General features: G+C 40.7%; 2 protein-coding genes across 10 annotated transcripts; both read left to right on the plus strand.

Moving 5' to 3' along the window:
* Positions 1 to 2,047: 2,047 nt before the first annotated feature.
* Positions 2,048 to 45,678, plus strand: GPCPD1 (glycerophosphocholine phosphodiesterase 1). 9 transcript variants are annotated; one of them, XM_027906881.1, is made up of 21 exons: positions 3,215 to 3,311; positions 10,852 to 10,937; positions 15,391 to 15,475; positions 16,379 to 16,463; positions 22,844 to 22,919; positions 24,729 to 24,770; positions 25,980 to 26,103; positions 26,981 to 27,227; positions 28,290 to 28,452; positions 28,544 to 28,676; positions 28,904 to 28,958; positions 30,815 to 30,907; positions 32,211 to 32,288; positions 33,265 to 33,304; positions 34,066 to 34,127; positions 35,003 to 35,068; positions 35,542 to 35,678; positions 36,856 to 36,991; positions 37,325 to 37,485; positions 40,325 to 40,427; positions 43,860 to 43,960. In XM_027906881.1, exons 2-20 carry the CDS (start codon positions 10,889 to 10,891, stop codon positions 40,377 to 40,379), a joined length of 1,887 nt encoding a protein of 628 aa, XP_027762682.1. In that variant the 5' UTR covers positions 3,215 to 3,311; positions 10,852 to 10,888; the 3' UTR covers positions 40,380 to 40,427; positions 43,860 to 43,960. The 9 variants fall into 9 exon arrangements, with proteins under 9 accessions (XP_027762678.1, XP_027762679.1, XP_027762674.1 ...); XM_027906880.1 differs by having other exon boundaries at positions 40,325 to 40,420; positions 43,854 to 43,956; XM_027906877.1 differs by lacking the exons at positions 3,215 to 3,311; positions 40,325 to 40,427 and adding an exon at positions 2,048 to 2,066 and having other exon boundaries at positions 43,860 to 45,678.
* A 10,921-nt stretch (positions 45,679 to 56,599) lies between these two features.
* On the plus strand, positions 56,600 to 61,773 carry MAL (mal, T cell differentiation protein). The gene is made up of 4 exons (XM_027906870.1): positions 56,600 to 56,972; positions 60,749 to 60,916; positions 61,100 to 61,225; positions 61,458 to 61,773. The coding sequence occupies exons 1-4, from the start codon at positions 56,886 to 56,888 to the stop codon at positions 61,530 to 61,532; spliced, it is 456 nt and encodes a 151-aa protein (XP_027762671.1). The 5' UTR covers positions 56,600 to 56,885; the 3' UTR covers positions 61,533 to 61,773.
* Positions 61,774 to 62,406: the final 633 nt, after the last annotated feature.

Consider the following 62,406-nt stretch of genomic DNA (forward strand, 5'->3'; position numbering starts at 1 on the left):
ATATGTCTGGCATGATATCACAGACCCATTTTTGAAAAATTTAACATGCCAAAACATGTTTGAAAGTGTTCCATTCTATGCCAGCTTTACAACAAATTTCTTGAACTAAAAATATCTTAAAAACAGGGAAGAGAAAATAAGCAGCCAACTGCTTTTCTAAATACTAATGCTTTTCTCTAAAGTTTCTTCATCCCCTTTCTTCAACTCATGGCTGAATACACCAGTGGAAATGATAGCTCATAATGTTTACTTAAATACTAAGGTTTGTAACTAGAGTAATTCACATCCGTGTTTACCCAGAGGAACTCCTCTTATATTTTTCACTTCAAAATTAACTGCTTTCAGCTATCACCATTTCCTTTTACTGCATAACTTCCCCTACCTTTCTTTCCTTTAAGCAGAGTACTCTGATCTTGCAATACTCACATACAGACCTCAGCAATTCAGAAGCACTGAACGCTTTTCTGATATAGAACACCTGACATTAACACCCCTTTTCGCTGCAACACCTAGGGCTGTGTCACAAATTACTTATAAACATGGCTAGACTTGTAGGGGATGAATGAATGGAAAATAGCCCTCTCTTTAAATGAGAGGTAGAAGGACAACATAGAGGAGCATTCTTATAATGGCACTAACTTCCAGTGCAAAAGAAGACAAATGGTTTCTCTGCATACTCAAAAGACAGTTTCTTTGTCAGAAGACAGAAGTTGTATAAAGCAGAAGCAAGTTACTTATCAAGCTATTTATGCAAGCTTATTATTAGAGTGAGAAGAATAGTGAAATCATCTCAACTTCACAGCTCAGCTACAAAACAGAGCCCAAGATCCTCCCTAAAGGGAAATTGTTTTCCTCTGCCTTTATCTGCTAAGACTTTTTTGGCTGAACTCCAATGGGCTACCCTTGTCAGAAAATTAGGTCTCAGGAAGGCTACAGGGTTGTAACCCCAAACACAATACTACCTCTTAGTGCAGCAAGTCTCCCCAGGGTCTTCACTGGACAGTCTCATCTACCCTGAAAACAAATATAAGTATCACACTTGAACTTTGCCTGGAGCTTCTTCCAAACTCCAGCATGGGCATTCCCACATTGGCCTGCCTTGGTACCATTGCTGTGAAGGCATGCTTTTAGCATGACCATGAATGACAGCCCTTCCGTTTGTGTGGATGGGCATGTGGGCAGCCAGATGTGTGCAGAGAACGAGACAAGAGCCTGCCCAGCAGCAGGGGTGCCGGGAGGACAGGTACGTGATCCCGAGATTAGCTGGTTAAGAATCGGAGCTAATAACACCAAAGTCACAATTCAATCCCATGTACAGGCCATTCACTTAAAGAGTTGGACTCAATGATCCTTGTGGGTCTCTTCCAACTCAGAATATTTTGTGATTCTGTGTGGGGCAGGGGACACTGGCTGCTGACATCCCACATTTCAGTGGGTAATGGAGCGTGCAACCTGCTGGCAGGGCTGAGACACCTGCACAGGTGAAAAACACATGCAGACATAGAGGGCCACCATTAAACCCACAGAGACCAAAAACCCCTCACGAAAGGCTGCCTGCCTCTCTGATACCTCAAGGGAGCGAAGGCTGCCTGTCCTCAGGGCAGCCCTCCCGCTCCCAGGCTGGGAACTGAGGACAGAGACTGAGGTAACGTGTCCTCACAGGGCTTAAAAATGGTAGCGGAGCCCTCCCTCGCCTGAGCGGGGCCACTGCCTAGCTCCCAGCCCTCTGCTCTCCCCTGCCTCACACAATCCCCGTTCCCTGCTTTCTCCACTCCCTCACCGCCAAAGCTTTCCAGCGAATAGCGCGGCCCATTCCCGCCCCACCCGCTCGCTCCCCATTGGCTGGCGGGAAAAGGGGCGGGAGCGGGATCACGGACAGTGACGTGTCGTCCGGGGCAGGCCACGTGGATCACCGCCCGCCCCGCCCCATCCCATCCCCCGGCTTGCCCGGGGCAGCTGGAAGCGGTCATAAGGCCACGCCGCCCGCGCTGTCACCGGGCCCGGGCGGCGGCACTGGGAGCCCGGGCAGCGCTGCTACTGCAGCCCCGCAGCGAGCGCTCGGCCAGGTCAGTCCGCGGCGACGGCAGGGGTGAGGGTGGGGCTGTGTGGTGGTGGCAAGGGGGCGGTCGGTGCGCGCCGCTGTGGAAAGTCTGGAGGCTGAAGGAGGTCGGTGCGCGCAACGGTGTCGGGAGAGCTGGTAGGGGGAGCGGTGCCGCTTGCTCTTGAGAAGGGGTACCGGGGGGATAGTCCTTGGCCCTGGGGGAAGGTGGGTAGGGCAGAGATCTGTCCCCCCCACCCCGTACGGAGGCGGCCTCAGCCGCCTCCTTCATCCCCCGCTGCCCCGCGGAGCCGCCACTGCCCCGGCTCCGCGCACTCCCCGCGCCGCCCTGGCCGCGCCCCTTGGACACGCCCCGCCCCCTCACCCCCCCGGCCGCGCTGTCGAGGAACAGGCGCGGTCTCAACCCCGCGCTCCCATTGGCTGGGGCCGGGGAAGGCGGGGCCGAAGCTTCGGCGTGTGACGCGCTCGCGGCCGGTCGGTCACGTGGCCTCTCGCGCTGTGGCTCCGCCCCTCGTGGTCGGAGCCGGGGGCGGCTGGAACCGGTTGGGGCCGTGCCGCCCCCTCCGCTCCTCTCCCCTGCCCTGCCCTGCCCGGCCCGGCCCGGCCCTCCCTGCCCCGCGCCCTCAGGCGGCCCCGGGAGGAGGGGCGGGGGGACAAAGGGATCGGGGGAGCCCGGGCCGGCACCGCCCGCAGCCTCGCACAAAGGCACCGAGGGCCCAGGTCAGTCGGCACCGCTGGGCGGGTACCGCAGTGGGCGGTCGGCGCGACCGGAGAGCCCCGGTGCCAGAAGGGCGCGGGGAAAGGTGGTCCCGCGGGCTGTCAGGCCGGTGTGATGCGACCTGAGGGGACCTGGGGGGGAGGAGCGCGTGGCTTGGGAAGCGGGACATCGGCCGCAGGTTCTTCAAGGCAGATCGGCCGTGTGCCGGGGAGGCGGGAAGAGGGGCGGCCGCGGTGCTTCGGGGCGGGGGTGCCGTGCCTGGGGAAGGCAGCAAGCGGTGGCCGGGCCGGGCTGTTCCCGGCGGCAGCGGCTTGGCCCGCGGCTCTGTTTATTTACGTCCCAGCCCAAAGCGCTGGCCTGGGGCGGCCCCGCGGGTTCCGCATTATGTAAGGACCGGGACGGGGCGGGCCCGGGGCGCGGCGCTGCCTCCTCCCTCCCGCGGGGGGCGGGGAGCCCCCGGTCACTTTCCATCTGTCCGTCCGTGCGGGCAGCGAGGTACGACGGGCTGGGCGCACTGCGGCGCCGGAGCTGGGGGTGTGTTGCTCAGTGCTGCTCTTTGTCTCTTCTTCGGACTAAAGTAACGCACCGATGACGCTTGTGGTTTGATTATTATCGTAGGCATTAGTGAGGCGGTTCTAGGTTAATCTAGACTTTAAAAGTTAATCTGAACTTAAGTTACTTGCATCCTACCGAGGCATGGATTCGTTCTTCTATTTTTCTTTTTTTCCCTTTTCAGTCAATACGTTCTTTTGTAGGGTGCTAGTGTTAATTGATTAAAACATGCAGTGTTAGATAGAGATTAATCTCCAAGATATTTTGTGTGTTAATAGTAGAGTGAAATAGTCAATAAGTGAAATTATTTTTTATTATATGTATTTCTGTTCTCACACTGCTTCCTGTAAAATAACTATAGAAGATATTTAAAACAACCCATAATGCTGTTGGTCTTGAATAGATACTATTATTTTGAACTGCCACATAATTAATCTTTCAGCAGGACGTGTTCTTCCTCAATAAAATGGATACAGGGTTTGGAAACCTGTTTAAAAAAGTGGTTTGTTGAGAGCAGTGGGGAGCATTATACATGTTATTTGTCCATGTCATTCCTAAGTGAGGAATGTTAGCAGATCACAAGGAGCTAAATTGCTACCTTCCTAAGATCCTGTCAGCCATACGTTAATAATAAACAGCACTTCAACAAAGACAAATCAAACTGATGCTGTTCTGCTCTAGTTGCAAGTATGCCCCAGCTGTTTCCTGTCTGTCTCAAGAAGTTAGTTCGCAAAACTGCTGTGACATAACTAAGAGGGAAGAGTCTGATACATGGATAGGTATTTGCAAAATGCTGAAAATAATTAACTTATTGTTACTTAAAATAAAGTGGATGCATTATAACTGAACATCGTGTGTCAGAGAGGAGTCTTGTGTTTGATTACCAGGGCTGACATGGTCCTGCACATGGGTAGTTAAATTGATACTGAAAAGGTATCTTTCTCTATTGTTCAATGTTAACGTGTTATTTCAGAAGCAGCACATGGGCTTTGTTGCTTTCTAAATGTCAATATAAGCCTGTTGGTAAAATTTCAGCCTTTAAATCAGAACAGCATGTCCAGATCTTCTGTGCAAGTTTTTTTTCTGTCCAGCATTAATACTGCAATGCAGAATGACAGAGCTGCTGACTTTCTGGTTGTCCTTTCTCATGCAGTCAAAGTGCGAGGGAGCGGGGAAGGAGGAGGGAAGGAGGAGGGCAGGAAGAACCTTCTAGTTGTTTGGGTGAAAATGAAGGAGTTGATACTGTAATGCTGTTTCTAAAAATTCTCCTCCAGTTGTTACAGTGAATACCCTGACAAGCATATCCTCTGACCTTGTACTAAAATGCAGGTGTTGTCAACTATTGTTACATAATTTTCTTACATACCTAATTTGTTACTTTAGATGTATTCTATGATATTCTGATACTGTGTTAGGACGAACCAGAAGCAGAAAAATCTGTTCTTCATACTACAGGATTAATCAGATTTCACTTGTTATCATTGAAATGTTATAGTCTGAAGTTGCACGAGTTGATATTTTTCTGCTCAAGAGTCCAAGACTGTGAGTAAAAACGACAAGAACTGTGTCTTAGACTTGTATCCCTTCTTTGTTGAGCACAGCAGCATATCTGGTGCACGGTGGATATTCTGTTGCTGTGTGTGGCACAGCTTTTAAGGTGAAATGTAAGTGCAGTACCTTTGTCCAGCAGCGCTTGGCAGTATTCAGATTCGTGGTTCATCAGCGAGGCTGCACAGGGCTCTGGTGCCCTGTATCAGTGTGTGCTCCCATCTGTCAAATGACTTGGCTGGGACTGTGGCACCTTTCCCCTGCCTCTGGCTGGAGTTGGACCTCTCCTGGGTGTTGATAAGTCTTGTCAGTCTATTCCTTTAAGGTGGAGAAGGTCTGCTTAAAGTTAAAGAAGTAAGAACAAAAATACTGCAGCCTTCTTGTTATTGCCCTTTTGATCTTTATTTGCAGAAAAGTGGAGTGATATTTTGAAATAATTCAGCATGTTTACTTTTTTGCAGTGCTAGGATTGTACACTGTGGTCCGTGATGAAATGTGTGTTAACATTATGAAAGAGCCTGTTTGTGCATAGATGGAGGGTGGTGGTGGGTTTGACCTTGGCTGGAATCCAGTTGCCCACCAAGCAATTCATCTCCTCAGTGGGTTGGCCAAGGGAGGGAGAAAATAAGATGGATAAAGCCTCATGGGTGAAGGTAAGAGGCAGTTTAATAAAGCAAAAGCAAAGGTCATGCACATGGAAGCAAGGGAGAACAGAAGATTTTATTCTCTACTTCCCATCAGCAAGTGATGTCCCAGCTGCTTGCTTCCTGGGAAACGGGTCTTCAGAATTTTTTATTATTATTATTTTTTTTTTTAATCCCTGAACAGACATCATATGATGTGGAACATCCCTTTGGTCAGTTTGGGTCATCTGTCCTGGCTGTGTCTCCTCCCAAAATCCTGCCCACCCCCAGTTTACTGGTGATAGTGAGGAATGTTGGAGAGACAGCATTGATGCTATGTGAGCGCTCTTCACCTGTAGACAAAACTCTGCTGTGTTATCAACACCTTTCTAGCTACCAGTACAAAGCACAGCACTGTGGAGGCTGCTATTGGGAAAATTAACTCTGTCTCTGCCAGACCTGATACAATGGTTGTAATTTTTCTACAGCTAACTAAGCAAATTCAGCAATTCAGTGGTTAAAAATATTCTTACATTAAAAATCAGGTGTTTGAAAGTATTAAAATGCATTCCAGGAATTTCCTGGCACCTCTGTACCTAGCTGTCTCATTTTAATTGTCTAATTGCCTGTGAAAAATTCCATTAAGTACCTATAAAATTTATTTACCCAGATATCTTTAAAAAAACAATCACTCATTAATAAGATACTTTGTCAGCTGTATTTTTTTATCTCGATGTTTCAAACATTGCCGTTAGACCACTGGAATCACAGCCTCACAAACCTGTTTGAGTTGCTGTTAAAAATATCAGTTGTACTGAAAGAGAGCCTGTAATCTGGTTTCATGACTGCTATGATTTTTTATGACACTAAAATTTGTTCAATGTAAGCGAGGCTGTTATGGTCCAGGATTGTCCCAGATTACTTGGGTGTATTTAGCTGACCCTGAGAAACTCCATATAAGATATGGGACAGCAAACAGCCAATACCACTTAGAAGATGTTGCAAAGGTTAAGGAAGTTAAGGGTGAGGCAGAATAATCCACTGAAGCTGAAGGATTGTAAATTGTTTTAATGTATCACCAGACCTGTTAGCCAGAGGATTAAAGCTTTGAGTTAATAAATTAGGTCCATGTCCTGGTATATTTTTGACTATAACCGAAAAATATCTTGGTTTTCCCCATCCATGATGACCTCATTTTAGAGGAAATCTATGATACTTTGTGACACATTAATAGTTGATTGTGTTATGTCATCTTTTTTCTTCTGCCTTACCTACATTTTCTAATTCCCTTCTAGAATCAAGGGGCAGAGCTTGGGTTCCTTATTATTTAGGGAAGTACATTTGCTCGTGTCACTCTTGTACTCCTTCAGGAGCCTGTGAGGAGAAGGAAGGCAATATTAGAACAGAGAGTACTTTTTTCCCCCCCTCTGCTATTTACCCTGCAGGATACTACACTTAAAATCTATATTGCTTTTCTTTTGGGTATGTGAAGGCAAGTGAAAATTGAAAATGAAATAGCAAGATTACCAGTTGCTTTATTTCCTGTCTTAAGGCCATGAGGAGAGCTTTATATTGTGGCAGAGGAACCAAGATTGCATGTGATCCTGCCTACTGGGCTGTTGATCTTCCCCCCTGCCCTGGAAGTCTTGCAGAGGTCTCAAAGCCTTGCAGACAGCCTGTTTTATACAGCGAGGTTGGTTGAGGGCAGGGTTACCTGAGCCAAGCTTTTGAAGGCAGATCAGTTCCCCCCTCCCTTCCCCTCAGCCTCAGGATGCTGCTGCTGTGCAGTCACAGTCTTCATGGGGAAACCTTTAGAGATTGGGAAAGGTAGAGTTTGCTTTGCAAAAAGAGGAGAGTGTGAAACTGTGGAACTGTGCCATGCTGGGGGAAATAACATGTTTCTGTCATAAAAGCAAGGATCTGTAGGTAGAGAAACAATTTTAATTTTTTTTTTTTTTTTTTTTTTAGTGAAGATCTGATAAATATCTATGTGTCCCAGGTTGTTTGGCTCCCAGCCAATTGCCCGGACCACAGGGACAAAGCCTTCCCTCTCCCTCTCTCACAGCAGATCGAAAAGATCATGAAAAAATCAAAAGAACCCAAACCAAACTGAATTTCAAGTGAGGTACATTTATATATATAAATAGAATTATATACAATATAACGCCCCCAGGGAATCCCCCAAAAGGGAAAAGGAAAGGGAAAGGGAAAAAAGGATAAATAGGGTTAAAAAGCAAATACTTCCCTGAGGAGAGCAGCGAACCACACCAAACAACCGCTGGCACTATCTGCTTCTCAAGGCCAAGTAGGTGCACTAGGCCTCACTCCTTCGCCTGGGCAGAGCGACAGCAAAGAACTTTCGCCTTTGGTCCGCCAGAAGAAAGAGAGCGAGAGCTTCCTCTCTCTTCTTATTTATACTCTTGCTTACGTAAAAATCACATGTAATGCTGGGAACGTGGACTTGGTTCCTTGGTTCCAACCTGGTCACCAAGGAAGGCCTAGACTCAAACCCACTACAATGTGGGTGATCTCAGTCTGCTCACTGCTTATTACTTTTTAATGTAACTATCATGATTTGCTTCAGTTCCCCTAAGCAGACAGTTATGTCATGACCCCTTTGAGCTGAGGATTCTTTGCATTCTCCTAAAAATCCATCTTTACAGATGTGGGGAACAGAGAGGATTTGTTCTACTTTGTCAGCGTCTTTGGTTAGGCAGTGCTGAAAATCTGAAGGAAGAAGCATCAGGTTTAAAAGGTGCCTGACACCACTTACATGGTCAGAGGTTTTGACTGTCTTAAGGTTTCTTGCCATTCCCTCTTGGGAATTAAATGACTTCCTTTTCTCAGGAACTATCAGCAACTAGACAGCTGAACTTATACTTTTTTCCCTTTAAGTAAAATATTTTCATATCATGTCTTGAAATGAATGCTGTTATAAGTGCATGATAATATACAATATAGGCATGATTCCTCAACAAAAAGCAGATGTTTGTTCTTTGCTCTGTGTTTACATACAGTGCTCTGCTGGAAAAGATGTTTTTACAGAATGAGAGGTAGTGATTTGACCCTAAATGTGAATGTAAGTGCAATACCTGCAGCTGCTGTTCTGCTAGAAAAATCATACCATGCTTGGTGATTTAGAATTTTTCTTCTCTTGGTATGCATCCCTTGGGTAGGTTGAGTAGGTATTTGAGAAAATGCCTTTTGAGTAGAATTTTGACCATTTTACAAAGTGAATTTATAAAAATCTCCTTGCGATTGACTACTGCTGTATAGAAAAGTGATATTATGTTGCTAAGTAGTTTAGAAAAGTCCATAACTGCCTTCCATGTAGGTGCATAGAATTTTTACAAGACCAGCTGAAGGCTTTGTGGGCTTTAGAGGATTTTAGATTTTTCTCTAGGAATGGAAGGGTAGTTAGTTAATTTGCAGCAGGACAGACATGCTGGTTTTTGTGAAGTTTAATTTTGAATCCTGTTGCATCGGCTTTGGAGACAGCAGGTTTTTTTACAAGGCAAAAGCATGTTCTTGTTTTGAAGAACTGGGTGCAGGCTTCAGCTTTCACCTACCTGCTTTGCAGACTTTTGAAAGGCATTTTTGCCTACTTCATCTCCCCTTTGGTTCCTCTGCCTTTGTAGTTAAACATTGTCCAAGCAAGGACAGCCTGTGGACACAGCAAAGGCTGTAACTGTTCATTGTCCTCATAAATGCACACTAGTCATTCATATTCTCTACATTAAGCCGAGATTTTTGTCATACCAGTTTCATGAGTTCAGTCTTAGTTTCAGCACTGAAACATGCGATGCTTCTCTCTCTAGAAATAACTGCTAAAAATAAGTGCTAGAATGTGTCACTTAACGTACAGACCACCTAATGACACACATGTGACAGAGTTCCTGGAGGGTGTCCCCTTCATGGTATTCTTGCTTATCAAGTGTGCTTATTTCTAGCTTCAGTAGTCTGGGATTTTAGCATTTACAGCAATGTTACTTGTAAAAGACTACATCCAGAATTGGAATATGTGACTAGGAATATGTATGTTACTACTATTTGCTCGCTCTCATTTTACCACTGAAAAGCCATCTTTCTTGACATGGAGAGGGAAATAAGGGAGGAGAAAAAAAGGAATATGAAGTAAAGGCAGCCATAGTTAGAGGAGGAGTAGGGAAAGATCCAGAAGCAACAGTTCGGGGCTGAAGTTTAAACCTCTGCAATAACTTTCAGATTGTCCGCAAGGAATGAGGTTTGATTATGAGCTTTTTTTTTTCTTTTTTTTTCAGTATTTTGTATCTCACTTCCTTTATCTTTTCTTGCTTTGAAGGCATCTGTTAAGCTGTCCTGTGCCCTTTGAAGGCAAGGGCTTATATTAGAGCTGATAAAAGGCAGATTTTTCTCTAGTGTCGTTAGTTCTTCTCGATGTTATTATTAAAGCTGTGACTAAAGAATTGCTGGCCAACGTTGTACTGAAATTAAGTGCTTTGTATCCTGTTCAAAAATGGCAATAAAAACATTCTACTTGGTTTGTTTAAAAAACCCAACAAACCAAAAACCAAACAAAAGCCCCCACAGTGATATAAGGAAATGAATTAGTTGAGACATTGCAAAGATTAATTCTGCATGTAATTAGTATAATTGAGTTGTTGTGTATTGGAGAAGAAAACTGAAGCAGGGTCAATCCTCCAGCTGCTGTCCTGGCTTCAGAGGCTGTAGGCCTAAGGTGCTGTTTTGAAGACTGTTTGGTGCGTCTGGTTGTAGGGTGATTCACTGGAAGTAGGGGAGCAGAGTCCATGATGATGAACAAGTAACTGTAGTGCTTCTCTGTGAAAACTTGGAGAGGATGCTGAAGAATAGCATAGACGAGACAGAAGTTACCGTGTGCCGAAGGTCATGATATTAAATGTCTTATAACTTCCAGTGGCCTCTTTGGGAGCAAAATTAGTCAAAAAGGGTTTTGAAAAATCTGGGCTGAATACTGATGAGTGCTGCATGATACTGATACCTGCATATGGTATTTGATTTAGTAGTCTTTCTTTTTTTTTTTTTTTTTTTTTTTTTTTTTTTTTTTTTTTTTTTTTTTTTTTTTTTTTTTTTTTTTTTTTTTTTTTTTTTTTTTTTTTTTTTTTTTTTTGGTACCAGTGTTGCAACAGTGTCTTCTGCAGCTGGATGCTGTTTCCTGGGTCTGCTGCTGGTTTTAAAGAACTTTGTATTTATTTTGACTGCTCATTCAAACAGTAATATCACTAGTGGCTTTCTTCCCTATAAGTGGTGGGATTAATGTTTCCTCTTACTTAGGAGAGTAATAGATGTAGTGATTGTTCCTGAAATGTAGTATCTTTTTCCTCCCACTATAGGAGATTTCAGCTATCCTAAGACAAAAGTTCTGCAGATATGACCTCTTCTCAAGTGACTTTTGAAGTAAAAGGAACAGCAGAACCAGGTACCCAAATCGTGCTTTCTTTTATGTATGGTTTACCTAGAAGAAAACTTAATAGTAGAGTGTTCAAAGGCTGTTGTGTCTGTTTTCCTCAGAGGTAAAAGAACATGTCAGTTCAAATATCTAAAAAAGTCATTGTAAAATAAAGTAATTAAGAAATTTCACATAGGAATTTGAAAATGAGAGCTGGGAAATAATTTTTACCTCTTCCTCCCAAAAATTTCATACTGTGCTAGAGATTTTGATGCTCACTGAAATGGTTATGACTGGTTTAAAATCTTCTGTCTGTAGTACTTTTTTATTCCATGGAAATGAATATTTGTATTCTGAACCATGACAGGCAAGTGTTGATGTGTTTGTTCTGTTTTTTATTCTCTCTACAACCCCATTGAAAGTTCTCACAAGATGTGAACTCTACTAGGAGTTAAGGACAGAAAGAATATGCAGCTTAATTCGGTATTCTATCTATGCAAACGTGTAAAATAACTTCTGTAATTGAAATGAGGAACACAAGGTATCAGATCAAGAGATTTAGTGTTTATAGATTGTGCTAATATACACTGACCTTCATCTTTGGAACTCTGAAGAAAGGTGTTGTGGTTTAACCACAGCTGGTAACTAAGCTCCATACAGCTGCTTGCTGTGGGATGGGGGAGAGAATCGGAAGAGTGAAAGTGAAAATTCATGGGTTGAGATAAAGGCAGTTTATAAGGAAAGCAAAAGCTGTGTATGCAAGCAAGATAAAACAGGGAATGCACTTGCTGCTTCCCATGGGCAGGGAAGTGTTCAGCCATCCCCAGGGAAGTTACTTGAGAAGGCAAATCCTGTAACTCCAGATGTCCCCCCCCTTTCCTCCTTTTTCCCCCCAGCTTTTATTGCTGAGCATGGTGTTGTACGGTCTGGAATATCCCTGGGGTCACTGGGGTCAGCTGACCCAGCTGTGTTCCTTCCCAGCTTCTTGTGTGCCACCAGCTTCCTCTCTGGTGGGGTGGAGTGAGAAACAGAAAAGGCCTTGGTGCTCTGAGCACTGCTCAGCACTAACGAAAATATCCCTCTGTTATCAACACTGTTCCCAGGACAAATTCAAAACATAGTCTGTACTAGCTACTAGCTGCCAAACCCAGCACAGAAGTTCACCAAAAAGTCACTGATGGTTGCCTCCCAGAAGTCGATGAATATGGGAGCATGTACAGATTGACAAAATTCCTGAGACAGGCAAATATCAGATGGCATAAATGTCTACTCTAATTGGTGAGGAAGAAAATGATAAAAACATTTTACAAGTTTTGACATCTACCCGGTGTTTCTCCCTTGTGATTCAGCATTTGGGAACAGAAAACTGACACACGATGTGGACATTAAGCCTTTAGTACAGAGTAGTGTTTTTATAGCATTCTGGAAAAAACTTTAAAATTAAAGAGTATATTGACCTTAGATCGAATGCAATTATAAAGCAGTGGTTTGACTATACAGTGGAGTGTTGCAAGCCATCCTGTTTACACTGTTGCTTCCACAGTTGTGATGGCACTGTCACTAATAAAGTTGACTTTGAATGGGTAACTTTTCTCTTGTACTTAGAATATCTACAAGAAAAAGTAGGGTCAGTGAGAACTAGATCCCACCTCAGCAGCTGTTTACGAAGAATTATCTGGAAATACTTATCACATGTATAGCATAAAGAATTGACACAGAAGGTTGCTTCTCCTTATGACAGTATTGATATTGTTGGTTTTGACCTGGGAGAAGAGCTCTGAGATGCAGCAGTGTCAAGATGCAGTCTCATGAAAGAAGAGAGGTAAGTTTCAGAGCTATCAGCAGTTCTACAAGCAGCAGAGTTTCCAGTTTGTTTAGAAATGTCAGGTGCTGATTTTGTCAGATCGGTATGGTGAGTAGTCAGTTGGTGAGATAAAGAGCGTCACTTTGAGCACTGACATGCTCCCTGTGTCCTGATCACTGTCTCTCATTGTTGATGTCAAAACCCATGATTCCAGGGCTAGTAGAACAGAAAGGCATCACCAGCACAGGAATGATGCTCTCACTGCTGCTTCTTCCAGCCAAACCACCTCTGGAGTCAACATTGGTGATGAAACCCAACACATTGGTGTGCAGGCTTTTGTATATTTGTGTCATGGAGTGCTTCTTTTTGCCTCATTTTAGCAGAAGGAAGAGGGTCACTGGTTACTGGCTTATGACTCCTTTAGCTCTTCATCAGGACACAGTCCCATATCAAGAAACTGCTTGGTGGGAGATTAGGTGTTATGAAATAAATAAGGGAGCTTCTAGCTCCCAGCCGAACACAGAAGTTCTGCCCCCACACAGCTGGCCCAAACAGGCAGATTGCAACATCAGTAGAGCTTGTTGCAAGCTTTGGGACTGGACAGAAGGTTTAGAGAAGCTTCCCTTGCTGCTGCTGAAGGAGCTCTGCCAGTAGCAGCCTTGGATTCCCTGACAAGGGGTAGGGAGAAGTTTAGAACCCCTGATCTTAAAACACAAAAACCAAAGCAAACCCCACGGTGTTAAGAATTGCCTGTGGAAAGGCAGTTTATCATGCGTTTCACTTGTGCCTTTACTGAGGTAATTTAAGCAGTGTTTTACAAATCCTGATTCAGCCTCACTGTTGAAGGGAGTTTAGGAGTGACTGCATCATACTCAAATATTGCCTTGTGTATTGAGTGAGCAGTAGTTACTGAATGTTTAAAACAGAAGGCTGGAAAACTATTCTAACTGGCTCCTGTTAAGAGGAATATAATTTTGATGACGCGTCGAAGTTGTCTGCTGTTTACACTAGGATGGATTAAGTACTGCTGTTTTAAAGGGATATTAAAAGAATTTTTACTTCTTTTTAATATCTGCAGTCAGAAATTCTACCTGTGAGGTATTCAGGTGGTCTTCCTCCTTTATCTCCTCCCTGCAAAAGCAAACCATCATGTGGCTCAGTACAGGGTGGAAAAGGGAAAGCACCTGACATTGGCAATTGTGTGCAGTGAATTGCATAGTAAGTATACTCGTAATGCAGATTTTTGTCTGCATTTGTATGCCTACAGTGAGCATCCAGAAAGCTTGGGCTTTTTTTTCTAATGAATTGCAACAGAAGATTTTTTTTTTTTTTTTTTTTGTTAAAGGATTGGAATTCAAGATGTCATCTAAAATTACTTCAGTAAGCTGCTTTTAGGAACAAATTACTTGATTTCTGGCTTTTGTAGATTTTTTTTTTTCCCAACCCCTGGATCTGCAGAGGTTTCTTTCATAAACAGTCCTGGTGGTATCTCTTATTAGTTTAATTGGAAAGAATGGACACAATTTTAGGGGCATAAGGGCTTCCTCCAGACTTATTTTGGACTTTACCCTTCCAGCTGTGATATGTGGCTTAGTAAAAGGTAGTGCACAAATGTTGCATATAGCTTGTCTACTTTGTATCTATGGATTTTTGTGGTTCCAACACAATGGATTATTTGTGGTTCCAAAGTGCTATACTGCTTTCCCCTCTTTAAGAACAGGAAATAACCATCATAGATACTTGTATCATTCTTTTGTGATGCCTGAATATACTTTAAAACTTAACATTTGCTCATTCTGCCACGGCTTTTTTTTTTTTTTTTCTTGTGTCTAAAAATCTTGTTGAAACCGTGTAAGAGCAAAATACTAATCTGTCCTTTCCATTAGTTTCTGTCATTGTTGTTATTCTTACAGTCTGATACAGGCAGGTTTTATATTAAAAACAAGGGTAAGTTACAGTGGTAACTTAAATTCTGGGATATGCCAGAGTGAAAAATATACTATTACAATCTTTTGGATTCTGTATGTGTATATATATACATGCACTAAGACACACACAGTGTGATAATTTCATGTGAGTTTTTTTGTGTAACAGTGTTAACCTTTTTATATTCAATAAAAGCTGAAAGCAGAGCAGCAAAATTAACTTTATTTCTCTTGGGAATCAAATTAATTGGATGTGTTGCCTTGGGAATAATGCTAGCAACATCCTAGTTTGTGCTTTCTAAATTGTTGGTGTGAATTTGAGAGAATTGCACTTTTGAACATGTAGGTTACTTAGTACTGTGTGTGTATCTGTACATGGGTTAAAAAAATGCAGAATATCTAGGAAAAAAATGCATTATCTTGACATTAAACATTTTACAGTGAAAATCTGCCTGCTGCATTTCCAGTATTAGTTCAGAACAATTTTGGAAGCCAACCCTTTTAAGGGGTGGGGTTCTCAGTAGTCCCTCTCTCAGTGAGGTCCTTACGGTAGTGAAGAAAAAGCTATTGTAGCTTTGGGTAGGGGAAAATTCCTTTCTGAAATGAAAAAAAGGAATTTTAGATGGGTGATTCTGGCGTGTACATTTAAAATATCTGAAGGTTTGACTGTGTAGGCTGTACTTATTAATGCCACAGATACTGGAGTAATGATAATTGTGAGTTATTGTCTGTTTGTTTGTTTGTTTTTCTTCAGGAGAGGTTTTTGCAATATGCGGGAGCTGCAGTGCTTTGGGAAATTGGAATCCACAAGTTGCTGTGGTCCTCCAGACTATTGATCAGTAAGTTGGGTGTGGGGTTTCCTGGTCTTGTTTTGTGTTTTTTCCTAGTCTTTATTGACTTTTTTTTATTTGTTCCATCTGAAGTAGCTCGAGTTCTGGAGCAGCATATTTATTCTGAGTTTGTGTTTATAAACATGTACTGTTAGTAAAATTCCAGAACTTCATGTGTTGTCCTTGAGCATTTTGGATGCTTAAGAATGTGTTTAAGAAAACTTTTAGCTTGTGTGGGTTTTTCTGGTTACGGATGTTGCTTCTACTGTTGTGGCTGGCATTTCACTAGTTTACCTATAGGTATTTTGAATGAGAAACTACTTTGGGGTAGTTCTCAGTCCCATAACTACACAGCAAATTGTAGGAGATATACAGGTTAAAAAGAAAGTAAACACTATAAACGAGTTATTGTTATGGCTATTAAGTGATGGGGAGAAGATTGAAGATTGTTTAAAATGAGAGTTTGCATAAAAACTTTTAGAAGATGTGTCTATAAGCATGAGTGTATATGAAGAAAGTTGAAATGCAGTGGAGAAATTCAGTATTTTCTTGCAATGGTGTTACCTTATTGCAGTTTGTATGATTCAGGAAAATAGGGCTTGCAGGATGTATTTATAATTCTGTTAGTGACTTGCTGTGTGATCTTGGATGAGTCTCTGAATTATTTCATTGTGTTTTCCCCATCTGTTAAATAAGGATGAAAATTATCACTGTTAGCACACTTCAGATCTGTAGTTTCAATTCTAAGTTTTACTCGTGTTTGGCTAAGTTACCTTGTAATAACTTTCCTTCAGCAAGACACTAGATTTTATTTTAGAATATCACTTAGACATACGTCTGAGGTGGCTTTTAGACTGTATTTTTAAACTTTTTTTGTTTGTTGTTTTTTTTTGTTTATTCTTTTCTCCACAGTCAGTCATGGAAAGTTGCTGTAGAGCTTCCTAGAGGAGTTCCTGTTCAGTATCGATATTTTAAAGGATACTTCCTAGAACCTAAGGTATGTACAACATTTTCTGGTTTAAGTTGGTTCATCCCTAGTAAAAATTCCCTTATTTGAAATAAAAAGGATTTCCTCAGTTAAACATGAGATTTTTTTAGAAATAAATCTTAAATTGCAACATATGAAATGTTAAAACAGTTGTGGAAATACAGGCAGTTCAATTCTGGAAATACATAACCATGTGCTGTTAACTTCAGTTATTTTTGTTAAATTGACTTCTCTCTTTCACCAGTGTTAGTGTATTAAAGTCAGTCCAAACGATATACCTGATATTATTAAAGCTTAAATGATACGGTGAGATTTTCATAGTTAGAATTGAATATGGAATTCAGCAGGGCAAGGATCTCTAGTGTGGAAGCAAGTGGTAGCAGGAGAGAAATGGTTGGTGTAGGAGGTGTATTTAAGTTTGCCTAATTACTACAGTTTTTAAAATCAGTGCAGCTTTTTTTTGGTGAAGCACGAGAAATATTAACTAGCTTTTGTACTGCATAGTTAACAGGTTAATCTCCTGGAATGAAAAGATGAAACAACGAGCAGGGCATCCCAGTGTTTTCTAGGTGTTTGTATATAGGTATTTGCATGACTTGGAGGGGAAAAAAAAAACCTATGAGACAAACACAGATGTGTTTTTTCAGGTATTGATGTAAAAGTTGCATATGACTTGAATGTGTGTGAATTAGAGTTGAATGTATGTGGCAGTATACTGGTCTGTAAAGATCACACTAGGGTAGGGGGAAGTTCTTCAGAAGGGATGAGGCTGCATCCAGAAAAATGTTGGACTAAATTGGGAAAATAAGCAGCTACTGTTTTTCTTAATAACAAGTAGTAACTTAAGCAGCTACCTTTGCTGTCTTTCTTATTCTATTAATATCCTGTAGCTGTGTACCCTGGGCTGTAGTTCTTCATGGAAATTTGGATTATGAGGGCTGTAACTAAATGTGCAAAGGAGTTATAGAATCATCTCATCTATATCTTTAAAGTATTTTGAATTACTGTCAAGAGCATGTAATTTTTTCTCAGCTGTACTAGCCTGGTTTTCCCTGAAAAAATATTTAACAGAAGTATCATTTCAGTGAAGGACACTAATTTCAAATGAAACACAGTTCTATTTTTTTTTTTCATTACAACATGTGAAATAATCTAGTCTGAAACTGATATTTAAATTGGCTCTTTGAGGCAAAATAAAGGAATGCTGGTAATAGATTCTCTTTTCCTGAGGTCAGTATAAGGCCAAAGTAGATTAATTCTTACAGCCTAGCAGCTCTGATGGGACTTTTATATATATATTTTTTTTTTTGCAAATGTCCATAACTTAAAAATATAAGCACTAACACACTAGAAAAAAAGCGCAGTTAGTGAGAAATCGGCAGAAAAATGTGCTCATAGACAATACAATTTTCTGTTTTACCATTTGAAAAAGTTTACAATATGTATTGGTGAGTGTGTTTCTTTAAGTAGGTGCTCTGTATCGTGCACACTTTATGTACCGTGTGATGCAGAGTCTGCCAAGGTAAGTATGAATTTTATGGAATACCAGCATAAAGAGCTACTATATATAAAAAGCAGGAAAAAAAAAAACACCAAAAAAACCAAACCACCCTCCAAAGCACTGTGTGGGAATTGCCAGGGTACAGAGTTATCCATTTAGCTTGTACCTCTTAAGTGCATAAGGGCTTTATTTCGTGTATCATAAAGTCTTTTGAAGAAAAGAAGTCCAGATAGAATGTTTTCTTCCACTTTCTGTAAAGTTTTGAAGAACAATGAAAAAGTAGGATTTGCTTTTAACAAGAATATCATGTGCGGTATAGTGCAAATGAGACAGTATATGGAGAACGTTACCAGATCTGATAAGGAAAAGATATTTCTAAGTTAAATTAATCAGAATATTTTTATTTCACTAATTTTTTTTACTAGGCATTGCATGTGATTAATCTCCTAAATTTGACAGGCTTGCAATATATGATCTCTCAAACACTGTTAACTTTTTATATCTGCAATTTTTGTGTGCCACGGTCTGTAATAGAATAACAGGTACATGTGTAATCTTTAACATATACCGAAGTCTGAGTATTATGATTTTTACATCACATAACTGAATAAATCATGCTGAAGACAGATCTAGCTGAAATTAGTGTTCCCTTCTATAGCTACTGCATCTGTGAAGGTGCTTGAGTTGGAAGGTGCTTTGAGTGGCAAAGATGAGGGTGATACATGTTTACACAGGGAAATGATAGTTCCCATATGATCCATAATATTGCTACAGACTAGATGTGAAAATAGGCAGAATAATTGACATTTTATTAAAAAGACACACAGGAAAGTATTTTTCTCACCAGCATTTGAAAAAGCCATTATTTGATCTCTGTATATTTTTATACTTGAAGGATAGTATGATGTAATGGGAAGTTTAGTTAGTTTGCATTGAAGCATGTTGGTGTTAATGTAATTGTGGTTATGTAAATGGAGCAGTTTTTAAAAAAAGTATTAAAATTAATAGGATTTTTGCATGAGTACAAATAATATATGTGCAAAGAACATTTTATCATAAAATTGTGCCAGATCTTGGCTCCTGCATGTTGGGAGATACCACTATTTTGTAAATATTGTGATGATAAGAATCACCTTAAGCATTTAAAAAGAAAAATAAATGCATACACTTGATGGAATAAGACTGTAACTATTTTGCTTGAAGTTTGTTCTTTCCTTAAACGTAGTCTGGTACCAGTTAACTCACTGTGAGCATCTTCCTATGTTTTATTCTACACCTACCTTCTGTTTGTTGTGGAGGCAGAAATGGAGGGGTGTGAGTGAGACCCCCTCAAAACACCCTTGTTTGGAATTTGTCTTCTTTATATCTGATGTTTTAGGAGAATAATTTTACGTGCATCATTTACATGGGACATATTTGAAAACCTTAGTAAGGAACATACCTTGTTAAACTGTTCTGTATTTGTTCTTCCAACAGTAAATAAGCATGCGAGGTTAGGGTTATTTCTTTCAAGGCAAGTATGAAATATCTCTGCATGTAGATGGACTTTAAAAACGGGATTGGGGAATATTTTTCACGCTTGTGAGAATGCTACTTAATTATAGATGTTTCAAATGAGAGTTAAATTTGCTTTTTTTAATGTAAGTAAATAAATCTGTTTAGTGCCTGGACTGTAGTAACAAAGGCGAAACTTAGACCTAGACTCAGTAATTTTCTTAATATAAAAATGCTTTTCCTGGAATAATAACCCGTAATTATCCTGATAATAACAAAGGAACACCTCTGCCATGACTGTGCTTAGACAGCAGATTGTGTGTTAAACTGTTACAAAATACTAGAGTTATAAAATCTCTAGCTCAGGACTTCCTGGCAGGTGACAGATGTGTTGTGTTGCCTTGCACCTCAGTTATGATGGCTGAATGGCTTTGTTAATTGTTTAGTTCTTTGCTTAATTATTGTCTCTTACATGGTACAGAAATCCAAAGAGATTTTTGTCATAAATGTAACATCAGCAGTTAAGTCTAATTTAGCTGTTTCATACTCTTGAAGTAGAATATTATTTTAATCAGTGAAGTGCAGTTGGATAAATGCATTTGGGTGACGGTTTTAAGATTTTTTTGTTTGGTTGGTTGTTCTTTTTTTCCTTGATGCCTACTGTGTTGTGTTGCCTTGAATCAGGAACTTTGGAACTGAACTCCCAAATTATCATTTAAATTATCATTTAAACATTCATGGGAGTATTTTCATTTTTTTAATCACACCGATCACCCAAGCACTTCATGCAGATTGTGCATCAGGTTGCTTTGAACCTCTGGAACATTATGCCAGATAAGCATTTTACCCTTAATTTCAGAAGTCTCTAATGACTACCGGGGAAGCCCTGGCTTCTCATAATGTAAGAGGGCTGGATTTTTAAAGAAAACTCTTGAGTGTCCTTTCAAAGCTTTAAAATTGCACCAGATGTTCAGATAATAAAAATCAAGTAACATAATCTTTGTGTTTGCTTTCAAAAAAAAAAAAATGTCTGTATTAGTAGAAAAAGATCCATGCCACACAATGCCACTTACTATAATCTCAGTATACTGCCCACTGAGATGCTTGACATGACATTTGGGTAGATGCCGTTGTAAGGCTGTCCCAGCAGAGAATCTCTTTTTGGGTAACATTACCATGCTGTGAATATTGATGACGCATCATTTACTCCTGCTGCTGAACTGGGCTGCCTTTCAAATGTGGTCAGTATATGCCGCTGAAATTACATCAGTATTTTAACCTCATTTTAACAATGGCTTCTGTTATGTGTAATTAAAACATTATTTAAATGCCTATAAATTCAGAGATAATCTGAGCAGGGATTGAGAGGGTTCTTGGTCATGTTGTGCCTGTTCTCTAATCCATTGCCCTTTTTTTCCAGGTAGCTTTGCTTGGCTCTTCTTAGTATGGAAAGTGTTGAGGGTTCCTGGGATTAAATGCACAATCAGTCCACTGTATTCCTTTCAGGAGATGAAATTTTGCTGAATGTGTCCAACATGGTGTGCTTATTGTTGGGGATAATATTATTTGAATTCTCATTCATCGTTTTAGAACCTGAAATTAAAGTGGACAATTACAGTAGTGTAAGAAATAAACTGATATTTTCATACAGTATGTTGGGGGTTTTTACAAGGAAAAAACCTTTTGAAGAAAACAATCCATGTTAGGACTGACTTGCATTCCCCGGGTTCACAAACTACAAGTTCTGTGTGTGTTCATGGGAGTTGCTGTTGGAGAGCTTGCATGCCTGCATGGTGTAAGTAAAAGGCAGCCTCCCTGCTGGCAAACATGGTTTTCAGCTTTAGAAACTATGATTGCAAAATGCAAATGTGAAGGTGCTGTGAAAGAAAGGGAAAGAAACCTCTCATCATTTACTTTTCTAGATATCCTAAGGGTGATCACTGTGGCCGCTATGAGAAAATGCGAATTAAAACTGCCCTATAACAGGAATAAACTGAAAGCAATAGTATAATTTATTTATATTTACATGCATTCTGTCTTTAAAACATAACTTTAAGCATATGTATTTTATTCGGACATGACCCGTAAGTATGGATGCCTCTGAACTCATTAGGAAAATTGCTTTAGCTAAGACTCACAGTAAACCTGTCTTACTGAGCACTTTTTAGATATTTGGTGTTTGTTAACTCATCCAAAACCATGGCAGATTAAATGTGTTTAATATATGTCAAGAAATCCCATCTGCTTGTAAAGGATTTATTAGGTGAGCTGTAATATAACAAAGCATTATGGTACTTTGTAATTACACTGCTGCGTTTGAAGCTTGTCTGGATGTCCCTGTGGATCTGAAATGTGTTTAAACAAGAACCTGAAGTACTGGGGCAAGTTGGAATTTGAAGCTTGCAAAACTTTGGCAATAGAAGCAAGTCTTTTTGGAAATCAAGAGTTACTTAGGCCCAAACACCAAAATGACAAACTGCAGCTATTTGACAGTGTTTTTTGCGTCTGAGACTAACAACCACACCCTGCTAAGGGAAACTTCTTAGGGTGACTGAGCTGGGAATCAGGCATGTTCTTTCTGTTAAGTGTTTGTTACTTGAAAGCTTTAACCTAGAAAGCTTTTTCAAACTTAAATTGTTCTGAAAGAAGAGATTGAGTTACTGTTCTGATTATCTCTCTGAGTCTTGGCTATGTTTGTCAACAAATGTACTCTTCTGGTGGAAAGTAATTTTTTTTTTTTTTTGAATGAAAGAGTTTGATTTATCTTGCTCCAACTGGAATAGACTGCAGGGGCTTCATTGCTATCTGATTGGATCAAATATTTGTGTTTTGATTAGATGCTAAATAATTTGCTCTTCTGTACCACAACTGAAATAACCGTGTTTTACAGACTTTGAATTAGGCAGGCAAATTTTGAAGGAGAACCCACCTCTGCAACTGCTACCTGCATGAGTAGATGCTGAATGCTGTTTGAAATTAGGGATGTGGAGTATGTTTTTTCATAAACTGTTGCTGTAGTATCTTGAGAAAAAAGCAAGCTCCCTTAATGAGTTCAGAGACACTAAGGTAGTCCAGTGGAATAGCTGTAAGCAGTAAAGATTTAATAATTCTGTGTAACTTCTCCACCATGTCACACTGTCACAAGTTTTCTCATATGTAAATGCAACACATCAGGTAGTGTCATCAGCAGTTGCAGGGTTAAGAAGCCTGATCTGTTTTCTTTCTTTCTCTTTCGTTCTCTGTCTCTGTTCCCCCCCCTTTCTTCTCCTACTTTTTCTTCCTTAAATCTCTAAGCTGAGTTCATGACCATCCCAAACAGGTTCATGGGTAGAAAATCAGATATAACCAAAAAAAAAAAAAAAATTATTGCAGACATTTAACTTTTAAATTACAGACTATCGATGGTCCCTGCGAAGTCATAGTTCACACGTGGGAGACTCATCTGCAACCACGATCAATTACCCCTTTAGGTATGGGCATCAACTGCATCTGTTTGAGGCATATGCATAAGATTACTAATATGCTGCACACTGGTTTAGAGGGATTGATAAGTATAGTTTTAAAATATTTAAATTTATTAATGTGTGGGAGGTATAGACTTTTTCTTTGCACAACATGGGCCTTACTCTCAAAATGTAAGTATACGTAAGTGGCTTAAAAATGGAGTGCATTTGAAATTCTTTGCTTTCATCCTTAAGATTATGTGAGTTGTTTTTTTTTTATTGATTTGGAATTGTAATAATTTTCTGTAAGTAAATTCTTTGAGACTAAGGATCCATATTATGTTTTTAGAGAAAATGGGGGGGGGAGGGTGTGAAGCTGGTTTTGTTTAAGTACTATTTAATTATTAGTAAAACTTTAAACCGAAAATTTTTAATAAGGCTTCCTGAAGTAAATGGATTGATGTAAATAGAAACGTGAATGGACTTATTTACCTGGCAATTTAGTAGAAATGTATTTTGCTGGAAGAAAAGGCGGCATGCAGACTTGAAGTTACTAATGCTTTTCTGAACAGGGGAAAAGCTGGAGTTGTGAGAGAGACTGAAATAACCTTTGAAAGCAGCTTGTAGTTTAGGTCTCTTGTGGTGCTATGGGATGGCATGTTTTATGCAATGTGTTTGCTAGGATATGAAAAGTATTTCCTCCACGTTTAGTTCACATCTGTTAAAAACTTACTGATTTGAAATACGGTCTTTTAGAAAGAAGGTGGTATTAAATAAACTGTTTTTTAATCATGTATAGTACCATGATCATGTTCCTGCCCCTGCCCCTTTTTTTTTGCTTTTTATTTCAGTTGAATTAGTTGTGTGTTTCTATTCCTGCAAGATTGTTTCTATATTTGCCAGTAACTGACAAGGGAAGCAGCCTATCCTGTGCTAGAGTCTAGACTTTCTCTAAATTTAGATAATCTTATTCCAAATAGTCAGGAGTATTTTTTTTTTCCCACAAGTAGTACTCAATGCTTCATCTTTAAGAAAATGCAACAAACCCAGTATGTTAGTACTAGGTCATTATGATCCTGAATTTTGGCTGTGGTTATTAAAAAATGAGGTCAGGCCCATGATTCTTCTTAGGGAAAAAAAAAAAAAAGGATTAATTGCTGTAGAGGCAAAAATCTGTGAAGATTTACGTTTTGAGAAATGTGTGGTTTGTTTAGACTACTGCAGTTCTGTTAATGCTGGTGAATTTACTTAGTGCCTTAAGATTTCAGTTATTAAAACTTTGGATAGGGTAAGGGTAAAAGTGAGTGTGACCTGAGTGTTTTGAATATTTCATGCTAGGCTGGTTTCTGTCATGTGGGCAGAATAAGCATTTTAATCGTGACTCACTTGATTTAACAGCTTGAACTATAAATGTGCAGGAGGATAACTTTCTTGTATGTTAGCAAGAAACTTTAATGTCCTTGGCATTACCTTGGCAAGTAAAGCATCTTAGATACTAGTAGGATGTAAATATCAGTAAAATACTGCAGCAAACCAGAAAGTTATGCAACCTTCTCGCTCTTCTCAGTTCAGATTACTTTAGGTAAAACATGGCCTTCTGTATGTTGACTGTTTTTTCTTGCAGAAACTAAGAAAAAGCCTAAGTTGGGATAAACCTTTGTAGAAGGTTGCAAAAAACATGCTTCTTTGTCTGTTTCAGTTTTCTTGCCTTTTTTAGATACACTTTTTAGAAGTGCGGTGGAAAAGTAGAATTAATTTAACTTGGCAATGATTTTTTAAAATGTGAATACTAATTAGATTTTTTTTTTTATTCTTTCCCCCTCCTTTTAATTCTAGAAGATGAAATTACTGTTGACGATGGTTTCTTTGGAATCCATAGTAAGTGAGACATATTGACCTTTACTCTTAACCATAAATTTAATTCAAACGAGATTAAGTCGTGTAATTGAAAAATATTTGAAATCATAAGTTTTAAGATTTGCCTGTGATTGTTTTCTCTGCTTATACAGTTACTTTTGTGTCCAGCATTTGTGAATTCACATGCAGGCTTTAATCCCTTCTACTGTTAATACAAGACTTCTGAGAAGAGTTGAAATGTTGTCACTCTGATGCGGTTAAAGGTTGAAATTGGCAAATTTTAAGTCATGAGCATATACAAAATAGACTTAGCTTTCTCTTAATACCTAGCTTAGAAAAACTCTTCATGTCCAGAAGGACGTTATCACTTGCACTAAATGTACACAGTCTGCCTCCTCAGTTAGACATGTAACTGCTAAAAGGCTCTTATCAGCCCAGACCTTGTGTGCATATGTGTCTCATTTCTGGCACTTCTGACCCCTCCTCTCTCTCAATCCTGTGACACTTAAGGTAACTCATTATCTTATACATCTTGTCTTAAAGCCCTTCCTTTTCTCCTCATATCCTCATCAAACCAGAGGTTTAGCTAGGAACTCTTCATAACTGTGGGATCTGCTTCAGCACCTGGTTTGGTGGCTTTGTGCTTGCTGGTCATGCTGCTTGTAGGCTTTCCTTGTCCTGATGGTGAGGTTGAGGATTCTCCTCCATGCTTTGTTTCCCCACCGAAACTGTTGCTATTCCCTGTCCTGCAGACTTACACAGCTTTACTGGCATTGATTTTGGTGAGCTCATTTAACACCTGTATCTCAAGAGAAACAGGGAACCTCTAATTGCTTATGAGTCTTCAGAGTTCCCAGTGTTATTCCACGTATTGAGAGATCCCAGGACAAAGGAATGTTATGTTTGCCTTTGGAGGCTTAATTTAGCCCTTGATAGCATGTTTAAAATTAACAGTGCTCTCCTGCAGACAGTGTACACATAATCATTGTTCCTGTTTAATACCCTTAGAAGTGCAGTATCTGTTTTCTGTTCTAGGTGGTTCAGTAACACTGGTGAAAGGATGCACTCAACAATTGCTCTTGAAATATTGTAGGATAAGCTAGTGATAAGGAGGATTGTCTGGAAGGTGATATTAGAGGAACTGTATTTCTATGTTTGTATATTCAACCGTCTAGATCTCCCTAAAATAAGTTACTAAAGTGTCTACTACTTTTGTTTGATTTTTGATAGATGGTATTGAAACTGTGGATGCTGGGTGGCTGACATGTCAAACAGAAATAAGATTACGTCTGCATTATTCTGAGAAACCACCTGTACTGATATCTAAGAAGAAATTTAAAACATCAAGGTTTAGGTAAGAGCCTGCTCATCTCAGTGTGCAATTTACCTGATGTTAATTGTCAATACTACTGTTTCATCTTTACTTAACTAATGTAGCCTTTAAATTAATTCTGGGTTGCTAATAGGAGTGTACTATTAGGCTACTTTCGAAGTATCTAAGCACAAATACTTACTCCATGCTTGTTTTTTTGTTTCTTGCTTTTTGGATGGAACTTAATAATTCTCTGCTGTTAATTTCAGCCTTGTCAAGTGGGAACTGTTTAACTATCTTTCGTAAGGAAGGTGTCCCTGCCTATGGCAGCGGATTGGAACTGGATGATCTTTAAGGTCCTTTCCAACCCAAACCATTCGATGATTCTGTGATACTTGATTTCTTAATGTTCGTTTTACAATTTTGATACTCCCTCCCACCAATTCCAGCTTCTGATGAATGGAAACTTTAATTAAGAATTAATACTTACAGTGCGCTCTCCCGAGCTTTGTCTTTTTTCCTTGCTTGTTATAGCTTAAGTCACTGAGATAATTCTCTTTGTGTGGAAGGTTTGCTCTGTGTAATAATTCTGAATCTCATAGGGAGGTTCATTCCTCTCAGTTCAGAATTTTTCAGAAATTGTATTCAGTTTAAATGATCATTTAGGATTTCTCAGGGGACTTAATTACTTCAGACTTTATTACTTATGTCTAATAGAGTGTACTTATCTGCCTTATCACTGTTCATAGAGACGTAAAATTCTGTGTGTGTTTAGCAGCAGCCACCAATGTTCAAGTCTTGATGTTGAGATGAATTCTTGTATTGTATGACCTTCTGCTCAAGCTTCTTTCTAATTCTTTATAATTTTCAAGGAAACTTCTGTGACTTAACCATTTGTTTCATATTTCTGGTTGAACAGGGTTAAATTGACCCTAGAAGGCCTAGAGGAAGATGAGGATGATGAAGAGGGCCAAGAGAAAACATCCCCTACTGTACCTCACAAAATGGCAAACACTGTGGAGTTCTCCTTAATAAGTAATAATGACTATAAGTGTCGACACACTCAACCAGACTGTGGTTATGCTTTGCAGCCAGACCGATGGATAGAATACACAATACAAACCATGGAGCCTGATAACTTGGAATTAATCTTTGATTTTTTTGAGGTACATCTATTTACCCCTAAGAAGCAGTTCCAGTCTGCCTTTGAGAATTAAACTGAATAATTGTGATGATTTCACTGTTGAAACAGGGCCACTGCCTGATATTATTGGATCTGCTGGATTTGTTTACACAAGTATGAGACTATTGGTTCCCAGCCCATTTTGCAGAAAGGTTTTGTCAGTCTCCTTAATGTAGCACAGAAAGTCTTTCAGTTCTCCTTATTTAGATGTCAGTACAAATTAGACTCAAATCTCTGTGTGTGGTATTGTAGTTAGGTTGGTTTGATATTTATCCTTTACCAGAGCTAAGTTTTGCAGCTCCTGCTTGATCCTGAACAATGTGTATATGAACTAGTTATATCACAATTATTTAATCTAAATTTTTATGTTATAAGCAGAAGAGATTTCTCTGAACTAACCAGTGCGAATTCAGACTGGATTCTCATTGCTCTACCTGTTATTTTGGACTGTATTCCCCCCCCCCCCCAAAAGATCCTAATATTCAGAGTCCATTTTAAAAGAAAACATCTTTTTATCTCTTTGTACTGTGTATGCAGAAGAAGGTTTTAAGCATTCTCTCTTTGGTCTGAAAATCACTTACACTTATAACTGTAAAGTGTCTGCATAGTTCCTCGACTATGGTCAAGTGCATGTTCTGCATATCAGTTGCCTTCCCCTTCCCTGGAAATGAATACCAAGTTATTTTAAGCATGTATGTTATTCCAGTTAATTTTTGTTCTAAATATGACATGGGCTTTTTAGAAGACAGACTATTTCACGCATGCAGTTTTGACCTGAAAAGCTTGTCAAATCTAAGTTTCAAAGACAACTGTGAGTTTTTTACATTTCCATCAAGATTTTCATATTACTGATAGTAATTTGCAACACACTTGTGTTAAACAATTTCAGTCTGAAAGTAGCGTTTTCTGAATGCATAAGAGACTTGTTACATCAGTGCCTGTTTGTATCTTCCTGAGGAGCAAGGAAGAAGAGTTTGTTTAGAATTCTCAACTATATATAACAGTAAGTGTTTTGATTTGGTTTTTTTTTTTTTTTCATTTTTAGGAAAATTTAGGTGAGAAGGTAGTACAAGGTGATGCGCTCCCAGGCCATGTAGGTTCTGCCTGCCTCCTGTCATCAACAATTGAAGAACTTGGGAAGAGTGCTGGAATTATTACACTTGCTATTATGAGCAGAAACCCAAGGAAAACAATTGGAAAAGTTAGAGGTACAGCTGACACAAACAACAGATGTAGATAACTTTACTTGAAGTGATCCATTATCTGTTAACATGGGAAATGTTGGTGTTTTTCTTGTAGTGGACTACATAGTTATTAAACCGATCCAGGGATACACTTGTGATATGAAGGCTTCATATGCAAAATATTGGAAACCAAGAACAACTCTAGATGTTGGACACAGGGGAGCAGGAAACTCTACAACAACAGCTAAGTAAGTTTGTTTCTATTTTGATCTGGGGAGATTATGTTTCATTTCACTGACATCAGTTCAGGAAGCGGACATTTTAAAAAGCTGCAGCCCATGGTTATTCAAGTCACTTCAATATGAAATGTGAGTGGTCTCCAAAACAAAACCTTCTGATTTGTATTTCTGTTGTTTCAGTGGACTTCTGTGCTGTGCTGCATCTAACAACATCTTTTTCTTTGCTGTTATTTCAGACTTGCTAAAGTTCAAGAGAACACCATTGCCTCTCTGAGGAATGCTGCTAGTCATGTATGTACACACATTTTCACACATTGCAGTACCTGTAGTTTAAACTAGGTTGGCTTGTATGCTTTATTTCCATGATTCAGTATAGTGAGTGGTAATTCCACTGATGTTAAATTACATCAAATCACTGTGGAAGTTCCCTGAGTAGTGGGAAGTAATAGCTAGATTAGACTCTTATTTTCAAGTTCTTAAAAAAAAAAAAAAAGCGAAACTTCTTCCATTTAATATGTTCTACTACAGAGAGAATTTTAATCTCAACCCTGTAGAGACATAAGGTTGGAATAAATTTGAACAAATGAATAAAATTTTGGCACTGCTAGAGTCTGTCAGCGTAACTCGCAGGTGCCAAACTCTCTCGCTGAGACACTCTCAAACACTCTCTCAGAGACTGCTGTGTAGCAAAACTTGGTGTCTGAAAGTGTGACCTGGGAGCTGAGCTGATAGAATAAAACAGTCCTTTGTTTTGGTGCTTGCTACAGCTCCACGTGCCTAAACTCTGTGATTGAGGTGGTCACTTTTATTCCTTCCAATAATCTTGATCACTGAAGTGCTCCTGGTGAGATTGATCTAGACAGTCTAGTGCAGCAGAGTAACTGGAGGCCGAAGTACATTCAGAGGTTCTTTGGCTCTCGTTTTCACAGTCACGTGGTGCTGTGAGATCACCTGCTGTTTAACTCATCTTTTCTAAGCCTTTATACCTTAGTGGTATTAATACAGGTTCTTGCAAAATGTCTTTTGAGGTTTGTTTAAAGGCATGGGAGCAGAATTGGCTGCTGATTCTGGAGTACTCCCCTAGAGTCATAGCTGAAAGCTTTCTCTTCTTTTGAAGGCAGAGTATAATTTGAACACAGTGACTGGAACATGCACTGGCTGCAAACCAAAAGCAGACTGAGCTTCTAAATTGTTTTGAACAGTGGTTCTTAATCTCTGGGTGCGACATGCAGGTTTATAGGCAGGTTTTAAAAAGCCCACAAGAAATGTGCATTGAGGCAGAGATTTACTAGGAAGTCAGTAGCAGCATCACCAGAAAAGAGCTTTCAACTATTTGCAGATTGAGAGGGCTGAAAACCACCGCTCTAAAAATATTTCTGCTGAGAAAAGTGCTGAAAAAAGCCTGTCCTGTTTTCTCTCTGCACTGATTAGAAAAGTGTGAGTCAGGATGGTATTCTTGGAGGCCTTTCAAAGGAATGATTTGCAGACAGTCAAAATAAGTAAAAACCCCAAGCCTCTTATTGTGTGTTTCTCTTTCTTTCCGGCCCTCCCTCTTTTCAAAAAGATTGTACTTAGAACTCTTGGATCTTTCTTCCCTTTTTTTTTAAGCTCATAACATACAGCTGAAAAGGACAGGAGAATACTGGATGCAGCTATTTCTGCGCTTGCACATATAACGCACTTCTGCTGTGTTACTCACTAGTGACTCCAGAAGCTCGTTGCTGTATGCAATGTCTCCCTAAAGCTTTGCAATATGTAGCCATCCCTTGTCTCTTGGTGGGGTGGTGGAGAGGAGGGAGGAAGGACACCGCAGAGGCATGTATGTTTTAAACATCTGTATTTAAAAATATCATCTTAGCCTTTCTCTGAAACCAGGTTTACAATACTTGAGTCTTACTAGAGGGTTTACAAGATTAAGCAAGATATACATACATATATATATATAAAATACCTTCCCCTATGAACTCTTTTTCATTATTAATCTGTTGCTGAGCATAACTTAACTGGTAACAACCAGATGAATTCAACTTCTGTGTGATGTCCAGTATTTACAGGTCCTGGATAACTTGTGTGCAGTTCTGTAGTCCTTGTAGATAAGTAGTAATGCTTTTTTTGTTTTGTTCTATGTGTTTTTCAATTTTCTATAGGGAGCAGCATATGTGGAATTTGATGTACATCTTTCTAAAGACCATGTGCCTATTGTATACCATGATCTCACATGTTGCATGGCCATGAAAAAGGTAAAGGAGATGACATTTGTATTTTATTTATAAGTATGACCATTCCAGAAACTGAAATGCCAAGCTGTCATGGAAATAATTCTGGGGACTCAAAGGATGGAATGGGAAGAAATATGCAGCATTACTCTGTGCATGAAGTAGAGCAGGGAAGTTGAGTTCTTCCTTTTGATGTTGTAGCAAGAGCTTTTGAGATGCACTGGTTTTTTGGCACTCCTCAAGCCAACATTATATTTATCATTTAACTTTCTTATAAATTTAGGATATGGAAGAAAAAAAGCAGGCAACTCTACTATGTTCAGTAGTGCCTGGGGGGCTGTTTGAGACTGCCAGAGCAGTCTAAAACAACTTCTTCTCTCTCCTACTGACACTTAAATGTTTACTTGTCTGAAGTAGTTGTGTACTCATAACTCTTTAGGTCAAACCAAAGTCTGCTTTGTTTGGATCCCAGTAGATGGACAGCAGAAAAATGGAAGAAACAAGGATCTCCTTCATTTAGGGAGTTTGATTAGCCAAAAATGGCCTGGCTTTTTTTTTTTTTTTTAAACTTTTTCTTTAACCCTTTTTAATTTAAGCATTTTGCTCTGTTCCTTAACTGTGAGGTAAACAATATGCTTCATGTCTCATGTGTAAGTGAGGCTGAAGAACTCTTGGATTGCTCAGTGGGTCAAAAGAAAAGGAGCTAGAACAGAGGTTCTACGAGCAGATTGTCCTGTCTTCTTGGCACTAAGTCTTGTGTCATCAAAGTCTCACACCCTTTGCAATATTGCAGTTTATAAAAAGCTTGGTTTTGAACAGTTGTGGAAATGGAACTTTACTAAGGGAAGTAGATATTCAGTGTGAGAAATGGACAAAATTTTTTTGACACCAGATCTTTATTTTGGCAGCAGGGTGTGAGTGTCTCAATTTTATCCCAGGACATTTGTCTTTTTATATTAGTTTCTGTGACATTGGATAGACAGTAGTAAACTGCCTTGGAGTATTTTTTACTGCATTTCTTTACTTGCAAACCTTTTTTCTGATTAACCAATCAAGTTTTTATAGAATAAATATACTAACTTTTTGTGAAGAAAGAACTTTAAAGCCTCTGACTTGTGTGAAACAAATCCTTTTTTTTCAAAGGGACACCTGTTCTATGCTTTTAAGTGACTGTTGTCTCCTGAAAACAGATCATCTTAAGATATAACTTGTATCTTTGTCGATAAAAGAGAAAAAAATAGCTACCTTTAATGTCATGGTATTAAAAGCATGTAGGCTTTTTTGTAGTTTTCAGTTATGCTTAATTATGTATTGTTTCTCTTCAAAGAAACTGGATACAGAGCCTCTGGAACTGTTTGAGATTGCAGTCAAAGAACTTACATTTGATCAGCTGCAGTTATTGAAGGTATTGTTACTTTGGCTAGTACAATATGCTGTGTGTAGAATTTCAAATTGTGTATGAAACTTAGAGTTTTTGGGAGTAACTAAAGACAGTTTGGGAGCACAGTTCTAAAAATCGTGTGAATAGAACAATTAGCTAATTTCAAGAAAAATACTTCTACAGCACAGTTACAACTTGAATAAATTCCATTACTTACATCTTCTAGAAAGGTGGTCTGACAGCTTGTGTAGATCCATATCATTATGCTAACAATGTTAATTTTTAAAAAATAAGGAAGGTTGAAATTGAAGGTGAGGTTCTTTGAAAGCCGGTGCTTTGAAGTCTTTGAAGAAAAACGTCTGTCACGAAGTCTGTCTGATTTTAAAATGTTAGAGGGATTGTGTTGAACTACTCTACCTTCTGGACAGAAGTGCCCTGTCTAACTAAAAGGGGATCAAGGGATGAGGCTGGGCCACTAAAGACCCCACTGAGATACCTGTCCTCAGTCAAGGAAGCATCTAGCTGATCCAAGAACTATATGATCATTTTTACTTAATGTTACTTGGTCTGCTCTTTTTTGTGGAGGGGGGATTTGAATAGAGCGAGGAAGTTGGCCCTGTGTCTGGCCTGATTCTGTCTCAGTATGTGACTGTGTTATAAAACTGGTCAGCCCTCTGCACTGGATTAAACACAGAGGAGAGATTAATGCTCAGACTTCTTCCCATCTTGCTGTTGAATTATACTCTGTGTGCTTTTACCCTTGAACATGTTTTTTCAATTTTCAGTAAGCATATTTTCCTTGAAATCTTTAAAACAAACTTTGAAAGAAAATTGTGATGGGTACTAGGATGTCCTTTGTTCTTTTACAGATTACTAAAACTGTGTCTATAATGGACACTATAAACTTAAAAACTAGTTTATAAGGAAATTTAGTTACATTTTGCATGTAGGAAGATCTCTGTGGGTAGAGTGTTTGCTAATGTTACTCTTATTTCTTCAGCTGGCTCACGTGACTGCCCTGAAAGTAAAAGATCAGAATGGTACGTAGTAGTTTGGAAGAGTCTTGAGATTGATTGACTGATTCATTACCGTGTATTTATATATATTCTGTGGCTACAGCTGCTTGTTCTAATCACATTTGTCATCCTCCTGAACACTTCTAAATGCTTATTTAGTTAATTCTGTGTGTGCTATAGAGTTCTTTGCTGGGAAGTAAATAGCTGAACAGAAGTTACTCCCTTGAGAAGAGGGGACAAGGATTGTGGAAGGTGCATGTATAGATCAATATATATTTACAAAGTTGCTAATAACGTTTCCATCTTAGACTTCACTAACTTCAGCTCTTCGGAATTGCCAGCAAGAATTTTGGTAACTGCTGTAGGGTGTCTTAGAGGTGCTGTAACTTTTTTGGCTTAATATAGGGACAGCAGATTGTCAAAGTACCTTGCACATCCTCCCAGTCTAGGAAAAGATAAAATAAATAATCCTTGATAGGCAAGGCTGCTTCTACTGGGTGTAATTCAGTGAGTGAAGTGGTGAGGGATGGGAGAAGCCATTTCTGATCAGTATTATGGCAAGTTTTAAATGATTGTAAAAAAATTTTTCCCGTGGGCAAAGCAGGAATTGCCAACACCATCTTTGGAGTATGTCAGTGTTGGAGGGAAGGTGTAGGTAATCAAAAGGTAGACCTGATTCGTTCTTCAGTCCTAAGGGCCTTATGAGTTTGAGACAGTTTTCTTGCTGGGATTACTGGGATTATGTTGCTATTTGCTTTGATTCAGTATTTTATATTTCTTTCCAGCATCTTTTAAAGAAGAAGAAAACTCTGCTTTTGAGACCCAGCCATTTCCTTCACTGCAAAGAGTAAGCAAACCTTATAAATGATATAAGGTTTATATACAGGGAATATAGATGATAATGATGATTGTGGAACTTGAAAGTATGTGCTTTATTTTCAGCTTTGCACACAAGGGATATTAATTTTTGGCTTTAGGTCTCCGATATCAGTGTCGAAACTGAGAATATGGGCTTCATTGCTGGCCACTGGAGGCTTTTCAGTACTTAAAAGTAATAGTTTGCAGATATTTCAAGCTTCTTAATTCATGAACTCAAGTGGCATAGCTCAGGGTACACAGGGGCATTGCATTTTAATGCACTGATAATTGTTTCTAATGTTGAAAAAACCAACCACGTGGCCTTAGGCAGTTCATCACATAGTATTGGCCATCTAGCAGAGCCAGTCACAGAGAAATACGTCCTCATTCATGACTGTTTGTGTGACCTTCCCCTTTGAGTTGGAGTCACCTTAAAGATAATTCTTCACAAGAACTTCACACGGAAGAACTTTTTTTCTCATCATCATAATGGCAAGCTCATGGATTTCATACTTAGGACTACGTGTTTATGTATCTTTCTGGAGAAATAAACCCCATTTTTTCTTTAGGAGTACAAATGGGGCATTTCTTACATGTGTTAAAGTGAATTGACTTGCATTTGTGCCTTGTCAGAATTTTGTCCTTAAGATTTTATAAATTTATATACATTTTTTAAGTTGGAATTAGAGTAAAAAAGGGTGTATATGTTTCTTATGTTAAATGTTAAAAACTTGAGGGGCTTCATTTTACTGTTAGACACCATTGGCATTAAATTCCAATGTATTCTCCCAAAAATTATATTCACAGTGCTTTGTTGTGTCCTTTACTGTGGGACCTTTTCATAATGATTTTTTTTTTTTTCAGGTCCTGGAGTCTGTTTCTGAAGATGTTGGGTTTAACATAGAAATAAAATGGATCTCCCAGCAAAGGGTAAATAAATGTTCTTGTGATTTACTTTAATTCTTTGACAGCTAAAGCTTGTAATTTGACATGGTGCAGTAACACAAGCAACTGTTTCCTGGTCGCAGGGTCGTGTTTATTTAGAAATAACAATAGAGAATATCTGCTATAGGTTTTGGTGGTCTTTCAAGAAATTCCTTTATGTTTCAGAGAAATCCTTTGCATTTTAAAAATTAGCATAGACTTCCTAGAAATGTTTTCCTTGGACAGGTAGACAATGAATTTTTCACTGAATCTTCTTGCTGTGAGAATTCAGCTGCCCCTCAGACTGTCAGGCCTGTAGGGCTGTAACTAACATTCAGCAGACTGAAGGGTTGGTTTCTGTATTTGAACTGGCGAACTGAATTTTCATTTTGCTCAGGTAGAATGAAAAACATTGCTGGTTAAAATAATTTCAGGAACCACTAATTTAAATGTCTGAAGCTTGTTCTTTCTTTTTCTAGGATGGACAGTGGGATGGCAACTTGTCAACTTACTTTGATATGAACCTTTTTCTAGATATTATTCTAAAAACTGTTTTGCTGAATGCTGGAAGAAGAAGAATTGTATTTTCTTCTTTTCATGCAGATGTTTGTACAATGTAAGTTAAGAAGATAAATTACGTGTTTTCTTTTTTTTTTTTTGGTAAAATTTACTTTATGCATAAGAATACCCAACAGGAAAAAAATAACAATTTGTTTTGCTTAGACATAAACTTTGGGTGCCAAAATAGTTAGGAACTGAAACGAGACCACTTTGCTGTCGGAAATGACTCAAAAATCAAATAGGAGAACTAAATCATAGATATTTTTGTCGAGTGCCTTCCTGAATGCTTCACTATTTCTTGGCACAACAAAAAAGGTCAAGGTTTCCTCTAGTATCCCAAAGTTTTTTTTTAGTCGTGCTCCAGGGTTATGCATGCCCAACTTAGAGACCAAATCATCTTGTTACAATTTTTCACTGTATCTGCCTTTTTAAAAGGACAGAAAACAAAAGAACTTTGTGTTGCCCACGTTTGGTTTAGGTTTTCTTTGTGGTTTTTATTAAGTGGTTTACTTTGCTTTTGTGGAATATCATATTGAAGGTATTGGGGCACAGAAAAGGAGTAGGAGTTGAAGTGGTGAACAGACAGTTGGGATACATATGAACTGAAAGTGTGCTGCAGTACTTGGTGACCAGAAGTGCCTCAGCACTGTTAAAGAAAGCTTCATTATGGAAGCTTCATTTAATGCTGCACTGATGAAATACCACTGAAGAGTCAATGGGCAAGGCAAAACTAAGTCAAGGTACTGATAAAAGGGTTAAGAAGCAAGTGTGTAACAACATGCCAATCTCAAAACTTTTGCTTCTATCTGTTAACATTTCATACCAGTGTACTGGTACCTAAGTTGGAAAATACATTACTAAGGTTAGGTTCTTGATATTAACCATGTTTAGAAATTCTTATCATGGATCTGCATATTACTCTAACCTGCATTTAAGAAGAAAATTACAGAATTAAACAGCCTTCAATGATTTTTGAGGATGTGGATCTGAGTTCAACATGAAGTCAAGCTTCCCTCAAACTGCGTGGTAATCTCTAATAATGGGAAAAGAAATAAATAATTTGAGCAGTTTGTCACACAGTTTGATGCTAAACTGTAGTACCATTTCATTGCACCAGCTAGGAACTAGAAGGACGTGCAGCACAGAGAGGAATTCCATTCAAAACAGTAAGATTGAATTCCCCTGCTTTATATTTTTTCATTTCCTACTTGTGAACTTTTTTTTTCCAACAGGATTCGGCATAAGCAAAACAAGTATCCTGTGTTATTTCTCACCCAAGGAGAATCCAAACTCTATCCAGAGCTTATGGACCTTAGATCTCGCACAACTCCAATTGCCATTACTTTTGCACAGTTTGAAAACTTGCTGGTAAGCTGACACAAGTTCTGGTACTACTCTGTGGTAAAATGAAACAAAATTATTACTCCTTATTTTAAATGTATCATTTTTCACCCAAACACTTAAAATTACAACTAACCTCATGAAAGAAATACAGTAAAGTTGGGTAACTGCCAAATGAATGTCCACTGTTTCAAATGTCTAATAGAGTGTTTTAAAATAGCACTATCAGTAAACTCTCTAATTGTATAAATAATTTTTTATTATTATGGATGAAATCATAAGGAGCTGCAAGTGTCAAAGATTAAAAATACCGATGTGTTTCAGAAACATGAATTTTAACTGAAGTCTTTTGTATTTCAGGGAATTAATGTGCATTCTGAAGATCTGCTGAGGAATCCATCATTTATTAAACGGGCCATATCTGAGGGCTTAGTTATTTTTTCATGGGGCGATGACGCAAATGACCCAGACAACAGGAAGAAGTTGAGAGAATATGGTGTTCATGGGCTAATATATGACAGGTATTTAATTATAGCTTTTATAAATAATCATCATCAAGCTTAGAAACTATTGTATCTTGATTCCAGTGAAATGTCACATTGCTTCTTGGTTGACTGGATACAGAATATCTTCCTTCTACAGCAAGTATGAAAAGCGCATAAACCCAGATCAAGAACAAGTCTAACACTTAGTCCCACTCTTTCAGCTGTATAAATGAAGTGAAATAATTTGTTTGTTCTGAGATTAACATAAATGTAATTTGATTCTTTAAAGAAATAGTGCATGGCACACATTTAAGGTGCTACTGATATTCCTGAGGATAGTTTTTAAGTTATGTACATGATATGGTGAGGACAATATTATTTAATGGTTCACCTGAAAGCTTAAGCTTTCTACATTAAGCTGTGGAAATAGCTAACACAGTTTAAGTGAATCATTTTAACATAAGTTTTGCGAACATTCTGTTGTGTTTCAAAGCTGTGAATTCACCATTTTTCCTATTAAAATTATCTTGGAGGGACTCCAGGGCAAACTGCTAAATTAGTCACTATAGAAGACAGCTATTTTATTATTTCCAGACAATTCAGGTAGACATCAGAACATCGTGGTAAATATTTGAACAAAAGTGTTGTGTTATTAAGTTCTTTAGAAACACCAAAAGTTTTAGCTCATTTGTCGCTGAAGATGTGAAATTCATTATTACAAGATGATGATTAGTTTGAGAAGCTGTATTAAATTAGAAATTCTGATAGATGAAAAAGAATGTGATTGGGAAAGCAGTAAGTGTAACTAAAGTGTCAAATTATAGAAGGCTTTCCAGCCTTTTGCTTTAGTAAGGTTATTCCTTTGCATATTGTTTTACCTGGAAAAATAAAAAGGGAGGAAAGGGATTAATAGTTGTCAAGGGCTCTGTTTTATAAAGTGAAAACTGAGAGTCAGTTTAACATATCTAGAGGCAGGAAATCAAATAAGGTTTGCTCTTTCTTTCTCATTGGAAGAAGAAAATAGTTAACTCTCTTTTATCTGTTCTCGACTGTTAAGAGCCCTTCCAGAGTGGTGAATCCATTGCTTCTCTGCTTTGCCAGAGGTCTCACTTCTTGTACTGTATAGAGTGTCTCCTATTCTTTGACAGTAAAAAAGAATAACTAGATTTTTACATTGGGGATCAGATCCAGGCTGAAGACATTAAAACATAAGTCCTCTTTCTTGCCACAGCATTGCTGTGTGTTGAATCTCTTCTAAAACTCATGATTGAGAGCCTCTTTAATTAATGAAAATTATCTCTGGAGTAGAATGCAGATGAAACTCTGACTCTTGGATGTACAATCCTAGAGTAATGAGATTGGATCCTATTATGTGCATAACTTAAAGTAATACATTATTGGTTCATGAATAGGTGGGGTGTTTTAATCAAATAGTGCTATGTAAAATATTCTTAAAATGTCTGTTCACCTGATGTCTACTAATCCAGTCTTCCAGAATTGCTAATTTCTCCATGTGCAATGCATATTCAGTACTGTGGTAAAAAAATTAGGAAGGTGACAGCCTCATTTCTGACTTCATGTTGCTTTTCTTACTCCAGATACTCAACGCTACTTAAATCCTGTTGCATTGCTGTCAAGGCTACAAGTCTGCTACTTGTCGTCTTATGGTCCCTTATGTACTGTTCAGTGTGTTTTAAGTTGTAGTAGGATAACAGAACACCTTTTATCTCACCTTTTGGCAACTAACCAACTTGTTGGAAATCTGAATTCCCTTGTGGATTTAACTGAAGAAAAATTTCCTAACTTCCCTGCACTATTTAGATCATTTAGATTCTTAGTAGTGTTCATCTCTCCTCTCGCTGCTTGCCCCATGTATCACTTCCACTTTAACATCTTTCCACTTTATTAAGAGGAACCCCAGAATTAGTAGTAATTCCAAAGCTGTTTAAAAACTCTAGTTCTGCTCTGCATTTTTTTTTTCATTTTTCAAGTTGCAAGCTGCAATTTGAGTAGCAAACAATTATCTTGTTTCAGTGTCATTGTTGCAGGGAAATGCTATTTCCCCTCTTTTCCTGTAGAATGTTCCTTTGCAATTCTTAATTACTTTTCAAAAGTTACTGATTAAATTCAGTCTTAATATAGGTCCCTTTAGAAGAAATATGACACTTTCTGAAAGTTGCATCAGATATCTCAAGCTGGACACTTTGAAATGCAGGTGGCGCTTTCAAGTCCTGGACAGAATGTCAAAAAGTAAAACCTGGCAGCAAGTGTTTCCACTCCCACTTATAGCTGCTGGGTAAAGAGGCAATCTTCCAGATCATTTGAGACTATGAAGTTGATATTAAGAGTTTAAATAGGTATGGTGTAAACATCCATATTCCTGTACTGTTTGAGGTTTAGAAATAAATGTATTTAAAACTACTGTGAAGCAGAACGAGAGAGAGAGATGTACTTACCTGTTTCAAGGTCTAGAAATAAGTAGGGACTGCAGTAATCTGTTTATTAGTGTAAAGCCAGTTCATGCTATTATTGTGTCTTCAAATTCCAGAATATTTCTAGGGCTGAATCAAGGCATGCTTCTTCCATTGGTTTGTGCAGAATTTTTTTTCTCTGGATTTATGGCTGAGTCCAGATATTTATCAAAAATTGCTGTGCCTGGTGTTTTGTGTTGCTGTTTACTAGACCTTTACTTACACTATCTTAAGTGCTAGTTATCTGAATAAGCTAGAAAGAGAATAGAGGAATTTTAGTGAATTTTCGGTTGCTTTCATGTGGCCCTTAGTTACTGTATGCAGTAGTGATTTCTGAGATAATGAACTGTCTGCATAGAGAACTTCTGTAAGCTGTGTTTTCCAAACTTTAATCATCCATGTAGAATTGGCCAAAACACTGTAGCCAGTTGTGAAGATGGCAGAAACAATGTGTCCTGAATACCAAAAGTTGGTGATATCAAGCACTGGGCAAAAAAAAAAACGCAGGTAGGGGGTTCTGACTTTGCTTTGCATGAAGAGAAGTTGCAAGACTAAATCTGGGAAGCTTACAAATGCCAACAATATTAAAAGAATGATCTCACTGGGGCAGAGGAAAGAACACACACATCTGTCTCCCCCCATCCAGTCCTTTCTCCACTTGGGCTGCAGGTTATTAGATATACCCAAAACCATTACACCAAATGGATGTTCTGGTGCTGTTGCTGGGATGATACTCTACTATTTTCCTGTGTTCAGCTAGTTTCATCTCAGTGTTTAAAGTAACCAAATTCCTTATATTAAAAGGACAATCTACAGAAAGGTGCCACCTCTGCCTTCAGGCTTTTATTTGGGCCCTTATACAGAAGAATACTTTATGTGTATGACTGGGTATATTCTGTCTACACAGAAATCTCATCCTTAAAATGCTCTATTAGTCTGATGTTTAGATTTTAATTAGAGAAGAAACTTTAACTTATTGTAGTGAAATTCTCTGGCTTGGCAAAAAATGATGAATTTTAAAGCAGGATTTGTGGGGTGATTTATCTGGTATTTTTCTCCTGGCTAAGCTTTATAAACAGTCCAGGAAATACTTAACTCAGAAAGAACAATGCAGTCTTATGTTTTTACACCTGTTGGCTGTATATTAAATACCAACGTGGAGAGGGGGTGGGTGCTAGCCTACACTTGCATTGTCTTTTTTCCCATTCACTTTACATGATCTGAATTTTGTTTGTTGAATAATACACACAACTGCATAAAAATGCTGAATCAGTAATTCTTACGCTGAAAGCTTTTCCATGAGAGCTTTCTTAGGCTGCATGTTGCGTTTGTGGACTCTGGACAAAAGCTCTGTGCTTGATTGGTATTAGTAACTTCCCAAAATTTAACACAAATTTAGCTGGCAATCGAGGCAAAAGCATTCCAAACACTTCTCAAAAGCAGAAGACTGTCTAAATCTGCGCTGCCCTGTTTGCCTGAAACTGCATGTTACTTAAATAACAGCATGGATATATGAAGGAACTGCACTAGTATTAGTTGATTTATAATTTAACCTGCTGAGTGATTAAGATGTTACGCAATGGCAATCTAAGTCTTCCCTATTTTGTGAATTGCAAATAAAACTAAACTCAAGTTTACCTTGATGCAAAGAAAAATGAAGAGTTTTAATCAAAAGCTTCACAAAATCTTTTTAGCGTGAAAACAGTTTTTCAGTGCTGATGACTTTTGTCTCATATGTGTTTTCAGAGGTTGCAGAAACACCTGATAGGAGCTAAGCACATCACTTTTACATCCACTGCATGATCCTGTAATGTCCTGCAAGTCTTTTGTTGAAAGTGCTTATTTTAAATAGTAATTTTAAAAGGATTCTTCCCACTCTTCTGTAGAGCTTGCTCATTGATAGGAAGTTGAATGGAGGAACTTTGGTGCATAGCTACTTACAAATAAGTGTCCTGTTGAAGAATGAAGGATAGGGAGACGTTACTTATTTGATGGTAAAGTTGGAAATAATTAATTGAGAGACATCCTGAAACAGTGCTCTGTTTTTGCAAACTGGTGGCTTACTTTCATGGCCTTGAATGAAAAGTGAGGACAAGAAATTCTGAATCACAAGCTGTGCTTCAAAGTCTCTTCTCTGCTTTGGGTTTGGAAGAAACACCATATACACATTGGAGCAGACTGGCTCTGGTGAACAGGTTCAAAGGAGTTTGGAGGGTTGGATTCCTCCAAAATGCCAATTGAAAAGAACTTAATACGAAGCAAGAATTGGAGAATTTATGCTGTAGGAAAGAACTAATAAAATACCTGCCAGAAGCTGCTTAGAAACATGCTTAGCCATGTTCTAGGAACAAGGTGCTTAGAAACGTGCTTTTGCTCTTCTCATGTCTAACTGATGGGAAGGACTTGAGGTTCTTAGTCCCTAAAGTGTATTGCTTGTATAGAAAACTGTCTTCTAGTTTCAGTGCTTTGCCTTGAATGCATAGAGAAATTCGTAATGTGAAAGCCGACTTAACTAAAGAAAGCACAGGTCTTACCTGCATCCTGGAAAGAAGGCAGGGCTTTTATTTTGCAGATAGCTTCCATAAGGAAATTTTGGGTTGTATCTTAGGCCTGTGTTGGATTATAGGTGCTGTGCAAGTAATTTAACTGCTATGCCTTCTATCTGAATTTCATAAAAACAGACAGCTTTTATCCTCACTTTGAGGAGTTTTGTCACAGAAATTGTCTGTAGAGAATGTGATCCTTATCAATATTTCCTGTAGAAGTGTTTCCTTATTTGAATCCTGTTATTTTATCGGTCTTTGAGCTGCATTTTGTATTGGATGTCTCAGAGTTGCCAGCAGTTCACAAGCTGTCTTGTTGGGGTAAAAAGGCACCTTGCACTCTGTCGTACAGCACTCTGTTACTCTGATTGTGACACGGCATTCCTTTTGGACATACCTTGAAAACTTGTGAAGGACAAAGGACGATAAAATAAAACCAAACTAATTTCTTGAAGGAATCATAAGGAAAGGTATGAATATTCATAAAAGACTAAGGTGGAAGCCATGGTGATTTCTTCCAGAAGTTTTCATTTGAAGGAGATAAACCTGGCGATGTGCAATACCTGGAACTATATATGTACAACTGGATGCCCAGAAGGAAATTTTGGATAGAAATAACGTGCTGATGTTAGAAATTACTGTTGGGAGATCAGGTGTTGTACCATAGCTTGGTTACAGGAACATGAATGCTTTTGCTTTATAATGAATTACACCAAAATAATGTTAGGATTATGCTCAGTGTCACTGTCAGACTCAAAATGTGTGTTGGATTTTTCTGAGGTGACATTTTAAATCCTGCAGGTTTGCTTATATGTGTGAAAACAAGAAATTGAAATGAGGATAGACTTTTTGAAATAGTGTAGATAGTTAATTTACATTAGGTATGAAGAAAGATCCGATTTTCTGGTTTTCACTCTTCACCTAATATCGTTATAGTAATTCAAGAGAGGTGGTTCTGAACTGGGGGGAGGTGAAATACTCCTCGAAACAGTAAGCATAAACTCCTTTCAGTGTGATATACAAGTAGTATATCAGTCTGTTCAAATAACCTCAGGGCTCTGAAATTTCTTATGCTTTTAAGTTTAAAGTCTGGAACACTGATCTTACTGTTTTGTGCCACCTGTAAAATCACATTATTTTCAGGAGATGAAGTAAGTAAATGCCAGTGGGGAGCTTTTTAGTATATCCAATGAAATACTAATCAGTCTGTGTAAAAGGAATACCATTCTATATTGCAAGATGAACAGCAAAACTTTGGATACTAACCTCAAGCAAACTGTCCTTACAGACTTGCCAATACCTAAAAAAACCCCCCCCAGCTGCTTTATCTAGTGTACATTTCTGTCAGCTGTCAGTTTATACTGATCAATGTTTTTTTCTTTTCTCATTCATTCAGGATATATGACTCAAATCCTGAGCAACCAAATATATTCCAGGTGGAGCAGCTGGAGCGTCTCAAGAGAGAATTGCCAGAGTTGAAAAGCTGTGTGTGTCCCACTGTTAGCCACTTCAAATCCATAGTTCCATGTAAATGTCATAATAGCTACCTGGAAGAGAAAGCTGTAGATAACTTGAAGAGTGTTCAAATGCAAAATGACTAATTTTAGGCAGAATGCTGTTTTGTATCTATCAATTTTTTGCTATTGGAACAGTCCTGTCTATGCTTTCAGGTTGGTTTATTTTATTTTTTAAAATCTCCAAATAGCAATAACTGTGTTCCTCCTTCCTAACAGTACTTACTAAAATTTCAAACAATGTTAAAATATTCAACCAGTTATAGTTATTGTTCCAATTTACGTATACAGTTTTAACTTTCCCCTATAATCATGGCAAATCTTGAAAAACAAAATTAATGCTAGTGCTTTTAAAAAACAAATTAATGAAGCAGTCTCAGTAGTGAAAGTTCATAAACTTGAATCTTAGGGAAATGACAATGAATACAAATTACAATATTGAATATCCTGAAAAATAGTTTTGACTTTGATTTTACTTTTTAGAGGCTGACAAGCTGTAGCATTTATCTGACAACAGGAAATTAAGAGAGTGATTGTGAGATACATATAAATAGATCTGGCCTGTAAAAAGATCTGAATGAATTGGTACCTCATATACATATATATATATGTATTTGCACTGATAGATCCACCTGTACAAAGCTTTGTGCAATTTGAAAATATTTATATATTTTTTAGTAAACTGCAATCTTTTTTTTCCCACTTCATTGGACATTTAGGCTGCTGCCTTTGTTGTCTCGTTTGTCAGTTTGTACTGTGCCTGTGTATAGCAATTAGGGGTGAACCACAAGTATGATTTTATTTTTTTTTTTTTAATTTTTTTTTCATTAATCGCACACAGGTCTGCAAAACTTTACAAATGTTGCTAATAATTTTAACAGGATTACAGAAACATCTTCAGTTGTTGAGAATCTCTTTTTGCACAGTAACCTTAACGGACAGAATATGTACCATGCACAAACTCTACAGAATGCATGCTTTATCTATTAAGCATGAAATTTAGGTGTTTGCTGAGGCCCTTGCATCTTTATGGTGCTAGTTATGTGTGAAGGATGCAAGGACCAACTCAACAACTTAATCTTTTTTGCCTAAAATAAACCACAAGCCTATTTATTCACAAATATTTGAAGAAAAGGCTATACCATAAGTGGTTTGTCGTATTTACATAATGCAAGCTACTAGCTTTTGTGTTTAGCAAGATTTCTGGCTTTTACCTTGAAGCAAGAATCACAAATGTACTGAATTCAGATAATTGGTATTCTCTTGACTGGTATCTATCCTCTGTAATTTATTACAAAGTCATAGTTTAGAGTTCTTAATAGATAAGTATGCATGTCCTTTTCCTCCTGACATTGCAGGTCATGCCAACACAATAGCTGTAACTTTCTACTGAAGTGTTAATGTATAATAAGAATGAAAAATATTTATTTTTTTTCTCTTGTAAATTGACAATGAAGACAATAGTATGTACTATATTCTTTATATACGGTCATCGCTACATAGAACTGATTGTACAAAGCCATTGCAAATAAGTGCTTGAGCCTGCACTGCTGAGCAGTTTGAAACAGCTTGTTTTGACTTGTGTATTTGAGTATTTAAAGCCGGGGGGTTTTTTTTGTCATGCACAAACAACACAGTAATGATTAGGTATCTGGAAACCGCCTTTTAATAAAAAACAAAGAAAACCCCACAACCCTAAACGAAACTTGGAGATGTGTGAGCTGTGTTTTTGAGAAGGGGAGGGGGAGCTGAACCAGAGTCTTGACATCAGGAACCTGTGGCTGTTATCTGATACGTTCCTCACTTATGTGATTAATTCTTAACTGTTTTCTCATTTGTATACCCATGTAGGATTCTCTCGACAGATCTTGAGGACATTACCAACAGATGCTCAGTGCCTATCAGAGTTTCTATCACTGCTCATGAAAGCTGGAGAGCACATCCACAGAGATGTTGAACATGACACCTGTTTTGTGTGAAGGTTGTTCAAATGTTGTGCTGTATGAAGCACCCTCTTGGACTAACCTCAGTGTGACTAATAATAGAAGGGCTTAGGCACCCTTAAAAGCTTGTTTCACAACTTTCAATGCCCAGAGAACAGCAGCTGACTATTCTGACTGCTTTAACAAGCTCTTCTGCTGTGTCAGTTCTTGGAGCTGAGCTTGGCCGCTCTGAACAGCTGTTCTGCCACAGCCAGGGGTGTTACAGCAGGGATATAGGGGAACTGAAGAGCAGGATTGTGGGAACTGGCAGGAGAACCTGTTATCTCTTGCTTTTGAGTGCTTGTTGAGAGACCAGGGTGAGCTGAAGCAGAAATGTTTTTTCCCCAGCTGAGGGCCTGCTACAGATTTTTAATTCAGAGATGTGTGAGGTGTAGTGGGTGAGACGCAATTTCACTCTTGATTTTGGAACTTCCTTTTGGCCCACTCAAAGACTGGATTGTACACGTATAACATTGATAGCTGAATGACACTGCCACTGTATGCCACAAGTACCATGGACAATGAGGATGGGCTGCTCCAGATACACCAGTCGGGAGCTCCTGATGCAGCTTGCCACCACCCCATGGCACAGCAGCCCTCCTGCCCTGGAAGGCATCTAGGATGGATAGAACCCACAGTTATGGATTAAATGAACTCAACAGCCATCCTGGAGGGACAGCCATTGACTATGGAAATGATACCTGTGCTTGTGTATATTTATTTATTTATATATATATGTATATAGTTGGGAAGTGTAGGATCTGGGCATGATGTAGATGTTATAGAATAATGGGTGGATAATGTCCTGGTTGTGGCCAAGAACAGGGTGAATTTTTCTAGGAGCTGAGAGGAGGTTTGGCTGAGGGGGCACTCAATACCACCTTGGGGGAAGGGACTCTTGGGCTTTGGAGAAAAAGGGTGTGGCCTCCAGTGGGGAGCAGACCTGGCTGATGGAGCAGTCAGGGTGCTGCCAGCTGCAGTTGTGTAAGGCTTGGTGAATATTTGGCATGTGACTCACCTCCTCTTGTATCTTATTTTTTTTTAATATCGTTGATGTTATTGTTCATTTTCTTATTGCTCTTATCAGCCTCTGATCTTTGCCTTTTGTGCCTCCTCTCTGGCCACCTGCAGGGAGGGCAGAAGACAGAGGCAGGGGGGGGAGCAGTGTGGTTTGGAGTCCTGGTGAAAGAACTAAACTGGAGAGTACCATTCCTAAACCATGACACTGTTTTTCTCCCTTTCTCTGCTCTGTTCTGCCCAAAGAAGTGAGGGCAAGACCTTCCCTGCCTGGAGGACCCTCTGCTGCCCGTGGTTCCTCCAGGGAGCTGGTGTGATGGGGCAGCTCTGCCAGGAGCCGATGGTGGGGAGAAGGAAGAGTTAAGAGAATCCCAGCCTTGTAGCCATATCCAAGGTAAACCTTACAGGCACCCTGGTCCTGGGAAACAGCACGAAGCACAGGGGCCTGCTCCCTTCTTCAGTCCTGTGCTAGCCTGGCATAAGGATGAAGGCAATCCCCCAGCACTGTGGTTTAGGAATTGTATTACCCAATTCAGTATTCCTACTGAACCACTCCTAACCACAAGCCATGTGAACACTCTCCCCTCCCACTCCCCCTGTGGAGGGATGGAGAGGATAATTGGAGGCACATAGAGTAAGGATCAGGAGCTTAGATAAGAACAATTTACTGGAAACAACAGTGGAATGGGAAAAACAAGTAACAGTTAACAGTAACAGAGGGAACCAGCACTACCCCACTGCTTCAACCACCAGACTTAGTGGAATGGAAGAGAGCCCTTCCCCCATCCCTGGAAAATGATGTGAGATGGTATATAACAACCTCTGTATCCTAGCCATGCCCCTTCCTGGCTCCTGCAAAAATTAACCCTGTCCTGGTCACAACCATGAAATTACCCACCTCTTACTCTATACCACCTATGTCATGCCCAGGTCCTAAACCTTCCAACTCTGTATGTGTGTATATACATACATATATACATACAAGCCCAGGTATCATTTCCATAGTCAATGGCCGTCCCTCCAGGATGGCTGTTGAGTTAATTTAATCCATAACTGGATTCTATCCATCCTAGATGCCTTCCAGGGCAGGAGGGCTGCTGTGCTGCGGGGTGGTGGCAAGCTGCATCAGGAGCTCCTGAGTGGTGTATCTGGAGCAGCCCATCCTCATTGTCCATGGTACTTGTGGCATACAGTGGCAGTGTCATTCAGCAAGCAATATTATACTTACAATGCAACATTACAGACTGTTCTCACCCAAAAATCAAATCCCCATGAGGTACATGTCACAATTCCCCATCCCTCTGCGTTGCCCACTGAGTGCATCCAAATCCTTGACCAAAAACAATCCTATGGATGGCGTTTCCTTTGCTTGACCCAAGACTAATCCAAACTGTCTTCCCTAACATATTCTTTATAGGCACCACCGGGACTTTATCCCCTGTTACAGTATGTAAGGAGTCTGATTGGGCAGAACGAGCTTGATTGGTGCATCCTCTAGAGTGTTCACTGACCAGGTGCCTTTGCTAAATGTAGATCCCAGTGTTTGAAAGTCCCGCCACCCACTGCTTTCAATGTGGTTTTCAACAGTCCATTGTGCCCTTCAACTTTCCCAGGGGCTGGTGCAGTGGTGTAAGACACAGGCTGTGTCTCCAGCTATCCAATGGTTGTTTCCACCATTGTCGGCACAAAGCTCTTACCTTCCAGGTTTGCAGGAGTGTGATGTAATCAATGTGCCAGGCCTTCCCAAATTTATATTTTGACCATTGTTCCCCATACCACCGGGGCTTCACCTGCTTGGCCTGCTTGATGGCAGCACGTGTTTCATAGTTATGGATAACCCATGAGGTAGTGTCCATGGTTAAGTCCACCCCTTGATCATGAGCCCATTTCTCTGTTGCATTTCTCCCCTGATGACCAGATTAAGGCATCACAGACCCACTGAGCCAGAAATAATTCACACTTGTGTTGCCAGTCCAGATCTATCTGAGAGACTTTGATCTTGGCAGCTTGATCTACCGGACCAATATTGTAATGCTCCTCAGTAACCTGACTCTCAGGTACGTGTCCATCTGCATGATGGACTTTCACAGTCAACTTCTCTACTCGAGCAGTGATGTCTTGCCCCAGTTCAGCAGCCCAGATGGGTTTACAGCTGTGCTGCCACTTGGTCTTTTCCCATTGATCCAGCCACTCCCAGAGAGCATTTGCAACCATCCACGAGTAAGTGTAGAGGTAGAGTGTTAGCCATTTCTCTTGTTTGGTGATATCTAAAGCCAGCTGGATGGGTGGCTTTCAGCTCTGCAACCTGACTCGATCCACCTTGTCCCTCGATAACTTCTGTGACTCACTGTGTGGAGCTCCATGTAGCAGCTTTCCATTTCAAATGTATCCCTACAATAGGGCAGGAACAAAGTGAGCATATCGCTTTTCATTTTTGGGCAGCTGATTGTATGGTGGGGCCTCCTTAGCATGTGTCATCTTCTCTAATGATGATGATAGTCCAAAATTTTCGCCTTTGGGCCAGTTTCCAATGACTTCCAAGATTCCCGGGCAATTGGGATTTCCTATCCAAGCTCGCTGTGTGATTAGATTGATCCACTTACTCTACGTGGCATCAGTCGCACAATACGTGGAAGGGATTTTTCTTTGAACCTCCAGCCCAGCACTGGCAGTCAGGGTGCCAGGAGGAGCTGTGCTTTGGTGCCAATCACTTCTGAAGCTGCTTGAACTCCTTCATAAGCACCTGGTTGGTGTGGTGTTGCTAAAGTTGCACTGTTATGGTAGTGATCAGTACCTGTTAGTCTTCGACCCCCAGCAGTCCCACAGCAGAAGGATCCCCTGAGAGGCCAGGTGGAGATATTCAGCTGCCTAATTTCCTGTATTCACAGCACTTATCCCAAAAGCCCAGTGATGCCCTTTTGGGTCCTTGAAATACCTGCTCCTGAGGTAGCCTGTGCCAAGGATGCAGGTCTTCTAGGCCAGTCACGATGGAGTGTTTTTGCCATTCATTCCCAGAAAAGCTCTCCTTCAGCTTCTAGTACAGACAGCTGTTGGAATCTCCCTGTCACTCCAGAAATAGAGATGGATTCTGACCCTACGTATCTTGATGGCATCAGGGTACATTGTGCACCAGTGTCAACTAAAGCCTTATACTCCTTTGGATCTGATGTGCCAGGCCATCGGATCCACACGGTCCAATAGATCCAGTTGTCCCTTTCCCCACCTGGCTGGTAGGCAGGGCCCCTTTAGTCTTGGTCAGGGTATTCATTGCTCATATCTTGTAACTATGATCTGGAGGTCCCTTCAGAAGGATCAGAAGTGCCTGAGCTGATCCTCAAGGATATGATTCTGAGGTCACTGTCTGGGCTCAGCTCTCACTGAACATTTTAAATTTCGGATAGTTCAGTGTCATGGTGCATTTAATGATTTTGCAAGTACCCACCGCCATCTGGTGGAGGTGTTGAAAGACAACACTGAAAAGCCGAGAACAGTTTTTTGTCCTGGTGACTTTAGTGTGTGTTCAGTTGGTGGAGATGTCCGGTTTTTGATCTTGGTTATGCAACAGTGAAGCTTCATGTACTTGGGAAGGAAAGTGAATAGCTCTAGTGTTGGTGGTGCACTTTATAGGCATTTTATTGTATGCTAAAGAAAGGGAAAGTCCAGCCTGGGCTCTTTCTTTTGAAGCTGGGGTCTGAGAAAGTGAAAAAAACGTGATGGTACGTGGAGCTGAGAGGGAAAGCACATAGCACCAGTAGTGTATTTGGTGCAGCGTGGGAGGTGAGAGTTGAAGCAGAGCCAGCAACAGCTTTCTCACCCAAGGCCTTTCGTGAGCGAGATTTTTGCAGCATGTTTTTATTTTTGGAGCTGGGCTCTGCAATACTGAAAGAATGAGATAGTACATACAGTTGAGAAGGAATAAAAAAGACAAGTGCTGGGCATCACCTTCCCCCTGGAACCTGTAAACTGCACAAAACACATTGGTGCCATGCTTTTTTTTCTTTCTAGAAAGCACAGCCTCACTTTTTTGCTCTCTTGCCGAACCTAGCTCCAAAATTTTAATCCAGCCACAAAAGGTGATGTCAATCTCTTTGTTTTGGGAAGGCAAGAACCCAGTCCCAGTTTAGATGGTTCAAATGGTACACTGCCCAAGAAGCTGGGTAAAGGCCAGCAAACAGCTTTATGTCCTGTCACCTTTCTTGTGGGAGCAGTCCCTGGATGCATTCCAATTTTGAGTTAGAATCCCAATTTCAGAGATAGACTACAGTAAATTATGGCAGTACTTCAGTTTTGACATGGTAAGTACCTAGTGCCTGTGTTGGTGATGCAGATGACAGGGTGGCCAGTGGAAGTAAAGGCCAGGAACAGCTTTCTCTCCTGGCACCTTTTGTGTGGGCCCAATCTGTGAATGTATTTAGTTTTGGACCCTGGATCAAGCTGTACAGCTGGCTCTCCTGAAGTGTATGGCAACACATTTATTTTGGCAAGAAAAGCAGGTATCCCCAGTGCTGGAAGTGGAAGTGATAGGCTGTCAAGAGGAGGTAAAAGCCAGCAACAGCTTTCTGTCATGGTAACTTTTATGTGACAGCCATCCCTGGACATATTCAAATTTTGGATTTGGAATCCAATTTTTTGCAAGTGGCTCATGAAAGTAGATGACAGTGCCTTTCCTTGGTAAAGGCAAGCACCTAGTTCCAGTGTTAGTGGTGCAAATGACAGCATGCCCGGAAGAGATAATAGCCACAAACACAGGGGCTAAGTGCTTGCCAAAATAAATTTACTGCCATTCTTTTCAGAAGCTCAGCTCTGAAATTTGGATCTGGGCTTTTAAACCGATTACATCTGGTGTTTGCTCAAGCACAAGAGGAGGCACCACAGAAAGCTGCTGCTGGCTTTATCTCCTCTGGACACTGTCATCTGAACCACCAACACCGAGGCTGCTTTCCTTTCCAAAATACATCTACTTCCAGAATTTTCAGGAGTCCACCTCAGAAATTTGGATAATACCTCCAAAACTGAATACGTCTGGAAATTCACATACTTTCGCCATCACATAGATCTTGTACCTAAACTAAAAATATCCAGCAAAAGCCTTGGTCACGATAGGTGCCAGCTGAGAAAGCTCTTGCTGGCTCTGCATTTGTCTCATACTCCTGGAATTTCAATACATGTCCTGGAGCTTTGCACTTTTCCTTCTCAGCTGCATGTAACATCACATTCTCTCGGTCTCACAGAGCTCAACTCCAAAACTTACAACTTCTATCAACTGCTCCCACAAAAAAAGTCCTATTACAAAAAAGACAGTGCTGGGCATCACCTTCCCCCTGCAGCCTTTAAACTGCACAACACAACACTGGGGCCATGCTTCTTTCTTTTCTGCTCTGTGCACCCTCATATTTTTGCTCCCTTGCAAAGCTCAGCACTGGAATTTTAGCAGGGCCACAAAATGTGTTAGGAGAGAAAAGTTACCGGCTTTCACATTCACAGTGACATTCACAGCAAATGCATAGAATGTGATAGGCTGTCAAGAGGAGGTAAAGGCCAGCAACAGCTTTCTGTCATGGTAACTTTTATGTGACAGCCATCCCTGGACATATTCAAATTTTGGATTGGGAATCCATTGTGTGTGGCACACAGTGAGGCAATGAACTTTCCTTTTCCAGCTGTATGCCCTATCACATTCTTTCACACTCCTAGAGATCCTGTACCTAAACTGAACATACCCAGCAAAAAAAATTCTCAGTCACAACAGATGTCACCTGAGAAAGCTCTTGCTAGCTCATCCTTTAATTCATACCCCTTGAATTACACCACACACCCTGGAGCTATGAGCTCTCCCTTTCAGCTGCCTGTGCCATCATATTCTTTCAGTCTTGCAGAGCTCTGCTTCCAGACTTAATACAGCCAGCAACCACTTACATACAGATGATTTTAGAACAAAAATTCAGCACTGGCCTTCACCTTCCCTTTGCAGCCCGTAAACTGCACCACACACACAGGTCTTTGCTCTTTCCTTTCAGCTGTATGTACCCTCAGATTCTTCCACTCCTGCAAAATCTGTATCCAAAATAAAAAAAATTCAGCGGCTGCTCCCGCAGAAGAGGTCCTAGAAGAAAGAGCCAGTGATGGACTACACCTTTTTTTTTTGGCAGCCTATAAACTGCACCACCATCAGCACTGAGACTATTCTCTTTCCTTTCTTTTACTCTCACAGAGTCAGGATCCAAAACTGAAGGCCTCCACGAAATACTCTCACACTAAAGGTGCCTGGACAAACAGATGTTGGTTTTTACCTTCCCATTGTCACCATTCAGAACTCTACCATGTGGTGCTGAGCACTTGCTGAACTGTTACATGGACCTCAACACTCTCCAAGACACACAGTGTGCAGATCCAAAGTTCAAAATTTCTAGACACTATGGCAAATAAAATGTGCCAGAACAAAAAGACATACATTTATTTTGGAAGGCAAGCAGGTATCTCCAGTGTTTGTGGTGCAGATAATAGGCCACTGAGGGGAGGTAAAGGCCAGCAACAGCTTTCTTTCATAGCACTTCTTGTGAGGGAGCAGTCCACTTTCAGGAGCCCATCACCAAAATTTGGAGGTTGCCTCCAGTGTTGAAAATGTCCACCAGGGATTGCTCTAACACAAAAGTTCTCAGGAAAGAAAGATATTGCTGGTTTTTACCTCCCCGGAGCAGCAGCACCACGAAGAGGGCTGGATGCTTTCCTTAACAAATAAAGGCACTGTCATTGTCTTTTGGGATCCCACCTCCAATATTTGGATACCAGTTATGAAACGATATGCCCAGAGATCTCTGTCAGACAAAACTTTCCAGGACAGAAAGCTCTTACTTCCCTATGCATCCTAGGAAACCCTGTCATCTGCACTACCAACACTGGGTTTGGCTCTTTTCTTCCTCGGGAAAGATAATGTTATCCTTTTCTTTCTTTTTTTTTTTTTTTAGGTGGCTGATTCCAAATTTCAGTGGTGGACTCCTGACAGAAAATGACAGGGCATTAACATGGGAATGAAAAACACCTCATTCCAGTGTTCCAGGTGCAGATGACAGGCTGACCATGAGAGGTAAATGCCAGCTAGAGCTTTCTCTCCTGGCACCTTAAGCATTCAATCCCTGGGCGTACCCAGTTTCTGTTCTGGGCTCCTCTATGAGGAAAACATAACACAGGAGAAGCCATGTGTCATGGACTGAACGGATGCTTCATACAGAGTTTGTCAGAGAAACCCACCCAGTGAGCCACAAGGGTTAGAAAGGCTTTATAGGAGTAATTGTACCTTTATAAATCTCGACTGCTTTATTTAAATTGATGATGATAATGATTAGATAAAAATGTAAAAAGATAAAAACACAAAGTGGCAAAAAGGCAAAAGGCTTTTATCAGAATCATTTACTACACAAACTACTAATATAGTGCACTATTTATTCAATCAATAATGTCATAGATAGCTTAATAAGTATCAAACAAAGATTGATATTACTCACCTATACCCATATACATACCCATACCCACACCCCCCTACTCACTCATACCCCATTACCACCCATACTGTGGACAGATTTTCACTCAGCCTTGAGAAGTATCCCTGATGAGCATCCCCACCCGAGGGAAGGATCTTCATGTCCGTAAGGGAGATATGCTGGAAATCCCCGCTAGTAAAATAGTGGGACCAGTCTTTTATACTATGAAGGGGTTGACTGTGAGTCCTACAACTAGATTCTGTGTTGTCCTGCCTGCTTAGCATTTGAATTAGATGTTACCAGTTCTTCAGTTTCTTCTGCTCAAAACTTCTTGTCTCTCACTTTCCTACCAGGGTCTTACATGTCCCTGGTGATGCCCACCTCAGTCAGGGGAAGAACACTCTCGTGATGGATCTAATTTAAGAGAGTTGGGTCAGCAGTCTTCAACACTAAAACCAGTGTTACTTTTCTTAATCCATCACCAATAATTTGTAAATAAGACAAAGAATGGGTTCCTCAGAGTTTACTCATCCCTCCTGAACTGAACAGCACTGGTGCCTTTGCCTCTCATAACACAGTTGCTCATTCCTCAGGTGCCCCACTGCCAGTCCTGTGCTCCCAGGAACAGGAGAGCTGCATAGCTTCATCTCTGCCCATTACAGAGACAGATAGACCCCCTCTGGAGTTGTCTCTGTGCAACTCTGCATCCTGCATTCCCCACTGCTTTCTGCTCTCCCTGTTTTGCTGACTGGTTTGTAGGTCTGCTTCATATGTAAGTTTTTATACATATGTATACCTATGCCACCTTATGGCACATGGAATCTCATTGGAGAGGCGGAAAATCAGGTAGATGCAGCAAAAACACTCTCATCTTTGAAGAAGTCATAAAGGTCAGAATGGACTCTGCATTTAAGAGTGAGAGAGGGTCTCCAGAAGGAAAGAAACATGAAATTATCCACTTAAATGTTCCTGCTTCAATGGACTACTTGGGGGGAGGCGGGGGGAAAAAAGAAAAAAGAGGAGAGCTCAAGGTCTGGATAAGAGGTATCCATCACACCCTTTCCTGTCCCACCAACACTGTGGCTCTGTGCTTGCTCTAACACCTAACCCTCACCCTCATCAGAGCCCAGGTCCAAACCCCCATCATTAGGGCTTCCATACAGAAGTGGCAAGGAATAAAAGCTTTTGGTGGCCCCCACCTTCCCTTGGCAACCGCTTCACAGCCACACCAACACTGGGGCTCTGCCCTTGGTCTACCACCCAGTCCTCCCCCAGCCCCTCAGGCCTCTGTGGGTATACCTGGAGCTTGCCTAGCATGTCCTGCAGAGGCTGCCCAGAGACTTTGCTCATGGCCCTAGCAAGGCCTAGCAACAATGACCGAACCCCCCAGTTACAGCCTGGAAGGAGGCCTGCTGGAGGCTCCGGGCCAGAGCTGACAGTGCTGGTTATCGCAGCTGCACGTGCCAGGAATGTGGGGTTGGAAACAAGGCAGTCCCGCCTCCTGCTCTGGACTCTGCACCAAAGGCTTTTGTGTGGAAGGAGCTGTGAAAGGGCAAGCACCATATACTGGGCCTGACTGAAATGGGCACTGCTTGCAGCGGTCACTGCTCCACAGCAATGTGCACTGCTACACCGCTCCGTTTCTTTTCCTGATGGTCCATGTTTTCGACCTTAATTTCTGGAGAAAACATTCCGTATTAAGGAGAAGAGGAATGGCTTGCTCCCACGGATCACAGACTAAAAAGAAGAAGAAAAAAAAAGACTAGTGAAGTCTCATTACTTTAGGCCATTTGTGTTACCTTGGCATATCCAATCTCCTTCTGAGGCAATGGAAGTGGTTCACCCTGCAGTTTGGTTGTCCTTTGTCTTGCATCTCCATCTGTGAGACATTTCTTGGCCCCTGCTGTTTCCTGGAACTGTCGTGTCGTTGTGGCTGCTGCTGCAGTCAGGTCGTGTGCATGAGGAACAAGCTGACTTGGGTTGGACTTGATGATCTCGGAGGTCTCTTCCAACCCAGTTAATTCTATGATTCTATGACTTACTGTGCAAACAAAAAGGGGACGAGAGGCAGATGGGCACAGGCAGAGGGGTACAAAACTTTCCCACTGCCCTCAGATATCAGCTCGTGGCACTCACTACTGCCCAGGGACTTGCCTTGCGTGCTCAACTTGTGTAAAGATTTTGCTCCAAATGCCTCAGGGCTGCCCCCATCTCCTGAAAACCTGTCATGTGACTCCTGTCAGCCCTGGTCACAGGGTTTGGCCACACCTGTGCCACTCACAGCCGTCTTCACCTGTCAGCAGGAAGGGAAGAGGACAGAGCAGGAAGAAGGGTAGAAAAGGAGGAAGAGAGAAGGATAGAGAGAGAGGCAAGGAGGTTGCATTTAGCATTTGGACAGAGTGGCTGACGATCACCGTGGGAGAGGCTTGCAATGTCCTCAGCAGCTTCCACCAGCTCTTTGCCCAGCGGCCTGGCTGTCCTGACGACTTTCCCAGATGTGCTCTTCATTCCTGAAATCGTGAGTGCTGACTTTTCTCTGGAGGAGGGCAGTTGCTGCTTGTGGGGCACCGAGCACATGTCATGCTGCAGGTGTCTGAGGGATGAGACTTGACCCATGGCACGTGGGCTCAGGACCCACACCAGCTCCTGGTATCTAGTTCCCCCAGAGAAGACTACAGGGCTGGAGCCAGGGTTGTGAAGCTCTCCTTTAGTCTGCAATGGGATTTTTTTGGTGCATGTGAAAACCTTTTGTAAATTCCTGCCTAAAAAAAGCTGAGGAGGTTTGCTGGTGTGTTTAAACTAGGTTTACATATTGAGCTAATTATTTAATTAGAAGATGATTTTGGCAGATAATACAGACAAAGGATAAACTCCTTGCTTAAAGCAGGGGACTAAGGCCAGTTGAGGCAATTATTTGCAGCAGCAAAGAACTTGGTCTACCGAAGGTCTCCTGCTCAGCTGCAACATTCCTGAGCTGGAGGTGCAGAGTGCTGGGCCTGGGTGTGTGGGTGGGCCAAGGGTGAGCAAACAGCTTGTAACTTCTTTCCATATTGCAATTTCATTGAGCAGGAGATTATAATCTTAATGGATTTGGCACAAGTGATTAAAAGCAGTTGCTATGACCGCTGACTCAAAGATAGAAATTTTCAAGGATAACCTTTTTCCTGTGTCCTCTGCCCCACTCATGAAACCTGATCTTCTCACGGGAGTTTGGGTGGCTTTTTCCAAAGCCTGAGCACTCCCATCTAGCACTGAAGGCTTTGGCTGAGCATTGTAGGATGGCATTCGGACGATTTAGCGCTGAAAACTTCAGCTTTCCTATCTGGGACGAAATTCTTTCCTGTCACACAACTTGGTCCACACTCTTGGGATTTACAGCATTTACTTCATTCTCCCAGTGGTAGCAATCCAGCAAAGAGGATGTAGAGAAAGGCTTTGCTTCAGCTCTTCCAGTTACGCTCTGGAGACTTGGTCTCTGTGCCTGGGCTCTGAGAACAAGGTGCAGGTTTCCTGCAGCTACGTGAAGGAGGGTTTTAAGTCCCTGTGGAGGGTTTGGCTGGGCAGACACTTGCCAGCCGCCACTGCCACTGAGTTGTGTTAGTCCTTGCACTGGGCTTGCTGTTGGCCTCAGCATGCTTATTCCCCTTGAACTGTTAGTAATTCCTGACTCCAGGGGATCTGGCTTGCTTAAATAAGCACCCTATCCTTTGGTTTGGGTAAGATCTGGAAATGTGCATCCTGAAGGCTCAGGAACCACCCAGGAAGGAGGAATGCTGTATAACTGGATCTCCATCTCCAGGATGTGTATGACTCTATGCTGTGCAGCTGTATGAACTCTTCTGTGTACAAAGGAGGCGGCTGCCTTGAATCACAGAGGGATAAAGAGTTCCCTTAGAGTAATCTGAAGTTGCCTACAATGGGTTAATATGGTAACTATGAAACAAAACAAAAGAAAAAATAATAATAATAAAAAAAGACATTTCAAATGCTAAGACAGTTGTGAAATTTCCAGAAGATCCTGCCTGCAGCTCAGATGATTGCCACATCTGCATGTGCTGATTAAGAACTACCATTTTTGTTCCGTGAGGCTCAGTTGACTTCCTGTAATCTATCTTATTTGAAGGATTTTCTGCATATATGGATAGCCAGACCTATGTGGAAACGCTGAAACAAGCTGAAAAAAGATGCATTTGCTTCATAAAAGGCTTTTGAAAGATAAGTTTTTTCTTAGACTGCTGTCCCCAACCTGATGTGGGTTATTACTGAAAGCCTCTCAGTTCTTCCCTCATTTTTACAAGTGTGCTGAACAGCAGCACTATAAAACCAACATCAATAATCAAACCATGTCAAACATACTTGCCTGAGTGAGTAACCACACCCTGCAGAAAGGAGACATGGTGAGTGGTAGGAAGTGGTAAGTGATACTTCCCCGAACTGCCTATCTCGCTCAATTTGTGTTTTATTTTAATGGAGCAGATCTAAGGTTTTCCCCAGGATCTTTAGCTATAATAAACTCATTGTGTCACCATATGAGTTACTAAAGGGACTGGATTAGTGTTCAAATGTCAGTCTTTGGTTGTTACAAGAGGCACCAAACCAGCAGCGCTTTGGAAGACCTATTTTCACTCAGCTGTTTGCAAGGTCTCAACCATATAATGGATTTAATGTATTAATTTGCATAATGGAACCAATGAACTTTCCTACAAATGTGGAGTGACACAAATGATGTGACATTTTCTGGGCATAATAAATTAGAAACTTTCTTTCCACTTGCAAAATGTCTCCAAGGAAATGGAAATGCCATGAGTTGTCATTTGGATGCTGACGAAGGCTGGCAATCAGAATGCTCTTGGAGCCATTAAGGCTCTCCTACCTCTGAAGATTTGCCTGCAAATCCAAGGCAGCTGGTGATGAGGGAGAGGTCCCCACAGCAGCACAGTGTGGGTTCAGCTGAGGAGCTCTTCATAATAGACTAAACTTTGCAGAGGTTCAAGGAACATCTGGCCTGATTTGTAGCACAGAAAAGCTACTGAGAGTATTTTAGTGCAAAGGCACCACTGGCAGTGCAGACATTTCACAACAGTGAACATCATGCTCTCATCCTCTTGTGTAGGAGTATGCTGGTGGAGAATGGATGGAGCCTAGACCCTGCTGTCTTTGTGTTCCCCACCCCACCAGAAAACCCATGGCAAACTCCCAAGGCTGGCTGAAAAGACTGGGGCCCCACCTGCTCCCACACCAGCAGCTGGTACCTCTCTCAGCTCTGATGTAGCCAATGAAGGACAACCCAAACAGCTGGAGCAGCAACACAAGCTCTGTGATGGTTGAGGGTGGACAGGGAGAGGGACTCCAGGCTAGAGGTCTTTTACCTCTAGTCCTGGAGGAGAGCGTGCCCTCCCCCTTTCCCCCACCGCGTGGACCCCATGAGCCCAGCAGAGACCACAGGACAGCAGCAGCAAGGAGAGAGGCAGAGAGAGTTTATTGTTCTGGGTAGTGACTTAAATAGCTCTTGGGGGGATTACAAAGTGACCACTGGGGGTCCAGGAGGTCTTACTACTAACCAATGACAATAAGGGGTTAACAACCAATAGATAAGCTCTCAGTTATCTCTTAGAACATTCCAAAAGTATAGATAAGACTGAGGAACCTTGGGAAGAAGAAAGGGGAGTTTACCAAAAGACTGTAAAAGCCATTTTGAAAGCATGTTCACTTAAACAACATTAAAAACTTGTGTATCCTTTTATATATTGCAAAACTACCACAACAAAGCTCTCCTTTCCAGAAGGAGCTGTGAGCCTCAAGCTTATTTCTCGTCTCTCAGAGTGTAATACTGGCCACATTACCTCTCTTAAACATGTTCTCTCTTCTTTCAGGGTGACATTTGCCTGTGGCCTTTGTGAGGACCATGTGCCTGTGCTGTTTGTGCAGATGAACTGGGCTTGACACTGCTCCCGTCAGGGATCTGACACACTGGGTGTGAAGCAAACACACCTTTCCGAAATCAGCCTCCCTGTTCATTAAAACCAGCCTTCAGAAGTGTCTGAACCAGCCCTCTGAGCACACTGACATAGGGAGGGTGTGAATGGCAGTGACACCAGGAGGCAGGGTTGCAGAGAAGATTTTTTTGGGTGAAGATCAGTGGCAGATGCTCCCAGAGACATACCCAGTTTCAAGTGGGGGCTGGGAAGAACTATTGACATGTGCAGTGCTAGTGCCAGAGGCATGCATGGCACTCTCTGCTCTGGATCAGTAATTTTATCCCATGCTCACCCTATCTCCCACTTCCACTTGCAGATCTTTGGAGGCCTTGTCTGGATCCTGGTGGCATCCTCAAGGGTCCCGATACCCATGCTGCAAGGCTGGGTGATGTTTGTCTCCGTGTTCTGCTTCGTCATGTCCACTACCCTCCTGTGCCTCTACTTTTGTGGGGCCCATGGGGGCAGCAGCTCCTGGGTCACCTTGGTAAGTGGATGTAACAAACCTTTGGTCCTCTCCCTCCCCGGAAGACAAATGACTCCTGCAAAGGAGAGTGCTGCTACTGCACTCCAAATCGCAGGCTGGGGCTTGCTTGCATGGGGTTCCCTTTTTTCCCCCTTTGCAATGTGATCCCTCCTTGGAAACAACCGTGTGACCCTTGTTTTTTAGGATGCCATCTGCCAGGGGACAGCATCTCTGTTCTACCTCAGTGCTTCTGTGTTGGAAGCCTACTCCACTTACGCTGCTTCCTACTTGTTCAGTCCAAACATCTACAGGGAGAACATTGCTGCTGTGGTGAGTGCCTGGCAAGCAGGGCAAGGAAGGTCAGGAGGTGACCGTGGAGTGGCCTCAAGTGCAAATCCTTATTTGCACCAGCCGTTCAGGGAGGGGGGAGAGAAATGAGTTGCAGTCCTACTGGGCACTAATGTCTCCAGACGTGCAAGAGACACCATGAGGTGTTTGTTCAGTGCTGAAACTCATAACATGCAGCAGGGAGCCAACTGGCTGATGTGTTTTTCTGTCACAGGTATTTGCATTCGTAGCTACCCTGGTTTACGTGATCCACAAGGTGTTCTCGCTCCTGCGATGGAAATCATCCTGAGAGCCTCCCCTCGGAAGTGTGTCCTGTGGTCACCTCAAGAACGATGACTGCAGTTTCCAGGCTGCCTTTAGGTTTTGGGGTTTTTTAATGTAAATATTATAAACAAGTGGCTTTTTATGTGGGATCTTGGCAATGGAGACAAGGAGCCTGCCAGAGAAAGGCATATCCTGGCACAATCTGTTTCCCTTCAGTCTCTTCTGGGCTGGGTACAGTCTGATGCTGATAACTGGGGCCCAAAATAAATAAATAAATAAATAAATAAATCCAGCTTTAAAAAACATAGTATAGCTGGATTCAAAGTGCTAAAATCTCCCTGAACTGTACCTTTATGCCTCCAGGGTTTTTACAGCAATCAGGGGAAACTGGACAACCAGCACTAAGGATCAGGAGTATGAAACTCTGTTATCTTCATTGCTGCCTGTCCATTTAGGTCTGTGTCTTTCCCTAAACCTGCTGCACCAAATTAATATTTTCATGCAGTTCCTGAAAATGCCTTCTGACTTGTGATGAGAAATGAGGACAATATTTCACTTGCCTTGGGAGTAGTATGAATTGTTGCAACCCCTGAAGGGTACTGCTGAATTTTGAGGAATTGGGTAATATTGAATAATTGAAATAATGCCAGGCATTACCACTGTATTTGATCCCCCTACAAAATACAGCTTTGGAAGGTGTGCAGTAGACTGTAGGAGAATTGTATGGATGATTAGAATGACATCTTGAATAAGCAATCAATTCATGTCTTTGGTGAATGGCTACTCTTTCTTACAGTAGCACTATGTTGCTAATAAAGATGGGTTTGCTGGGATTTTGAAAACAGATGAGTCATTTCTGCTGTTTTTCCCTTTGCTGCACGCAGGTACGCAGCCCTGCA

The sequence above is a fragment of the Empidonax traillii genome, unplaced genomic scaffold (assembly GCF_003031625.1).
Source record: "Empidonax traillii isolate 1590-97213 ecotype Southwest subspecies unplaced genomic scaffold, ASM303162v1 scaffold1369:size125476, whole genome shotgun sequence".
In the NCBI taxonomy this organism is placed as follows: domain Eukaryota; kingdom Metazoa; phylum Chordata; class Aves; order Passeriformes; family Tyrannidae; genus Empidonax; species Empidonax traillii.

Coding starts and splice junctions, on each gene's coding strand:
- GPCPD1 (XM_027906877.1), top strand. CDS start 10,889: ATGACCTCTTCTCAAGTGACTTTTGAAGTAAAAGGAACAGCAGAACCA. Junction 26,104..26,980: donor TTTAAAACATCAAGGTTTAG/GTAAGAGCCTGC, acceptor CTGGTTGAACAG/GGTTAAATTGACCCTAGAAG. Junction 35,679..36,855: donor CATGCAGATGTTTGTACAAT/GTAAGTTAAGAA, acceptor TTTTTCCAACAG/GATTCGGCATAAGCAAAACA.
- MAL (XM_027906870.1), top strand. CDS start 56,886: ATGTCCTCAGCAGCTTCCACCAGCTCTTTGCCCAGCGGCCTGGCTGTC. Junction 56,973..60,748: donor TGCTCTTCATTCCTGAAATC/GTGAGTGCTGAC, acceptor TTCCACTTGCAG/ATCTTTGGAGGCCTTGTCTG. Junction 60,917..61,099: donor GCAGCTCCTGGGTCACCTTG/GTAAGTGGATGT, acceptor CTTGTTTTTTAG/GATGCCATCTGCCAGGGGAC.